Source organism: Nicotiana tabacum, chromosome 24, assembly GCF_000715075.1.
Source record: "Nicotiana tabacum cultivar K326 chromosome 24, ASM71507v2, whole genome shotgun sequence".
Lineage (NCBI taxonomy): Eukaryota > Viridiplantae > Streptophyta > Magnoliopsida > Solanales > Solanaceae > Nicotiana > Nicotiana tabacum.
In genome coordinates, this window is record NC_134103.1 from 70,386,070 (window position 1) to 70,458,158 (window position 72,089).

At 37.7% G+C, this 72,089-nt stretch overlaps 3 protein-coding genes across 3 annotated transcripts; 2 read left to right on the top strand and 1 right to left on the bottom strand.

The window, feature by feature from the left end:
* The first annotated feature begins 23,250 nt into the window (after nt 1-23,250).
* LOC107768065 (cytochrome P450 CYP94D108-like) lies at nt 23,251-25,658 on the top strand. Its single transcript, XM_016587177.2, has 2 exons — nt 23,251-23,820; nt 24,402-25,658. Exons 1-2 carry the CDS (start codon nt 23,362-23,364, stop codon nt 25,455-25,457), a joined length of 1,515 nt encoding a protein of 504 aa, XP_016442663.2. The 5' UTR covers nt 23,251-23,361; the 3' UTR covers nt 25,458-25,658.
* A 520-nt stretch (nt 25,659-26,178) lies between these two features.
* LOC107768063 (bZIP transcription factor 17-like) lies at nt 26,179-29,437 on the bottom strand. Its single transcript, XM_016587176.2, has 2 exons — nt 27,274-29,437; nt 26,179-26,849 (listed from the first exon to the last, which is right to left on the bottom strand). The coding sequence occupies exons 1-2, from the start codon at nt 29,273-29,275 to the stop codon at nt 26,413-26,415; spliced, it is 2,439 nt and encodes an 812-aa protein (XP_016442662.2). The 5' UTR covers nt 29,276-29,437; the 3' UTR covers nt 26,179-26,412.
* Nucleotides 29,438-42,677: 13,240 nt separating this feature from the next.
* Nucleotides 42,678-44,423, top strand: LOC107768066 (akuammiline synthase 1-like). The gene has a single exon (XM_016587178.2). It carries the CDS (start codon nt 42,872-42,874, stop codon nt 44,183-44,185), a length of 1,314 nt encoding a protein of 437 aa, XP_016442664.1. The 5' UTR covers nt 42,678-42,871; the 3' UTR covers nt 44,186-44,423.
* Nucleotides 44,424-72,089: the final 27,666 nt, after the last annotated feature.

Sequence of the window (72,089 nt, forward strand, 5' to 3'; positions counted from 1 at the left end):
CCTGATGCAACAGTTGCTCTTCAAAAATCCAACCTTGGTCCGAGCCTCATCTAGTTAACACCCGAGGTCCCCGGGGCCTCGCCCTAACATACCAACAAGTTTGAAATCATAAAAGGGATTCGGTCGAACCCTCGGAACGTGTAAAATAATATCAAAACTAAGAATCATACCCCAAACCAAATTGATTCAACTTAGAAATTTTAAATTATTCAAACTTACTCTGAACGCGTCGTAATATACTTATACTACTCGGAATGACACCAAGTTTTGCGTGCAAGTCTTAAATCACCATACGGACCTACTCTAACTTCCAGAATCGAATTCCGAACCCGATATTAAAAAGTCCACTCCCGGTAAAACTTCTTAAAAACCTTCAAATTTCTAACTTTCGCCAAATGACTTTGAAATGACCTACAGACCTCCAAATTAACATCTGGATGTGCTCCTAAGAACAGAATCACAATACGGAGCTATTCCCAGACTCAAAATTTCAAACGGACTTCGATTACTCCAAAACCTACTCCAAACTAAATTTAAAGAACATTAAACCTTCAAATAGTTGATTATTTTTACTATTAATCGCCAAAACGCTCTTGGGTTGTCAAAAACTCGATTCGAATATACGTCCAAGTCCAAAATCATCATACGAACCTATTGGAACTGTCGAATCCCGATTCCGGGGTCGTTTACTAAAAATGTTGACCGAAGTCAAACTTGGCCTTTTAAAGCCAAACTAAAGAACCAATTATTCCGATTTCAACCCGATCGCTTCTAAATTTCTAACCAACTATCCCCGCAAGTCATAAATTAATAAAAGCACATACGAGAAATCTTATTTAGGGGAACGAGATTCTAACAGTCAAAACGACCGGTTGGGTCGTTACAAACTTAGTGTTATTGTCCCTTATTTAGCCATTGCACGCGAGATTTTAGCTTCCAAAAATCTTTTTCATTTTTCAGGACTAAATTATATTGGGCGCGTAGTTTTTTGTAGGTTTTGGTGAAAGTACGATTTGGTGGTATTGTCCATTTTTTGAAGACCTACTAACCTTGCTTGTAGAACTTTTTGTGTGTGGAATATATTGCCAAAAGTAGACTTGTTCCATTCCTTAACGTGGTTCATAAATTATTTTAGAGCGTTATGGTATATGGACGAATGGTGCTAGTGGGGGTTAACAATGTTATTAATATCCGGGTGGCTAAACCACATAGTTTCCAGCCTAAATGAATTGTTAGGCCTGGATGTTTTTAAAAGGGATAACAAATGTGGATAATGGTTTGAATGGGTTCGAGGGAGGTGTGTGACTGTGGAGTTGGGGTGTAGACTAAGTCATGAGGGGTTTGCATAGAATCGGTCTAATCTTTTCAGAATTAAGTTGCTTCTAATCCTCCTTAGGTTTTACCAGGTGAATCTGGATCCCGTAAAGAGCATATCAACCATGTTGATATTTTGGAGGCAAGTTAGTAGTGCATTGGCACAATTATTATTTATAGGATTTCCACCAAATTTATCAGCGACATAAGTAATTTCAGTAAAGTCCCCACATAGGATCCAAAGTTATGCATGGGATACAGAAAGCTGCTCTAAATTGTCCCACAATATTTTCCTATTATTAAACCTAGTACTAGCATAAACCATTGAAAAAATCCAGGATTGGTGTGATGGACTTACCTGGACATTTACATGTATCTCCTTGTTGGTGACAGCAATGGGGTCCAACTGAGCAATTTCATGTTCCCTCCACAACATAATCATTCCACCTGAGTAGCCAATAGCATCTACATGGAGCATGTTAATGAACTCTAACTCCAGCATTAGTGCCTCTGGGCTGGCTCCTTCATTTTTGTCTCAATGAGACAGACCATAGTTGGGTTGTTCCATGAGAGGACTGCTCTGAGGTTCCTTCAAAAATCAGCTTCATTGGCTCCTCTACAGTTCTATAAGAGTATCTTCATTAAATGACTGCTTCGGGTTGTTGATCTCTCTCGATGAGCCCTCATAAGGTTCAGAGCACGAGACAGCTGCTAGTAGTTGGGGTCTTCTGGTGGTGGGCTTGCTCCCTCATAGTTAGAACTATCACGATGGAGTAAGATAAGGGATCTATGGGGTAGATCCTCATGTTTATACCCATCTTCATAATCAGCGGTGGAACACTGACGAAGAATTTTCTTTCTGCATTTTGGGGCAGGGTGAGGGTCAGAGGCTTCATTATTATGATTTTCTAGAGAACTTGATCGAGGATGCTTGCCTGAAAGGGGCTATGTCTGTTGTCCTCGGTGGTGGTGGTGTTTCCAGTCATTGTAACTCTTCTAGAAGAAATTGTGGTAAGAGTGGCACAACATGTTCTTACTCTTGTGATTATATTGAAGCGTGCTGGGGAACCATAGTTGGTGATGAGCTCCACGAGTTGGGTGGTGGGGGTGTATTCCATCGTTGTGGTGGGTTTGTTGCCTGTTGGATGGTCGTCGCTGCTTGCATGTCCAAAATCTTGTTGTTGAGTTCTATGGTAATAATTTCTTAGACTTGTAGAAGTTGGTGCGCGTTGTTGAGTTTCATGGCAATAATTTCTTGGACTTGCAGAAGTTGGTGTGCATGTTGCATCCTCATATTGGAATGCAACCCTTAGGAGACATAGTGGGACATGGTTGTCATGTTCTTCATCAACATTGTCACATGTTGTATCATGAAGTCGTAGTTTCAGTGTCGTAGGAGGTTTTGAAGTGGGGCTTCCTCATATGGTTGTGGTAGTGGTGCTTGAAGTGTTTGGCTATAGTACTACTGGTTGTGTAGGTGGAGAATCTTTTCATGGGCAAGTGAAAATTGGTAGGGATTGTAATAGCTGCTCGGGGGTAGTTATACCCCATTAGAACAAAGTGGGCTTGAAGATAAAAAGTTTGACTGACAGAGTAGCTTTAGGTGTCCGTTGTACGGAGGAGGTGATGAGTTAGGAAAGGTGCCTGTTGGTAAATTTCTCCTGCTGGGTTCCCCGTAGCTCTGGCGTGCGTTGTTTCTTAGAGGCGAGCGAGGCATTTTTCTGGTTAGGGGTTTGAAAGATTTCTGCTTTGGGTTGTGGAATGAGGTGGTTTGAAGTAGTGGTGATATAGTGGAGGTGGGATGAGGGTGTGAGTATATGCAGTGGTAGGGGGTCATCATTTTGATGGGGGTTAATGGGATTTGACTAGTCGGCGTTTGAGTGCTGTTGAATCCAAATCGGGAAGAAGTAGATTTGGAGTTGCAGGCATCTGTTGTGCATTTAAGCACTCATAGTGGTGATCATTGGTGCCCTAGTTGGGGAGGGAGTAGTATTTAATATCGTGGGTTTATTTATTTGGGTAGATATATCCGGGTTGGATATATTTGAAGTTGTTTCTTCATTAATATTCTGTAGGGTTAGGTATACTTTTTTGGATAAATGTTTTGGTGAAACACTTATTTTAGTAGGGATATTTATTGGGATATTTATTTTAGGTGGTGTAGTAATAGTAGTGGGGTTATTTGAAAATTGTTTGTTGGAAAGGTTATTTTTGGAATGCTGAGGGACAGTGGTGATTGAATTGTTTGGTGGGGGGTGTAGGTGTGCGTGTAAGGATTACTTGATTTGGCATTAGCATAGTTGTGGTTTAAGGTAGGGTCAGGTGTTAGTGGGTCTGAGAGAACATATATGGGGTTGTGTGTGGGGATGGGAAATGTGGCCAGTGTTTTAGTGGTTCTTTTGCTACGTTTTTTTGATGAGTCATCACCAGCCACATCAGAGGACGACATGGATCCTTTACTTACAGGTGTATTCCTATGCTCGTTTTGTGGTGGTGTAGATTTCACATGGCTATTTGGGCTTGAGTGACGTGGCTTGAAATTAACGGGAGAGATTGTCGAGTATTGTGGCTACTGTGTTATTTTTTGGGGGAACTGGGGTTGATTAGTCATGTTGTTTAGTCGTGTTGGTCATGTAGATGTGACTTCTACTCTGATGGTTTTTTTCCCCATCTCTTTTGACTGTAGAACTTTCTTATTCACGTTTTTTGATGATGTTGGTAGGAGTGTTGGTGTTTGGTTTTTTTTCTTTTTTCTTCTTCCTCGCTTGCATCGTTTTTGTTATTTTCTCTTTCTGCATTGGAGTTGAGGACTGGTACTGGGATTGGTTGTTGAGTGCTGACCTGCTCTTTTCCTTTTTTTTTTGGGTATACCACTGTTTTTCAAGGTCCTTCTGATGTGCTTGGTTGTGTACTTTCTCCATTTCTTGGGGTGGTTGCTTGGGTTTCCTTCTTTGTTGTGCATTATTTTTGTTTATGCCCTAAGTATCTACACAGAGTGCATAGTGGGTTTGTGTCTTCATAATATATTCGTTGGAGATGGATGCCCAATAACACTGATGTTGGTAGAGTTTGGCCTATAGGTACCAGGATACAGAGCCTTGCATATCGACCTCTGCTAGTTTGGGTCGTGCAGTTATTAATTTGTAGGAGTGTTCCTAGCATTTGACCAATCCTTGTTATGATTGTGATGTTATAAAATTTAGTTGGTACGTCTTGCAATCATATCCATATTGTGCCGATGAGTGATTTTGCCTTGTATAGGTTGAATTTTGGTTCCTATTGTCTTACCGATAAATATTATGAACCAATATAGTCCCTCTTGCAGAGCTTTATTGTAATTTTTTTGTGAAATAAATTTTATAAGATAGAAATCATTATCCATATTTATTACCTCCATAGTCTATATATTTTGTCCTTTATCTGGATATATCCTAACCGTCTCCCAAGTAGCTTAATGATGATGGATTGCTTCCATGATTGATATAGTCTTTCTTTGTCTTGTGCTGAAATGGGAATAAAGTTTGGGTGATTTTCTGGATTTGTGTTTTCATCGTCAAGAGATATGTTGCTAAAAGACTTGCAGCCCAAAGGTGTGCTAGTGTTGTTAGAAGAGATCAATTTTTCTTTGAAGTTGTCTTTTCCATTTGTCTCTTCCTTTGGCTTGTTTATGTTGGGTAGTAATTGGCCTGCTTCTTCATCATTCATGACCGTGTCGTTCATTTCTTCCATTTGCTCTTATCTGTTTATCTCTCTACGTTTTAAAAAGAAGGCGGAGAGAATCGTGAGGTGCCAATAAGAATCCTATAAACCTTAGTTCATGCTTGTAAATCATGTGTTGAACAGATTATCAAAGCCACTTACTGAAATACCTCAAATGGATAATTAAGGGTGTTCAAGGATCAGATGTTCAAAGTACATGTTTGCAATAACCTGTCAAATTAGCAGTTGCAAAGATTACATTTGCAGCTCTTTAAACTTCACGAATCACAAATCCTGGAAATTCAGCAAAGAGGAATCCTAGAAATCCAAAAATTCCAACAAAATTTATGAGAAAATTATGGAGGGATGAAAAGTTACCCTAATGTCCAATATCTAAGACACAGAGGAAGTAAATAACAACTAAAGTTAAGGACATGACCTTTCTATAGTTAAACAACAATCGCGCCAGAGATACAATAGTTAGAAATGCAATATGATATGCTCATTATGATAGAATGGTAACTGGTGAGAGTAACTCACCATATATTTTTTTATATTATTAAACAGTCACCATTAATCATTAATGTGCAAAAAAGATACCTATTGAGTTTGGCATCCCAAACTTTGTACATGATCATTGAGTTGTGACCGCTCTATATCCTAACTATAGGATATAGAGTACCCTAAAGGACATAGAGTTAGGCATATATCCTAACTCGCCATACATGTTAGAAACTCCTCTAGTTCATCTCCAATTCTTTATGTACCCAAAACATCCACGTATTAAAGTTGTCTTTTGCACACTCGTGATGATGATATTTTGCAGGTTAAGTTCTCTAGAGGCAGCCTTCCCTAGAATTACTACTAAAAAATAAAAATTATGGACGGACAAATTTTGTATTTTAACATTAAAATTCATCGCTAATTCTATTTAGTGAATTATAGCTTGTTTGATCAAGTTAAAAAAATTAGTTTTTTTTAAGAAGTGCTTTTTTTCAAAAGTACTTTTGGTGAGAAGTAGTTTGTGTTTAGCTAATTAATTTAAAAAGTACCCTTAATTACTCAATTAGTGTTTGGCCAAGGTTTTAAAAAGTACTTCTAAATGTATTTTTTCAAAAGTATTTCTCAAGAAAGTGCTTCTGGAAAGAAACTACTTTTTAATGCTTCCCCAAAACTGCTTCTGCTTCTATTCAAAAGTATTTTTTTTTCTTCTAAAAGTTTAGCCAAACACTTCGGCTTTATAAAAAAAGTACTTTTTTTTAAAATAAAAAAAAGTGTTTTTCAACTTGGAGAAGCTTGGCCAAATATGCTATTAGTCTTTAGTTTCTATTAGCAAGTAAGCTATTATAAAGAGGTAAAATTATCCAAAATATTGGTTTATTTGGTGAACTATATTAAACAACAACAATCCAGTATAATCCTACTAGTGGGGTCTGGGGAGGGTAGTGTATACGTAGACTTTATTCCTACCATGGGGTAGAGAGGCTGTTTCCGATAGACCTTCGGCCCCTTCCCTCCAAGAACTCCCCACCTTGCTCTTGGGATGACTCGAACTCACAACATCTTAATTGAAAGTGGAGGGTGCTCACCACTAGAGCAACCCACTCTTGTCTCAAATTAAAACCAAAATTGTCGGGTTGGAAAACAAATTTGAAAAACTGACATGATTTCTTGTTGAAGACAAAATTCCTTACTATTAAGATTTTAGTTATACTTTTACGTAATTTTTGCGAGTTAGTTTTAATACTCCGTAGAAAGATGATTAGCAATCAACTATACCTGTTCAGTAGCCTCTCCAATTAAGGAACCGAAGATCAAGGGTCTGTTTGGCATGAAGGAAAATTTTCGATGGAAAATATTTATGGAAAATGAATGATTTTATCATTTATTTTCCCTTGTTTAATTAGTGAGTGAAAAACTTTTTCCGAAAAATATTTTCTAGTGTTTGGTTAGAGAGTAGAAAATATTTTTTTAGGAAAATATTTTTTTATGCTACTCTCTTCATCTCCTCCCCACCCCCACCCCCCACTCAAGACCCTATGTTTCCTTGCTTCCCCCCTCCAAATAGCCAACGTTTTCATAACTCTATTTTCTTCAAGAATTTAATTATTATTCTAAAAATTCACATAAACTCAAAGGAACTAATGTGCTGCTTTACTTTTTACGCAAAAATAACATTGCAATTTGTGCTTCATAACTAAAAAGAAAATACTCTTTTTTTGGGTAGAAAAAGAAAGTACTCTTTCTACAACATGAAAATAAAGCACTCATTTTATTGAAATAAAATAAAATACTTTTTTCTAAATCATGAAAAGAAAATATTCATTTTGTTGAAATGAAAAAAATATTCTTTTTTACATCATGAAAATAAAATATATTTTTTGTTGAAATGAAAGAAAATACTTTTTCTACATGAAAAAAAAGTATTTTTTTGGTTAAAATAAAAAAAATATTTTGTTTATATCATGAAAAAGAATACTCATGTGTTACAATAAAAAAAAAATTATCTATAACATGAAAAGAAAGTACTATTAATAATATTTTTATTTAGGGTGGGGGTGGGGTGGGGTGAGGTGGGGTGGGGTGGGGTCGGGTTGGTGGGGGTGAGGGTTGGTGGGGATGGGGAATAGGATGGGGAAGGTTGAGAAGGAATTTTGAAAAATATTTTCCTTTCTCTTGATAGGGAAAATATTTTCCTCCAATTGGAGGAAATTAGTTCATGAGTAAAATATTTTCCAAAATATTTAAGCCAACCAAACATGAAAAAATTGGAAAACATTAAAATATTTTCCTTTATACCAAACACACCCCAAGTCTTACTTCTTGAACTCCTTAAACTTTTACGTAAAGAAAAGTTTAATTTGAATATTCTTTGGATCTACACTTGTGAGAAGTTGTTAATTTTGATCGAGCTCGATTTAACTTATTTAGCAACATTAAATTGTACTTAAAAGTTAGTAAATGAAGTATATAAATAAAATCTAAATTGCACAAATTAACCACGTAAAGAATTATTACACTATGAATCTATGATGACCGGTATAGTGTAATTTTGCTTGTAAAAGGTCATTTGCATGTATATAGGCTTTTATACATGTCAATCATGTTCAAAAGTTCAACTTATAGAAATACTGATCTTAATTTGTGAAGAAAAAAAATAAAAAATAATAATAATAATAATAATAATAATAATAATAATAATAATAATAATAATAATAGTTACTCGCATCAGTAAAAACTTTCAAACTCGAATTGGAAAATTAACTTCTAGAAGAATGTGCGGTAAAACCTTTAGATTCAAAAAGATTCTTACGTGTATATTATCACGAAGTATATTCTTCCTAATCCCACAAAGATCACAAACCATATACCGTATTTTGAGTTAATTGATTGATGGTGAAATCACTAATAATTAAAAGGATAATTACACAAATAGCCAACTAGATTCATTGTTGACTAATTTTAGTCAGTGTATACAGATTATATATTATTTATTATTTTACTTTTTCTAGTTAGTATATATATATATATCTTATACACCGATTTTATAAGGTTATACACCTCTAATACATTTGTCAGTTATTCTTCCTAATTAAAGAGCATTGAAATATTCAAACAATTTGATTTCCTTTTTTATTTTTATTACTTAATAGTGTGAGCACCTAATTTGTGACTATATTTGAATTTTTGTCACCTTCTACTATGTAAATATTTTTAGAAATTTAATATATATTTTTTTAACTTTGTTACATTTTTTTATATAGGGTAAAAATTAATAATAATTTAAAAAGTCAATTATTAATATTAGTATTATTTTTATTTTTATTTTTATTTTTTTCTTTATTTTTACATAAAATGAATTAAAAAACCGAAAATAAATAAAAATTAATTATTATTATTTTATTTTTTTTAAATTACGGATGGGAATTAAAAAAATAGTAAAAGTAGAAATATAAAAATAAAAAGTAAAATTAAAAGTAGGTAGAAATTTTTTAATAAAAAAAAGGAAAGTGGAAAATTAAAAAAAATAAAAGTAAAAGAATGTGGAAATTTAAAAAAATAAAAAGTAAAATAAAGTTGGAATTAAAAAATAAAAGTAAGTGTATCTTATTTTTTTTAATATAAGTAAAAGTAAGTGAAAATTTAAAAAAAAAAGTAAAATAAGTGGGAAATAAAAAAAGTAAAAAAAGTGGGATTTTAAATATATTAAAATTTTAAAAAGTGAGAAATTAAAAAATAAAAGTAAAGAAAAGTGGGGAATTATTTTTTTAAGAAAATAAGAAAAATGAGAAGTGAAAATTCTTTTTAATTAAAAAATAAAAAAGTAAAAAATAAATTAAAAATAATCTGAAAATTCCGAAAATTTTTCTATAAATAGAAGAAAAATGTGAGGGGAAAAAAAGAGGGGGAGAAGGAGAAAGAAAAAGAGGGAGGGAATTGAGAGAAATTTATTTTTCTTCTTTTAGGATAAGGGAATTTCTACTCGTGTCATTCTTTCTTCGGCTTTCTTTCGAAAAATCCAGCAATTCATCACCTAAACTCCAGCCCCGAACCAACAGGAAACCAAGCTAAAAAGCACCACAAAAACGAGCCGAAAACCTAACGAAACAGTCCCCTTTTGTATAGAAAACAATAGCTCCAAAGTTGAGTCGTCAAGTTCGAGCTCCATTTGTCGATTTTGATCGAGACTGAATTTACATCCTTGTCCATTGTCTGAGCTTCAAAACAGTCTTGTAAAGGTTCATTTCTCTCATCATTGTTTTATTAAGATATTATGTTTGAATATATAATTTGATCTTATTTAGATTCATGAAGATTGAAATATTTTTTTTTTCTGTATTAATTGTTAGGTCCCATTAGCTTTGTTAAATTTTGCTACTTTCTTGATGATTAACATGAAGATTGATAAAAAACATGATTTTTGGGCACGTAATGAATGTTTGAACTTTGGGGATAAAATCTATATCTGCTAGTTGAAATTAAAAAATGGGGTTTGGACTTTAAAAAAAAATAATGATTGGGCCCGATGGTTGGACTTTGCTTAATGAAATATGTACTACTGTAATTGACTAATTGATAGGGGAGTAGCTTGATGAACTAGTAACTAGGCATACTCATTAATTGGCTTTAAAGGGCCAATTGTAATACGATCCAATTTAATTTATCTGGTCCAAAAGTATTTCTGTCAGGCCCAATTTAGTAAGAGCAAAAGCTGACCCATTTTTCACAATTGATTTTCATAGCTCTTGACCTTACACAGATCTCAAACCCGTAAGGAAAAATAAATCATGAACACGTGCTAGTTGCTTTAGGCGCGATAAATAAATCATCGTGACTATGGGTATGGTTCTCGTGGTATGGTCACGATGTGTAAACCCCAACTCAAGTGCGCGTTTCATGCGACTTGACTTTAACTTCGAATAATAATAAAAATAAACATGTGGTAAATCGCGGGTGCGTTTTACATGATACGATTTGCAATATGTACAAAAATAAATGAGTTTGCGACATCGCGACTTGTTCAAATAAGTTTCATAAATAATTAAAAGTTGTTAAAAGGAATAAAAATAAATATATAGGTTTAAAACATGTATTAAATCAGATAACTAGGCTAATTATTAATAGTTGAGCGACCGTGCTAAAACTACGAAACTCGGGAGTGCCTCACACCTTCTCTCGGGTTAACAGAAATCCTTACCTGGTCTTCTGTGTTCGCAGACCATAAATAAGAGTCAAATTTCTCTCGATTTGGGATTCTTAAATAAATCGGTGAGTTGGGACACAATAAATTATTCCAAGTGGCGACTTTGAATAAATAAATAATTCAATTTCGAATAATATCACTTAAATTGGAAAAACTCCCTATCCCCTCGGAAAAAAGGAGGTGTGACAGCTCTGGCGACTCTGCTGGGGATCGAACCCAGAATCTCTGGTTCAGGGTTCAGAGTTCGAGCTTAGAATAACTGTTATGCTTGGCTTTCTTGTTATTGTCTAATATTACATGTGTTGGGCCTAATGTGCTAAATGTCATTTTTTACCGCTTTGATATTGATTGAACTGTATAAAAACTGTTACGTAACTCTCTTCTCTCTGAGTCTTCTGAATCTTCTTGGAAGCGTGCGCTTCGCGTGGCTTCTTTTCTGTTAGAGTCATATCCTAATTTTAGAATGAGGTACGAACAAGTTGCAAAGCCGGTGAAGCTTCTGTATTCCCGGTACGCTGCCCCCCTCGGCTCGAGTTGTCCGCTCGAGTAAGCCAGGTCTAGAACAATACACCCAGGATTTAAACTTAGAATGACATAACCTCATGTCGGATCCTTAGTAGGTACGTTTATTTGCATCACGTGCATTTGACTTTGGGGACTCAACACACGGGTTGGGTCCATCTAGGACAGGTGTACCCAAATCAAAAGACCATCCTGATGCATTGTTACGTGCTACTTGTACATTTATTTGTTTCGGATTGCATATTGACCGTCTTCTATAATAGGAAAAGAAAATCAAGAAAAACTAAGAGTGAGGCAAGAGAGAGAAATTTACCCGATTTCTGAAAATTCAGGTATTTGAAAATCCCAAAACTTTGCCGAAAGTTTGAAAAAAAAAAAAGAGAAAGAAAATAAGCCAATATTTTCAAAAGTCATGCTTTTTTCCCTCTTCCGTCAAACCTGACCGAACTACGCGAGTCTGATTCTCACCGGATGTGAGATACGTAGGCAAACCTCATCGGTTCCGGCCCCAATTTTCAAAAAAAGAATTCAAAAATATTTTTCCCTTTCCTTAATTCCATCTTTAGAATTCTTTCCTTATAAAATCCAAAAATATTTTCCTTCTTTTTCGAAGTCTTTCATTTGATAAAAAAAAGAAAAAAAAATTCAAATCAAAATCCTAAATAGTTTCTTCCTTATTTAGAATTCCTTCCTTTAAAAAAAAATTATTTTCTTCATTATTTAGAATTTCTTCTTTTAAAAAATAAATTAAAATTTCATAAAAAGAAAAAACTCAAAAAGAATATATTATTTAAAAGTCTTTATTAAAAAAAAATGGGTCAGTCTATTCCCGATCTTCTCGAACTACGCAAGATCTGATTCATGCGGCGTCATGATACGTAGGCAATCCCCATTGGATTCGATCATAGCCATTAAATAAAATGAGTGAGAAAAAAGAAAAAAAAAGAGTGAAAAAAACAAAAAAAACAAAGAAAAAAAAAAGAAAGCAAGAGTGAAAAATCCAAAAAGAGAACAATGTGTCCAAAAAACCGCGGAATGTTTTTATGAATATGCTGTCAAATGACGCGAGTAAGCCGCCAGGGTAAAGCCTCAAATGGACAAAGCATAAATGGCTACGGTTTTCCTACAGGCCCAAGAGGCGGACTACTTCCAGAACATGATGTCTGTTATGGGTAGACCATTCGCCGAGGCTATCAAAATTTGGGAGATGGTCGAAAATGGTTAAAAAGCTGGCCGAATCTTGAGTCATGCTGCCTTTAAGGCCACATCACACGCCGTTCAGCGTGGTTCAGTGGGTTTGATGAACAAAAATTGGAGAGATGAGGAATTTGATCCGGCACTGAAGGTCATTGCAGACATTGCCGAGACAGAAGAAAAGCCGAAAAACGGTCGCCAAGCCTGAAAGTTCCCCATCAGACGGGAGTTTCAGTAGCCAGTCTTGCTATCCTTTCTGCGTCCTGATTATCTCAGGGTGTGATCCGGATATTTTACTTTATTGTCTTACTAATCCGGATATTTTACTTTATTGTCTTACTTTCCGATGTAAACCCTTCTATATTTAAAATTCAAAAAAAAAATCAAAAAAAATCAAATGAAATTAATATTTCATTGTCCAAGAATGTCTCTTTTCTTAATTTTGTCACTTTTTCTTATTCTCTTTTCAGTTCTGTTAATGCAAATTTTAATAATATGACATGCTTGCGGACTTCATGCCCATATCCTAAAATGTTGTCAGACCTCGAAATAATGGATCAAGAAGTAGAATGTTTTGAAGACGAGGCTTATAAGAAAATAAATAGAAAATTGGAACGAAGTTGAGATTCCCTCTCTTCGGATCATTGTTGAAGCCGAGATTGAGGATAAAGATTGGGTCAAGAACCGATTTGAACAATTGACACTGATTGATGAAAAATGATTGGTCGCAGTTTGCCACGGGCAGTTGTACCAACAAAGAATGGCTCGTGTCTACAACAAGAAAGTGCGGCCTAAGAAATTTGAAAAAGGACAACTCATTCTAAGACGTATCCTCCCACCTCATGAAGAAGCTAAAAGAAAATTGGCTCCAAATTGGAAAGGTCCATACATTGTAACGAGAGTACTGCAAAAGGGAGCATTGTACCTGGGAAGAATCGAAGGAAATGACCCCGAGACAACTGTCAATGCAGACGCGGTCAAAAGGTATTATGTTTGACCCTTTACGTAACTTTAATGCTCTCTAATTGGGATGACGAAAACTTTCATTCTTGATACCCAAACACTATAAACCCCTTGCAAACCCTTTGAGCCGGTTACCTTTTCTTTGATTACCCTCTTTGGAACCTGAAAGCTTTATTGCAAAAAAAAAAAAAGACAAAAAAAAGAGAGAAAGAAAATGAAATGAAAAATGAGAAAAAAGGAAAGGAAAAAGAAAGAGAAGAAACCAAAATAGAAAAGAAAATCAGAAACAAAATTCCTTGAACTACGTTTGACTTGATTTCGAAAGGATACGTAGGCAGCCTCTCTCTGGGGTTCAGTCATACCAAAATAAAAATCCACATTCCCCAAAAGTTGACACTGGGGTAGAATTTATAATGGTTCGGCGATGGTTTCGCCCGAAGGGTTCCAAAGTTGTAAGTCAGTCCAAATCCTTTTCACCCAAACCTTTTTCAAATTCCTTCCGATCAATCAATGAGAATGTTCAAGAATTGGAGAATACAGTCACAGGATCTGATGCAACCAAAATGAGAGAAATGAAATGAGAGAGTCTTGTTGGTGAAAACCCTCACGGGCACTGTAAGGCGATGGGAAGTAAAGAAATTAGAATGAGAGTCTTGTTAGTGAAAACTCGCAAAGAGCACTATAAGGCGATGGTGAGAAGAGAAATAAGAGAGGTCAGTTGGTGAAAACCCGCAAAGGGCGCCACTGATCGAAAAGAGGATCTTCACAACCATTGGTATTGACACAGTCCTAGGCAAGGTTTCTCGGTTTCAAGGCAAAAGTTGTGATGAATTTCTGAGAGTCGGACAGTTTACACAGATCAGGCATCCAGTCCAAAAGGCATGTCATGTTCATTAAAGTCTGCATGTACTCCAGATAAGTCCTTCTTTCCTTTCCCCGAAAGGGACACTTCTTGCCTAAATTCATTCTCTATTCCACTATTTATTTTTCTTTGAATCCATTTCAATCTAACTCTGTTTCGAAATTAAGACAAAGAAAAGATGGTAAGACTGATTTATAGGGCTCTCATTTGATACAAGATAATATGCAAGAAAAGGCACCCACAGCCTCGGCAGGGGCATCAAGTCAACCTCGACTGGCCATGGCATCCGATGCTCCAAAATCAAAAGATCTTAGAAGGAGGAAATAAAATTGAAGTGCCTACAAAGGCAAAATAAAGTTGAAAATATTAAGTCCCACGTGGCTAACCGTCTTGGCAAAGTTTGAAAAGACAAAGGTTCCCCAATGCTCTGAAGTTAAATTTAGAGGAAAGAAGTGAAAAGCCTACAAAGGCAAAATGAAGTTGAAAAAGGTTAAGTCCCACGCAACTAACCGTCATGGTAAAGTTTTAGAAAAGCCAAGGGTTCTCCGGGGCCATAAATGAAATCGGTGTTCAGGGAACAACCAGTTGCAATTGAAAGTACCATCAAATAAGCCGGCCAAGATCAAGTGACTGAAGCACTCAAGGCCGCAAAACCAACCACCATTTCAAACTGAAAAATTATTATTTGTTTGAACCACATGAAACAGGTGCAATACAAAGCAACCTTGCAAGAAGCAGGTGCAACCAAAAAGAAACCGCGCAGAGACTAAAATAGCTCTGCAGCAACAACCACTCCTAAAAAGGGAAGTCTTCTCCAAATTCTTTCCCGGATTTTACTCATTATCTTAAATAAAAAAAAACAATTCAAAATCATGGTAGTATAGGGTCTCCAATCCCTAGTCACTTTTCCAACATAGGGTCCCCACTCCCTAGTTGATGATTTTTGGACATAGGGTCTCCACTACCTAGTCTCTTTTCCAGCATAGGGTCTCCACTCCCTAGTTGATATTATTTTAGACATAGGGTCTCTACTGCCTAGTCTCTTTCTCAACATAGGGTCTCCACTCTCTAGTTGATGTTTCCAACATAGGGTCTCCACATTCTAGTTGATGTTTTAGATATAGGGTCTCCACTCCCTAGTCGTTTTTCCAACATAGGGTCTCCACTCCCTAGTTGATATTTTTAGACATAGGGTCTCCACTCTCTAGTTTGATTTTCCAACATAGGGTCTCCACTCCCTAGTTGATGATTATTTTAGACATAGGGTCTCCACTCCCTAGTCGCTTTTCTAACATAGGGTCTCCACTCCCTAGTTGATGTTTTTAGACATAGGGTCTCCACTCCCTATTCGCTTTTCCAACATAGGGTCGCCACTCCCTAGTTGATGTTTTTATACATAGGGTCTCCACTCTCTAGTCTTTTTTCTAACATAGAGTCTCCACTCCCTAGTTGAAGTTATTTTGGACATAGGGTCTCCACTCCCTAGTCTCTTTCCCAACTTTATACATAGGGTCTTCACTCCCTTGTCGCTTTTCCAACATAGGGTTTCCACTCCTTAGTTGATTTTATTTTAGACATAGGGTCTCCACTCCCTAGTCTCTTTTCCAACATAGGGTCTTCACTCCCTAGTTGATTTTATTATAGACATAGGGTCTCCACTCCCTAGTCTCCTTTCCAACATATGGTCTCCACTCCCTAGTCACTTTTTATTTTTTTAGACATAGGGTCTCCACTCTCTAGTCATTTTTCCAACATAGGGTCTCCACTCCCTAGTTGTTTTTTTCCAACATAGGGTCTCAACTCCCTAGTTGATTTTATTTTAGACATAGGGTCTCCACTCCCTAGTCTCTTTTCCAACATAGGGTCTTCACTCCCTAGTTGATTTTATTTCAGACATAGGGTCTCTACTCCCTAGTTTTTTCCCAACATAGGGTCTCCACTCCCTAGTTGATGTTTCCAACATAGGGTCTCCACTCCCTAGTTGATTTTATTTTAGACATAGGGTCTCCACTCCCTAGCCTCTTTTCCAACATAGGGTCTCCACTCCCTAGTTGATGTTTTTAGATATAGGGTCTCCATTCCCTAGTTTGCTTTTCCAACATAGGTCCTTCACTCCCTAGTTGATGATTATTTTAGACATAGGGTCTCCACTCCCTAGTCGCTTTTCCAACATAGGGTCTTCACTCCCTAGTTGATATTTTTAGACATAGGGTCTCCACTCCCTAGTCTGCTTTTCCAACATAGGGTCTCCACTCCCTAGTTGATTTGATCTTAAATGCAGGGTACACCACTCCCCGATATCTTTGCCAATATAGGGTATCCCATTCCCTGGCCACATTTTCTCAACATAAGGTACACAAATCCTTAGTTGAGACATCCTTTTGACAATAAAAGAACACCATCCAAAAAAAATATATGACTTTTTCAGGATACAACACTCCCGATCTCTTATTGCTTTCAATAAAGAAGTAGTTTAAAATTTTGTTACAATAACTCACGAAATTTTCCTAGTGCAAACTGGGGCAGAAAAATTTCGTTCGTTTGTTTGTTTTGGTGTCTGAGTAGGTTTTACCTCGAGGTACAGGGTTCAAGATGACCAAAAGAAGAAGTCTCAATTCAGAATAAAAGAAAAGAAAAAATAAGTGAATCCAAAATGCAAAAGCAATTGATACGATGTGGAATGCTTAAGACATGACTGAAGCCACGAGCATTGGAGTCCCGTTTTAATTAGAAGAAGCTATAGAAAAATGAACTAAAACCTACAGCTAGCGAGCATCAAGGTTTAGATCATAGTCTGCATGAAGAACCAGTCAAGACTCAAGATCAAGTTTCTGAAGACTCATAGATAGAAATCTTGTAACTCATAACTGATAGGCTTATTTAGTTTCTTTTTTATATAATAGCAGGACCGCGGACCGGAGCCTTGACGGAACCTTACTCGACTCCTCAACTCATCATTATACCATTCTCCTTGAACTACATGCGACATGATTCCCCTATAATCCGTGATATGTAGGTTGTCCAAAACCAAGACTCGGTTGCACCCTATCTTTTATTTCTTTTCCTTTTGAATAATAATTTCGTCAAAAATTAGTCACATGGCTCATCTAGTCTTTGCCTAAAAACTCTTCATGTTTTCAAGCAAAGAGGGGCAGCTGTTAGCACCTAATTTTTTACTATATTTAAATTTTTATCACCTTCTACTATGTAAATATTTTCAGAAATTTAATATATATTTTTATGGCTTTGTTACATTTTTTTATATAGGGTAAAAATTAATAATAATTTAAAAAATCAATTATTAATATTAGTATTATTTTTATTTTTATTTTTATTTTTATTTTTTCTTTATTTTTAAATAAAATAAATTAAAAAAATCGAAAAATAAATAAAAATTAATTATTATTATTTTATTTTTTTAAAATTACGGATGGGAATTAAACAAATAGTAAAAGTAGAAATATAAAATTAAAAAGTAAAAGTAAAAGTAGGTAGAAATTATTTAATTAAAAAAAGTGGAAAATTAAAAAAATAAAAGTAAAAGAATGTGAAAACTTAAAAAAATATAAAGTAAAATAAAGTTGGAATTAAAAAATAAAAGTAAGGGTATCTGATTTTTTTAATAAAAGTAAAAGTAAGTGAAAATTTTAAAACAAAAAGTAAAATAAGTGAGAAATAAAAAAATAAAAGCAAAAAAAAGTGGGATTTTAAATATATTAAAATTAAAAAAAGTGAGAAATTAAAAAATAAAAGTAAAGAAAAGTGGAAAATTATTTTTTTAAGAAAATAAGAAAAATGGGAAGTAGAAATTCTTTTTAATTAAAAATAAAAAAGCAAAAAATAAATAAAAAACATTCTAAAAATTCCGAAAATTTTTCTATAAATAAAAGAGAAATGTGAGGGAAAAAAAAGAGGGGGAGAAGGAGAAAAAAAAGAGGGAGGAGGGAATTGAGAGAAATTTATTTTTCTTCTTTTAGGATAAGGGAATTTCTACTCGTGTCATTCTTTCTTCGGCTTTCTTTCAAAAAATCCAGCAATTCATCACCTAAACTCCAGCCTCGAACCAACTGGAAACCAAGCTAAAAAGCACCACAAAAACGAGCCGAAAACCCAGCGAAAATGTCCCTCTTTTATATAGAAAATAACAGCTCCAAAGTTGAGTCGTCGAGTTCGAGCTCCATTTGTCGATTTTGGTTGAGGCTCCATTTATATCTTTGTCCATTGTCCGAGCTTCAAAACAGTCTTGTAAAAGTTCATTTCTCTCATCATTGTTTTATTAAGATATTATGCTTGAATATATAATTTGATCTTATTTAGATTCATGAAGATTGAAATGTTTTTTTCTGTATTAATTGTTAGGTCCCATTAGTTTTGTTAAATTTTGCTACTTTCTTGATGATTAACATGAAGATCGATAAAAAACATGATTTTTGGGCACGTAGTGAATGTTTGAACTTTGGGGATAAAATCTATGTCTGCTAGTTGAAATTGGAAAATGGGGTTTGGAGTTTAAAAAAAATAATGATTGGGCCCGGTGGTTGGGCTTTGCTTAATGAAACATGTACTACTGCAATTGACTAATTGATAGAGGAGTAACTTGATGAACTAGTAACTGGACATACTCATTAACTGGCTTTAAAGGGCCAATTGTACTACGATCCAATTTAATTTATCTAGTCCAAAATAATTTATGTCAGGCCCAATTTAGTAAGAGCAAAAGCTGACACATTTTCCACAATTGATTTTCATAGCTCTTGACCTTACACAGATCTCAAACCCGTAAGGAAAAACAAATTATGAACACGTGCTAGTTGCTTTAGGCGCAATTAATAAATCACCGTGACTATGGGTATGGTTCCCGTGGCATGATCACGATACGTAAACCCCAACTCAAGTGCGCGTTTCACGCGACTTAACTTCAACTTCGAATAATAATAAAAATAAACATGTTGTAAATCGTGGGTGCGTTTCACGTGACGCGATTCGCAATATGTACAAAAACAAATGAGTTTGCGACATCGCGACTTGTTCAAATAAGTTTCATAAATAATTAAAAGCGGTTAAAAGAAATAAAAATGCACATATAGGTTTAAAACATGTATTAAATCAGATAACTAGACCAATTATTAATAGTTGAGCGACCGTGCTAAAATCACGGAACTCGGGAGTGCCTCACACCTTCTCTCGGGTTAACAGAATTTCTTACCCGGTCTTCTGTGTTCGCAGACCATAAATAAGAGTCAAATTTCCTCGATTTGGGATTCTAAAATAAATCGATGACTTGGGACACCATAAATTATTCCAAGTGCCGACTCTGAATAAATAAATAATCTCATTTCGAATAATGTCACTTAAATTGGAAAAACTCCCTATCCCATCGGGAAAAGGAGGTGTGACAAATAGTATACCTGTTAATCGTGCCGGGCTGGCCCGTTTAGAACCCGGTTCAACCCGGTTCAGCCCGGGTCAATCCGGTACTGTAGCGTTTGGGGACGGGGTGGGACGGGTTGGGCGAGGAGCGAGTTTTAGACGAAAAGTTTTTGGATACCGGTGCACTGGAACCCGCTTAGCCCGGTAACCCGTTAACGGGTTTTTAACGGGCCACAGCCCGGTCTAGCCCGATTTTCGTTACGAAAACCTTTTTTTTTTAAATTTTCTGGACCGGTGCCAACGGTCAAATTCAAAAACTGACCGTTGGCCAACGGCCCTTTTTTGCACAAATGGCCATTTCGGCCTACCCCTTAAGAAAATAGCCCCCCATCCCTAATATTTGATAAATTATAATTTTAACCTTTTAAAAACTATAAATAGCTCCCTTTCTTCTTCATTTTTCCTCACAATTCACTCTCTTACTACTCTAATTCTCTCTTGATAATATTGATTATTGTTCTTAAATTCTCAATTACTTATTATTTCAAGTTTCATCAAATATTTAGTTTAGCCATTACAAAATTATTATTATCAAATATCAAGTATTCAAGTGAAGTGTGGTATCAAGTATCAACTATCAAGTGTCGGTCTATCAATTGAAGTTTGATTTTTGATATCAAATTTAGTGCGGCATCCGAAATCCCGGTACACTCGTTCCATCTCTTTCTCTTCTTTGGTGTACACTTATTTTATTATTTAAAATTATTAATTTAATTTACATAATGAATATATTTAGAGCAGCCAAAAAAGCATGCACTAGTAGAGGTGGCAGTAAGAAAATATCCAAAAGATCAAGAGGTGGTGCTGGTTCTTCTGTAGCTTTACACATATTTCTGAAAGTTCACCTGAAAATTTAAATGTAGATTATGAGCGACTTCAAGAAAATTATTGTATAGATGATGATTTAGATGATAATTTAGATGATATTCAATCACCTGATAATCTTGAAACACCACCAGCTACACCTGGTAATGCTAGTCAAACTCAAAATATTAGGGGTGGAGGTCGTGGTAATACAAGTAGGCCTCCCCTCCCTATTAAGAAGAATCGAAGATTAAGAAGTAAGTGTTGGAATTTTTTTGACAGACTAGAAGAAGATAAAAATTATGTAAGATGTAGAATTTGTTAGGATGTTTATAAACATGAGACCGGTAAGGGAGGGGGAACAAGTCAACTTCGTAGGCACATGGTAGAACACCACCCTCTTGATTGGGGAGTAGATGAAGAAGATGGGCAACAAAAACTTAACCCGGGTACTGGGGGGTTAATGGGTAAATACGATATTAAGAAAGATCAGGAAGAATTATCTAAAAGGATTGTTTTAGGTTGTTTACCTTTTAGTTTTGCTGCTTCACCATATCTTGTTACTTATATTCAAAGAATTTATAACCCTTTGTTTAAAGGTATTCCTAAAAGTACTTGTAGAGCTGATATCTTTAAGCTTTTTGGACAATATCAGACATATATACGTTATTTGTTCGCCAGTCTTTCTTGTAGAGTTTCTCTTACTTCTCATAGTGGTAAATGGAAATGATTATTTGACTGTTACATGCCATTGGATAGATGATAATTTTTGTATGCAAAAACGTATTATTTCTTTTAAATATGATGAAGATCAAAGTCATACTGGTCATTTATAAGTAATACTATCCATGAAGTTGCTATATTTTATAATCTTACAGAAAAAATTTTGTGTATGTCATTTGATAATGCTTCTAACAACAATGTTGCTATTACAATATTAAAATTACATGTACACCTACCACTTCCTGAAATATTTCATGTTAGACGTGCATGTCATATTTATAACTTGATTGTGAAGAGTGGCCTTGAATTATTTAGAGATGGTATCACTTTAGTTAGAAGAGCTGTTGGTGTAATTCAAGGAAATAATAGAAGTGCTAGATTAAATACATTTAAGGAAAAATGTGTACACTATGGACTAAAACCAAGTCTCATGCGTGAAGAAATAGTGACTAGGTGGAATTATACTTATTTATTCTTAAAATGTTGTTATAAATATAGAATGACTATAACTGAAGTTATTAATTCTCATTGTACCGATCCTAACCGTTTGTTAACATCTAGAACTTGGGATGTCATTGAAGATGTTGTAAAAATTATACAAAAATTTTATGTGGCTACACTTGAGTTTTCTGGAGCTTATTATCCTACTATTGAAAATAGTTTAGTTCATATTGCTGAAATTTCTCTTTTACTACATAATTTGAAGAAGAAAGAAGGATATACTTCTGTTGTTGAATCTATGCTAGATAAGTTTAAAAAATATTTCTACCAAATTCTCCCTATTTACCTAATTTGTGCTATTTTAAACCATTCTATCAAAATGGCCACTTGTCGCCAATTAATCATCGCTTTATATTCTTATATGGATATTGGACCAACTGAAATTTCTGATATTGACACTTGTATTTCTGATCTACACAAACATTTACAAACTTTATATAATTATTATGCTAACATTGTTGATGCTTCTTCTGCTGCAGATGCAAATATTCCTTCAAGTTCAGTTTCAACATCTGGGACCGGTGCTTTGGATGATAATGATGGTGTTGAAGATTATTTGATTTGGTCTACACTAGGAGAGCATCAACAAATGAGTAGCAGGAATATTGATGAACTCCAATTCTACTTGCAAAAGTCAGCATAGCCCCGCACAAAGGAATTTCTACCGCTAGGTTGGTGGAGGAGCAACTCAAATCAATTTCCTGTTCTTTCGGCCATGGCTCGCGTGCTAAATGTGCCGATTTCAACAGTCGCATCAGAGAGCGCATTTAGCCAAGCAAAGCAGCAACTAAGAGATACCCGTCATTCATTGGCCAGCAACGCTTTGGAAATTCTAGTGTGCTTCAGAGATTGGATAAGATCAGAACGGCGAAATCAAGGGCGTGACGAGGTAGATGAAGCGGAGGACCAATAAATTGGAGATATAATGGTTTATAGTTCCGATACAACCAATGCCGGAAACCAAGAACCTCGTGTTGACATGGATGAACTTACAAAAATGATACAAAGCATGTGGTGTACTATTTTTTTTAAATAATTATTGTAAACTTTTAATTTGCAAGTTCAAAAATAAAAAAAATTAAAAAAGAACTTGCAAATTAATTTGAAGTATTATATATTATTCAATAAAATATCAAATGAAAGCCTTCGGAGCTTGATCCTTACATATTGCCTATTGGTCTTATTAAATAATTTTTTGTAGCCACTTACTTTCAAATTTCAATTTTAAAATTCAAATTTAAAATTTAAAACTTTAAATTTTAAAGTTTAATTCTAAGCCTTAAAAGTTTGCAAACACTTAAGTATCAATAACATTAAATAAGAAAAATAAAATTTACTTTAAAAAAATATAGTTCGTCCCGGTCTGAACCCGTTAAGCCCGAATTCGGACGGACCAAAAAACCCTGAAAATGTACAACCCGCTAACAGCCCGCTAATTTATCCCGCTAACCAGCCCGGAACGTTAAAAGGACAGGCTGAATTTTTTTATGTATAGCTCGTCCCAGCCCGCACGTTAAACAACCGTACTTAATAGTGAGTGCATAGACTAGTGGACAACCAAAAAAATGTTTTGTTTCACTTTACATGTTTATACGTACATCTTATCATTTTCGTCCTCTTCCATTCCATTTGCAAATTCCTAGCCATGGAAATTTTCTCACTTCAAACACTTATCTTCACTATCTTAGTGTCTCTCTTTTTCTACTATTTCTTATTTCTCCTTAAAAATCTCAAAAATCCCAAAAAACCAGGCTTCAAAATCTACCCACTCGTCGGAGCTTTACCGGAGTTCCTCTTAAACCGTCACCGTTTTCTGGAATGGACCACCGAAGTACTCTCCAATTGCGCCACCAACACCGCCGTCTTCTACCGTCCCGGTAATGTTCACGGCGTCATCACTGCCAATCCACTAAACGTCGAGCATATGCTCAAAACGAATTTTGAGAATTTTCCTAAAGGCATCCGTTTCTATACTCGGCTTGAAGATTTTCTGGGTGATGGAATATTTAATGTTGATGGTGAAATTTGGAGAATTCAAAGGAAATCTGCAAGTTATGAATTTAGCACCAGATCTCTTCGGAATTTCGTCATGGAAACTGCACAGGCAATGTTTAATTAAGTGTAACCATTTTATTCTAAAGTTTAAAGGATTTGAGTATATACTAATCGTATAAAGATTTCATTACACTGTCAATGTTGTTTAACATATAATAGTAGTAGTTATCATTTTTATCAGGTTACTCTTAATACTTATCAGAAAACATTTACCTGTAATTAAGTGACATGATTGGGTAACATATTTTTTATACCATGAAATTACATAACAAAAACTCAAAGTTTGATAGTATTAGAGATAAAGATACTTTTATTTAGGAGGAAAAAAATACTGCTATATGAATAATTATCTTATTTTACCGTCCGTTATTGCTATAAGCCGTTCATACACTTATTATAAATTATTTCAAATTTGCCCTTGAACCTAACTGAACTCAAATTTAAAGTACAATAAAAGGCAATTTTAAGTAATGGTCAGAAGTATAGGCAATTTTAAATTAGAATATTTGATATAGTAAAGGAGTAAAACACTACTCGTACTTGATTATAGGTGTTACGATAATATATTGAATTTGTCACTTTATTTATGTTAATACTGAGTTTATTTGTTTAATTATGTTGTAATTACAGGTGGAAATACATACACGTTTGATTCCAATTCTTGAAGAAGCAGCCAAAAAGGATAGAATTATTGACATTCAAGACATCTTAGAAAGATTTGCATTTGATAATATCATCAAGCTTGCATTCAATGTTGATCCAAACTGTTTAGGTGGAGCTGAAAGTGAATTCATGCAAGCTTTCGAAATTGCAACAACTCTAAGTTCAGGTAGATTTATGTATGCTATTCCCTTCCTTTACAAAATCAAGAAATTCTTGAACATTGGATCAGAAAAGAAGCTACAAAAATCAATCAAGATTGTGCATGAATTCGCGGATAAGATTATAAATTCAAGAATAGAAGAGCGAGCTGAGAAAAAAGATGAAGACTTGTTATCAAGATTCATGGGGGATAGTCAATTCTCAGCTAAATTTTTGAGGGACATAGTCATTAGTTTCATATTAGCTGGTCGAGACACGACATCATCGGCCTTAACTTGGTTCTTTTGGATATTATCTTCAAGGAAAGATATAGAGGAAAAAATATTAGAAGAATTAGAAGAAATTCGTCGAAGAAATGGGAAAAAGATTGGTGAAACTTATAATTTCGACGAATTAAGAGAAATGAAGTATCTTCATTCAGCTATTTCAGAAGCAATGAGGTTATATCCACCTGTACCAATTGATACAAGGTCATGTTTGAAAGATGACATTTTACCAGATGGGACTTTTATTGGTAAAGATTGGTTTTTTAGTTACCAAACTTATAGTATGGGAAGAATGGAGAATATTTGGGGTAAAGATTGTGGTGAGTACAAACCAGAAAGATGGATTGATGAAAATGGAGTTTATAAGCAAGAAAGTCCATTTAAATTCCCAGTGTTTCATGCTGGACCAAGAATGTGTCTTGGAAAAGACATGGCTTATATTCAGATGAAGTCAATTGCAGCTTCTGTTTTAGAAAAGTTTGAATTAGATGTTCAATTAGAGAATGGAAAATGTCCTGAGTATGTGTTATCTTTGACTCTAAGAATGAAAGGAGGGTTGCCTGTGAAGGTAAAAGAAAGATGTATGACCAATAATTAATTTTGGGTTATGGGTTTAGGATTTTGGTCACAAGTACAGTATACAGTATATAAAGATGGTGATGTAGCTTATTCTAAATTAAAGTTTGCTGCATGTTTCTTGGCAATTTGCTTTCTTTGGAAGAAAGGGAAAGTTTTGGTAAGAATATATGTGGATCATTGATTTGAATAATATAATGTGATCACAATCTGAAGTTTAATTTAGAGTGCTGAACAATACTTCGGTTTAATTTAAAGTCGCAAATGTGACTTCCTTGCGTTTCATTTTATCGATGATTGCAATACATCAATTATGTAGGCAACCTAACTCAACAACAATCATTTAAGCATTGAAATGTATGACGACAATAGATAAAGTTTGTAACAAGACAGTCAAGGTGTGAAAAAAATAACTCGGACACCATTGTTACTCAAAAAGGTTGTACCAAATTAGCACGACGCAAACGCCTTGGTTAGTACCTAGCAACGGCTTGTCAACAGTTGAGCATTGAGACTCCATAATCTAACATCAATAGGGGAGTTCGATTTTTCCCACAAAAAAGAAGGCAGAATATGACCTTGATCAATACAACATTAATAGCGCAAACCTAAATACATACCGTATTGAATTTACGCCTAAAGCATTCAATGACAGTAGAAATTTCGGTCACACCATATGAACAAAGTAAACCTAGGGAGCACAAACATAATATAGATGGAAAACAAAAAGCATACATCCACAGTTACAGAGAACTTAAAGAAGCGTTGCTTTTCTTCTTTTGATAATTAAAGAGCGATAAATTATTATTGCAGAAACATCACATAAAAAAGAAGACCATCGCCCTCTATAAGTATGATAGCTGTTTAAAAGTTAATGTTACATGTTGAAGCTAAGTGAACTGTGAGGACCATCAGATCTTATGCTATCTACAAAATTGATTGTCCATGATACTTCTGCTAGATGAATACTCCCATCCTCAGGTAGTCACTAAAGGAACAGATCCTTTAAATGGAAGCATACAAGAATAGGTGACATACTTGACACTGTCAATCAGCACAACGACGAATATCCGAGAGAGGGACTTTGGACCCATCATGCCATCAACATCACCATCACCTGCCTCTCTTGGATCAACAAGCACAGATACAACCATGGAAGAAAGTGACTTATTTCCACTTAAGTTCTCTTGCTTTCCAGTTTGTTCTTCAGAAATGTTGTGGGAGGGTCTAGAAAGGGAAACGGAAGGACCATTGAGGATCCTTCTATTTCTAACCTTGTGGACGTGTGTAGCATTCTGCCTTTCTTCCATAGATAAATTCCTCGCATTGGTAGCAGGAACTACGGCTCCTGGAGCAGAAGATGACACGTCGAACTGGAACACTTCTGTACACATGCCTGAACTCAACAAAGGTCCTGACCAAATGAACACACAAAAGCATTAAACGACTGGAAAGCGGAAGGCTTCTTCAAACCATCAATTCAATTGGAACATGTGCCATGAAGAGGAAGGTACAGTGCGGACAGATAGAGAATTAAGAAAGGGACTGTGCTAGAAACAGAATTAAGAAAGGGCCAGTAACAAGAAGATAGTCATTCCCAGCAACTCAGAATTCGTAATTCCTCAAAGTAAACATGTGAAAGAGAAGCAACTCAAAGCCAGATTCGACTCCATGGAGATTTGTTTATGGTATAATGTGCAAGAAAAATACATTTCCATCCACAATAACAGGGAAATATCAGCAATGCATCAGTAAAATGATATGAGGTCCTTAAAAGCACTCAGTCATATCACAAACATAGGAATTAACAGAGTAAGTCTAGATTGATTAGCACTTACCAGCAACACCTTCAAGGAACCACTGTTGCACAGTTGACTTCCCATTCTCCTCCCCAGTTCCGAGAGCCCTTTGTCCCACTGCCGGACTTCGATAAAGGTGAGGATGGCTTCCTGCGATAGCAGGGGCTAAATCCCCAGGAACTGCGAGACCTGTCTCTCTATTGTTCTTATCAGCACCTCCATGAGATGCCATGGCTTTTTCACTTGCCAATACAGAATGAATTATCAAGTTTCCATCAATCTTCACAAGTTTATCATTCCTTGGGACATACAAAGATGCAGCTAGAGGGTCACTGCCATTGACCTTTGGCTGAGCGCTCTCATCCTGACCTCTTCGACCACAATGTGAGCTATAATCCTTTCCACTGTATTTTCCAGGATGACCAGTCCCATTCACAGGCCCGTCAACAGCCAAGACTCTTCCATAATGTTTCTCATAAGACCCACTCCCAAAAGAATCTCCACTCATGAATGGTTCCCTCATTCCTCCATATCTCACATTTAATAAAGGAACCAACCCACCAAATAGCAGCATGAAGAACAACAAGCCAAGGAAACTAACACTTGCAACCTTCTTAGTTTTCACCTCAGTCCTATTTTTCTCCACTTTCTTGCTACTCTTTGGCGCTGGCGCTGCACCCTGTGGTTTCAACTTAGGAATGGGAACCAATGGCACTTGTGATCCTTGCGGTTTCACCATATAAGGTGGTGTATACGGCATCCACGGATACATCACAGGATGATGCGGATACATCCCAGGGGGTGGTGGTGGCACCTGCGAAGGTACACCAGCACCCCCCAACTGCGTCTTTAGAGTAGCATTTTCCGCAATTATATAAGATATCTTAGCATTCAAATCTTGAATTGTTGAATGCATTATTCTAACTTTATCCTCTAATTCCTCAACATAGTGCTTTTTTCTTTGCCTTGACAGTTGAGCACTTTCCCTATTCCTAATCAATCTAGCTCTCTTCTTTTCATCCTCATCATTATTAACATTGTCAATCAATCCATCATTAGTCAATTTTTGGTGTATGCCTATGTTATTAGAATCTTCACTACTTTTTTTCCTCTTCAACAAGGAGCTACAGTTACTTATATTAGCATTGACACCCTCTAATTTGATTTTCTCTTCTACAACTCCATTTTTTATTGAATTGTTTCCAAAATTAGGAGAAGAATGTACCGATTTGTTCGAATCTGATGGATAATTCAGCCCTTCTGAGACATTTGAACCACAGTTGCCGGAACCCTGCGACTCCGGCGAATGGCAATTCAAAACCCTTGCATCACCCAAACCCTTGTTGTCATTACCAGACTCCCGAGAACCCTCATGGTTGGATCCATTGGACTCCGGCGATGGCACGTTCAGGTACCCGGAGACATCGCCAGAAACCTGGTGGGACGATGTCGACGACGTTGCATTCAAAACGTCTGAGCCGCTTGAGCTCTGTCGAAGCTCCGGCGATGATGTATCCATAATCATAACGCCTCCAGCTGCTTGATTTCCGGAAAAATTACAGAATTCCGCTGACGTCGACTTGAAATATCTAGAAGAATCGTCGAAATCCCCAACCAATTGACTCCCAGGTTGACCAAAGCAATTCGGGTCAGCTGGAACAAATTTCGAACCCGGAGGTTCCTCTCCGGAAGAATTGTCAAAATTCCCGATCAGTTGATTCCCAGGTAGACCATAGCAACTCGGGTCAACTCGATCCGTATCCGACCCGAGACAATCGGCCAGGAAATCAGGGCTGAGAACCGCATCACCGTTATTAAGGAAGATATCATCGAAGGACAAATCGAAATCGAGGTCATCAAGCATGAATTCATCATCTTCCGGTAATTCCATTGGAAACCCGTTGATTTTTCCTTGATCTGCTGCGGTCATGTGTTGGGCAAAATAGGTAGGGTCAAGCGGCGGAATTGGAAGACCGTCGAATTCACCGGTGGGATTCTCCGTTGCAGACGGCGGTGGATCGGCCAAAATCGGGTCAGCCATGTCTGGAGTTCTTCAATTCCCGGTCAGAGAGAGAGAGAGAGAGAGGGGTGGGTTGCTTTGGGGGGGGGGGGGGTCGAGGGGCGTTTAAGGAATAAGCATAGAGAATAAACTGAGATGATAGAGAGAATTAAAATTGGAGTACACGCCCTTGCTTTTCTTTTAAGGAAAAAAAAAGTTACTTTAAAGATATATTGTACGGAGTATTTGTTTTTTGGCTTTTTACACAAATTGTATTTGAACTAGATGTCAAAGTCAAACATATTATAGATTACGATAAGAAAACCTCTATATTAAAAAAAGAAAAAAAAGCCAAACTAAAATGAAACCTACATCAAATCTAAAACTAGTAAAAGAAATAAAATATGCTAAATTGGAAGTGGAAACGGATTGCCTACTTGCTGTCAAGCTCATTAAAAGAGATAACACACAATTTCACCCTCTTAGAGCTATTATTAAAGAATATAAATATTTATTGGAAGTTAACAAGGCTATTATTATCTTCATTTTGTTAGGATTAAAGGTTGGTGAATGGGAATTGGATGAAAGAAATGTAAAGGGAAAGTGAGCTCTCTTGTGCTTTAGAAATAACAAGTGTACCTCATTGTTGGTGGAAAAAAAATAGAATGTATTTATTTTGAGAAAGTGTTTCCCTTGGTTGACAAGAGTGGGTTGCTCTAATAGTGAGCACCCTCCACTTCCAACCAAGATGTTGTGAGTTCGAGTCACCCCAAGAGCAAGGTAGAGAGTTCTTGGTGGGAGGGAGCCGAGGATCTATCGGAAACAGTCTCTCTACCCTAGGGTAGGGGTAAGATCTGCGTACAAACTACCTTGGTGTTAAATGGCTTCGGCTTCGGCTTTGGTTATTTAATTAATTAATTTATTTATTTAACGAAAAGTCAACCCACAAGAACCTAGGACCCGTGCGCAACGCGACCCGGTTCGTTTCTTTTATGGATTATTTTTTCGGAATATTTTGAACATTCTCGCCTATTCCAACAGCCATGGTTGTTTCTGAAAGGTTGCAAACTTTTCAGAAACAGTGCCAGAAAATGTCTATAAATATGCCTTGATCCCAAAATCTTTCCTTACGAAAATTTTCTGAACTTCTTCTCCTTCTTCTGCACAAGTAAATTCCAGTGTGATTTATAACCATTAAGTGGTTCGCCGTTCACCAGCGTTTTGGGTACCGATACTCTGGTGAGTTAAATCGTTCTACCCTGGGAGGTAATTTAATATTCCAACACCTTGGGTACTTGAGGGGAATAATTTTCTTAAGAATACACTGTGCATTCAGTCGGTTTGATTTCATTCCAAAATTTATATTTCAGATTATATTTGATTATTTTGAGATTCGGCTTTACTTCTGATTTTCTGTTTCTAATTTTTGTTACAGAAATATAGTACTGTTTCATTGTATTATAGTATTACAGTTTGACTAACAATCTTAAGAAAATTATTTATACTGTAATCTATATTCTGTTTTGGAGATTGAAACCTTTGTAGTTTTCTACTCCTTCTGAATTTTTCTATTTCTGATTTAAAGATATAAAAACTTCATCAGAGTATTAAAATTCAGAAATGATTTGAAGAGCATAAAAACTTCATCGTTTTCTTGTGAAACAGTATATAAAAACTTCAGATTTTGTTTATTAAACATACTATTTATTATTAATTACAGTATTGTTTACTGTTCTATTTTCCGCCATTAATTGAACTCTTCTGTTGTTGACAGTAAGAAATGGCAATTGAAAATGAAAATCCTTCTGTGACTATTGCGGCAACGACGATAGCCTCGTCAAACGACACTGTTGTGCCACCGACCAAAAAACCAGGAAAAATTTCTAGAGCCAACTTCAAAGGATGATAGCAAAGGGTGTTCTTTTGGCTTGCCACGCTTGGTATGCAAAACTTTACCAGTGAAGACCCTCCAGTGCCTGCCGCCGACGCCAGACAATGAGAAGTTTATGATTATTGAGGCATGAAAACAAGCAGATTTTCTTTGCAAAGGCTATACCCTAAGTGCTTTGGAGGATGACTTGTACAATGTCTACAGTGCTATAAATATTTCGAAAGAATTATGGGATACACTTGAGAAGAAGTATAAGACTAAAGATGCGTGCTTAAAAAAGTTCGTGGTTGCCAAGTTTCTAGACTATAAAATGATAGATAGCAAAACCGTTGGAACCCAAGTTCAAGAGCTTCAACTTATTTTTCACGACCTTATTACTAAAGGTATGGTAGTGAATGAAGTATTTCAAGTGGATTCAATGATTGAAAAGTTGCCTCCTTCATGGAGAGATTTCAAAAATTATCTAAAGCACAAGCGCAAAAAAATAAAGTTGGAAGATCTTGTGTTTCGTCTCAAGATTGAGGAAGATAATAAAACAACCGAAAAGAAGTCTCGTGGAAATTCAACGATTATGGGAGCTAATATCGTTGAGGAGACTACTCCAAAAAGTAAGAAGTTGAAGAGGTCTTCTGGACAGACTAAGGAGCAGAACAAGAAAAAATTCAAGGGCAACTGCTACAATTGTGAAAAAGCTGGTCACAAAACCCCTGACTGTCATCTCCCTAAAAAGGACAAGAAAAAGGGACATGCCAACATAGTGGAGAAGAATGGTGACATTGATGATCTGTGTACAATGCTTTCAGAATGCAACTTAGTTGAAAATCCGAAGGAGTGGTGGATTGACTCTGGAGCCACTCGTGTTTGTGCTGTCAAAGAAGCATTTGCGACTTACTCTACTGTTGGTCCCGAAGAAGAGCTTTCCATGGAAAAATATTGCAACATGTAAGATTGAGGGTTATAGGAAGATATTCCTGAAGATGACTTCCGGCAAGGTGTTAACGTTCAACAACGTTCTTCATGTTCCTACAATTAGGAAAAATTTAGTTTCAACTTCTTTACTTATTAAGAATGGATTCAAATGTGTAATTGGATTTAACAAAGTTATTGTAAGCAAGAATGATATGTATGTTGGAAAGGGCTACCTCACAGAGGGCCTATTCAAATTCAATGTAATGGTTGTTGGTAGTATTAATAAAATTTTAGCTTCCTCTTAATTATTGGAGTCAAATGATTTATATTCGTTTAGGATATGTCAATTATAAAACCTTGCGGAAGTTAATTAATTTAGAAGTATTGCCTAAATTCGAGTTTAATAAATCAAAATATCAAATATGTGTTGAATCTAAGCAAGAATGTTAAGTCGTTTTATGGACTTAAACAAGCACCTAAATAATGGCATGCTAAATTTGACCAAACAATATTGGCAAATAGTTTTAAAATCAACGAGTGTGATAAATGTGTTTACATTAAAAACACTCTAGGTCATGAAGTCATTATTTTTTTATATGTTGATGACATGTTGATAATGAGTAAAGATATGGCAGATATAAATGCTACTAAGCGCATACTAGCTAGCAAATTCGACATGAAAGACTTAGGAGTTGCTGATGTGATCTTAGGAATCAGAATTCATAAGACTCCACAAGGTCTAGCATTATCACAGTCACTACATTGAAAAACATACTTGACAATTTCAAGTATTTGTATTTCAAGATTGCCAAGACTCCAATTGATGTGAGTTATGTACTTCAAAAGAATGAAGGTGAAAGTGACTCACAACTGGACTATGCAAGAATATTTGAAAGTTCGATGTATATCATGAATTATACATGACCAGATATAGTATGTGCTATTAGCAAACTGAGTCGGTTTACAAGCAATCCCAATCAAATATATTGGATGGCAATGAAATGAGTTTTGGGGTATCTAAAACATACGCAAGACTATCCTTTGCATTATAACAAATATTCCTCCATGATTTAGGGATATGATGCAAACTGGATCACCGGATCATCTGAAGTTAAATCCATGAGTGGATATATTTTCACAATTGGTGGTGGATCAGTGTCTTGGAAATTATCCAAACAAACGCGCATCGCCCATTCTACAATGAAATCTGAATTCATAGCTTTAGACAAGGTTGGTGAAGAAGCTGAATGGATCCAAATTTTTTTGGAATATATTCCATTTTGGCCCAAACCTTTGGCACCTATATGTATACATTGTGATAATCAAGCGACAATAGATAGGGAATGGAGCGTTATGTATAACAGAATATCTCGTCACACACGACAGAGACACAATACCATTAGACAACTACCATCTAGTGGTATTATCACAATTGACTATGTGAAGTCGAGAGATAATGTATCTGATCCACTTACAAAAGGACTATATAGAGAGGCAATTGAAAGATTATCGAATGGAATGTGGTTAAGGCCTAGGACAAGTCATCATGGCGGTAACTCTACCTAGCAGACTGGAGATCCCAAGAGCTAGGTTCAAAGAGATCAAATAAAGTTATGAATGACGGTTCAACATTGTCAAATAACTTAACCTATTCTCGTGATAAAGACAATATTCAGAAATTATGGTAAAGTATTAAGGCTTTTTGATGAGTCAATAAAGCTTAAAGTTTTTTAATGATTTGCTAAGTCTGGCAGAAAATGACCCGATAGTGTGTCTATAGTATTACACATTTAGAAATCACCTACGTGAGTGTGAAGTGTAAGCCGATTCAAGGGGAATGAAAGTAAAGGCCCATTCTCTAAGCACTCATGAAACCAGGCGGTGTTCATGGCTGAAATGAACACAATCGTGAGAACCATAGATGGTTAAGGATTGATTGTGTGGCTTATGTTTTCTAAGTATACAACAAAGCTAGACGTTTCAGTCATCACCAGTGACATAATCCCGGCCATGGATCCAGCCTTTCTGGAATTATGGAACCGCACTCGTAAGTCTACCATTTGTTTTTTCTTCCGTTAAAGATCATTCCACATCGTTATTGACCGTTCTTCTTTTACTTATTTCAGCAACTCGATGGTTTCCACATAGGGTTGAAGGCTTGGACAAATGGGTCCATATAATTTTGGACGTTACTACGCACAAAACCCACATGTGGAAAGAACTATCCCTTAAATATGGGTGGAAGGTCCAAAATCTTGGTAAATCAAACTCATCTTGTTTTTACCCTTTTATATAAGGAAGTTGTTTGACCCTTCCTTCTCTCCTATTGAATTCCGGTCTACCTAGGGCTTAATTATCATCCCCGAGGAGGATGTTTTGGCTAATCCTACTGATGCGGCGGGGCTGCTGCGGGAGGCTTTTACACATACAGTTGTCTCCGGGCCTGGTTCTGGTGCGAGTGCTTCTTCTCGGAGTCCCCGGCCAGAGAACAAACAAACAAAGAGAAGACGTTCCTCCGCGGTTGGGAAAAAAATAAGAGGGTGAAGAATGCCGCTCCCGAAGCCTGGTGGGACGACGTCACATTCAAAATATCTGAGCCACTTGAGCTCTGTCGAAGCTCTAGCGATGAGGTATCCATAACCATAACGCCTCCAACTGCTTGATTTCTGGAAAAATTACAGAATTTCGCTGACGTCAACTTGAAATATCTAGAAGAATCGTCGAAATCCCCAACCAATTGACTCCCATGTTGACCAAAGCAATTCAGGTCAACTGGAACAAATTTTGAATCCGGAGGTTCCTCTCCAGAAGATTTATCAAAATTCCCGATAAGTTGATTCCCATGTAGACCATAACAACTCGGGTCAACTCGATCTGTATCCGACTCGAGATAATCGGCCAGGAAATCAGGGTTGAGAACGGCATCACCGTTGTTAAGGAAGATATCATCGAAGGATAAATTGAAATCGAGGTCATCAAGCATGAAGTCATCATCTTCCGGTAATTCCATTGGAAACCTGTCAATTTTTCCTTGATCTGCTGCGGTCATGTGTTGGGCAAAATAGGTAGGGTCAAGCGGTGGAATTGGAAGACCGTCGAGTTCACCGGTGGAATTCGCCTCTGCAGACGGCGGTGGATCGGCCAAAATCGGGCCAGCCATGTCTGCAGCTTTTCAATTTTCGACAATTGATCAATGAGAGAGAGAAGGGGTGGGTTAGGTGGGTGGGTGGGGTGTTTAAAAGAATAAGGATAGAGAAAAAACTGAGATGATAGAGAGAATTAAAATTGGATTACACGCCCTTGATTTTCTTTTAAGGAATTATTTTTAAGATATATTATACGGAGTATTTATTTTTTTGGCTTTTACAAATTACACAGATTGTAGAGTATTTGGATTAGATGTTTCCAGAACAGTTAACCGTGTCATTGTATTTGAAAACTCACTCAAAATCAAACATATTATAGATTACGCTAAGAAAACCTCTATATATTCGAATAAAACCAATTAAAATGAAACCTACGTCAAGTCTAAAACTCGTAAAAGAAATACCAAATTATACTAAATTCGAAGTGGAAACGGATTGCCTACTTGCTGTCAAGCTTATTAGAGAGGAAAACGTACAATTTTACCGTCTTAGGGCTATTATTGAAGAATATAAATATTTGTTGGAAGTCAACAAGGAGATTATTACCTTCATTTGAAGGAAAGCAAATAAATACATACAAATTTTCTGGCAAATAAAAGTTAGAGACATATCAGAGATTATTGGTAATCTGTGTTTGAAACTAGAAAATTGGAGAAAAAGGAAACGTTAGTTCAATAAACAAATCGTAAAATAATTTCAAGCCCACAAGTTGCTTGTGTATCCTTAAGAAATTTAATCCCCTCACTGTTGCCTAAGGTTATGGATTACTTCCTCCCAGGATAGAACGGAAAAACTATTCTGTAATACTGGCAATCGAAATTACAGAACTTCAGCGAACTCAACAAACGGAGCAAATCACACTTGACACTATATTTATTTGAAAAAATAATGCAACAATGTAAAAAAGAGGGAAGAAGTTTTTAGATTTTTTATGTATAAAAATCGAGGCCAAGCATCTAATTTTATAGACAAAGGAAGGGTGATATGGAGAGGTGCAATCTAAAAGGTGCCTCTTCTATTTTTCATTCACACCCTTTAAAGAAAAAAATACAACAATCCCCCAAATAAATGGGGAATGGACATATGTGTAAAATCATGCATGAAAATACTGTGTGATTCACAAGTAAGGATTAATCGCATCTGGATAAGTAGGTTTCCCTTTGAACTTTCCGTAGTGAACTTATGTCGGATATACTCGGTCAATCGGTAGATTTGATATCTTTGAACCGTCGAACTTTGGTGTATACCTAGATAACCATAAGTCACACAATCAACCCTTAACCATCTTTAGTTCTCATTGTTATGTTCATTTCAGCCATGAACACCACCTGGTTCATAAGTGCGTAGAGAACTGGCCTTATAAAATTCTCCTTGAAGCGGCTTACACTTCACACTTACATAGGTGATTTCTAAACGTGTTATCCTGTAGATACACTATTTTATATACCCTGTATCAAACTTAGAAACCATTAAAAAGCCTTAATACTTTATCCTTGGTATTGAACATTGTCTCATCACGAGAATGAACTACAAAAAAATTTTATTTGACAATGTTGAACTGTCATTATTCACTTTGTTTGAGCTCCTTGAACCTAGATCTTGGGATCTCCAGTCTTCTAGGAAGAGTTACCGCCACAATGACTTGTCCTCGGCCATAGTCTCATTCCCCTCGATGATCTCTCAACTACCTCTCTAGTTAGGCCTTTTATAAGTAGATCCGACATATTATCGCTTAACTTCACATAGTCAATTATGATAATTCCCCTAGAGAATAGTTTTCTAACGGGTTTATGCCTTCGTCGTATATGACGAGATTTTCCGTTATACATAATGCTCCTAGCCCTTCCTATTGCTACTTGACTATTGCAATATATGCCAACGATTTGGGCCAAAATAAAATATCTTTAAGAAAATTTTAGGAGCCATTCAACTTCTTCACCGGCCTTGTCTAAGGCTATAAAATCAGCCTCCATTATAGAGCGGCAATAACCGTTTATCTGGATAATTTCCAAGATATTGTTCCTCCACCGTCTCTGAAAATATATCCACTTGTGGATTTAAAAATAGTCGAACCGATGATCTAATTTGCATCACTGTATTCCTTCATTACTGTAGGATATTTATTGTAGTGCAAAGCATAATTTTGAGTATATTTTAAATATCTCAACACTCGTTTCATTGTCTTGACAGTTCAATGCGAACTTTCTTATGTCGTAAACTAATACATCTCGACTTTCTATTGCATATCAGATTATTGACTACACTTAATGTAGCAATAGTATATTATAACAACAACTGGAATGATTGGCATCGGTTGTGGCCATAACCTTTTAATATCTAACACATTTCGCAATCACTCCGCCATTTTCAAGCATTTTTATGATATTTATTCATACGTCTATATGATATGCAAATTATAGCACCTTTATTCATGAAACAAATCTAACTTGCAATGGATTTTGGTCATGTTCATCGGTTGGTTCACCTCATTATAGACCAGCGTATTAATACGTTCGTTCATGTACGGTCATATTTATACAAAACATACAAACGCACTTTTCATGAAAAGTCGCAGCCTTCCAGGTGACACATTTCATAAAAGAGCTAAACATTATAGATGTTCAAGAGAACAAATTAGTTCTGTAAAGGCAGGTAAACAACTTTCGAATTTATAGTTTCATCACTAGTCATCACTAAAACTGAACAAGTAATGAATTCACCGACTACCATATCAATATCATTAAGGATTTGTGGGGTTCGAAGAATCATATCATCTAGTTCTTCTAAATAATATATATATCACTTCTAACATTAGCTTTTGTTATGTATAACCTAATGCCCCCACATTTCATATGTTTCATGTGCCTTTTCTATCAATATATATTCCATATATAAAAAAATAATGACTACATAATTTAGAGTATTCTTAATGTAAATACACTAGTTTGAAACCATTTGACAACATTTTCTAGTCAAATTTTGCATGCCATTATTTTGGATACTTGTTTCAATCCGTAAAGCGACTTAACAAGTCGACACACCTTCTTCTCTTTTTGGGGAATCACAAACCCGTCAGGTTGTTCCATATAAATTTCTTCCTCCAAATCTCCATTTAAGAATGTTGTCTTCACATCCATCTGATGGATTTTAAGGCCACACACAATGGCTAGTGCTATTAACACCCCAATAGATGTAATTCTCGTTACCAGCGACTAAGTATCAAAGTAATCAATATTTTCTCGTTGTCTAAACCCTTTGACAACTAACCTTGACATATATTTGTCAATAGCACCATCGGCTTCATTTTTCTTTTGAAAATCCACTTAGAATCCATAGGTTTATTTTCTGGAGGAAAATCAACCAATTCTCAAGTATGGTTACTTATATGGATTCTATCTCACTATTGACTATCTCTTTTCACAGTTGTGCTTCCGAGGAAGACATAACTTCTTTAAAGTTTGAGGCTCATTTTCTAACAAGAATATCAAAAAATCTGATCCAATGGAAGTAGTTGTCCTTTGACGTTTACTACATCTTGGATTCACCTCATTAGGTGTACTTCCATTGCTTCTTCCCGAGGTCGCTTAGATATTTCACTAGACGACTCACATTCCTTTTTATACAGATAAATATTCTCAAAGAATGCAGTATTATCTGATCCGATTACCGTATTAATATGAACGTCGGGATTTTCTGATTTATGAACCAGAAAATGATATGCCTTAGTATTTGTTGCATATCCTATGAAAACATAATCAATAATTTTTGGTCCGATCTTTACCCTTTTAGGTTTAGAAACTTGCACTTTAGCTAAGCACCCCCACACTTTAAAATATGAAAATTGGGCTTTCTTCCATACTATTTTCATATGGAATGGATTGCGTCTTGCTATGGGGAACTCGACTGAGTATTCGATTAGCTGTAAGAATAATTTTCCCCCCCATAAGTTCTGGGGTAAGCCAAAACTTATCAACACGGTATTCATCATCTCCTTTAATATTTTATTCTTTCTTTTTGCAATTCCATTAGATTGTGGTGACTAAGGGGTCGTCGTTTGATGAATAATATCACATTCCAAATATATTTATTCAAAAGAAGATTCATATTTGCTACCCCCATTACTTAATAGAGCCAACAACATGAACTGTTGTTTGTGCCACGATTAATAAATGATGAAGTTTTTAATCTTCAAACCAATCTGACACATTTAGAATTAATAAACGGTGAAGTTTTTAATCTTCAAATCGAATAATAAATTAGAGTAGAAAATCACTAAGATTTTAATCTCCAAAGAGAGCATAAAGTCACTTACACTTTTCCGACAAATGAGTAGAAAGTCACGAAGACTTTAATCTCAAGGAACGAGTAAAAAATCTTTTATCTTGAAACATGAGTAGAAAATCACGAAGATTTTAGTCTCCATAACGGATGTAGAAAATCATGAGAATTTTAATTCCCTTTCCAAATGGTCTTCCAACCAAACCATTATAACACTTTAAACAGTTTGACCTCTTTCTCTAATCAAATATATATAGATGTTTATCTTTACATATATTACATTCATGATCTCAAGAATACTTTCAAGTATCAATGTAAGCCTAATTTATATCTTACAATCTTGAAAATAATCTTCCACATAATTTATCACTGCAATGCTTCCCAATTTCTTGATCTTAATTGGTAATGCCACAATATGTGTCACTCTCGTTTCGCGTTTAATTAACGTCGACTTTCAAGTGTAACATCATTATTGCCGAGACTATTCCTCTGTCTCCGACATATTTCCCTCCTCAAACTTTCTACCAGCCTTTGGAAAAAAAAAATTTCATTCTTCTATGGGAAAGAACTTGTAAACTATTAATAACTCTCTGCGAATGTAATGAAACGCTCCACCAATTTGCGTGGAAGTCAAATAAGTCTTGTGATACGGTGCATTCCACTAATTACACCATTTCTTAAAGAGCAGTGCCTTTTGAGTTGCATAAATTTTTATAGTCGGTCAAAAACCAATTAGCCAACAAAAAGAATTTTGATTTCTGTTTGCTTCTCAACTTTTCTCTTCGTATAACAGGTAATTTCCCTAAAAATTGGGATAATTAAATTCCTTAAGATTGTTAGTAATCTGTGTTTAAAATCAGAAAATTAGAGGAAAAAGAAACGTTAGTTCAATAAACAAATCGTAAAATAATTACGAGCTCACAAGTTGCATGTGTGTCCTTAAGGAATTTAATCCCCTCATTGTTGCCCAAGGTTATGGATTACTTCCTCCCAGGATAGAACGGAAAAATTATTCTGTAATACTGGCAATCGAAATTACAGAACTTCAGCGAACTCAACAAACTGAGCAAATCACACTTGACATAATATTTATTTGGAAAAACAATGCAATAATATAGAAAAGAGGGGAGAAGTTTTCAGATTTTCCATGTATAAAATTTGGAGCCAGGCATCTAATTTTATAGACAAAAGAAGAGTGATATGGAGAGGTGCAATCCGAAAGGTGTCTCTTTCATATCCCATTCACACCCTTTAAAGAAAAAACTCAACAGAGATTTGATAGTACGGGAAGCTGTGATCACATGAGTTTTTACTTTTTACTCATGACAAATTCAAACAATAAAGCTTACGAACAATTTTAAATAGTTTACGTAGTATTTTTCAATGTGACCACGGGAAAAAAAAACAGATAATGTTGTAACAACTCTTTAAAATAACATTATTTTTGCTAATAAGGAAAATTATACTAGAAATTAAGTAACGTAACAACTATAGTTATTACAAGCCAAAACTGTTTGAGCGTTCAAGTCTTCAGAACAGTCCTTATTGAAAGCCGATAAAGCAAAGGGAGGGGGAGATAACTAATATAAGGAATGTAATGGTTGTCGTCCATCCGAGGGTGTGAGGTTCATCTCATGCTTAGCCAAGGCATCTGCTATAACATTAAAAATATACATGTCTAACCTCCACGCGATCCAGTTCCAACATCAGTGACCTGCAGTTAAAAATAATAGGTAAGTAAAGTTCATTATCATGTTCAATCACGATACACATTACTTGTGAATCAGTTTCAATGTGAAGCGGCCAGAGGCTAAAGTCTTTAGCTAAAGGCCCAGCCGAAGTGCTATTAATTCAGTTTCAGTAGCAGAGAAGCAAATTAATGCACTAATGTAAAGATGCATTGTACTTCAATAGTTTTTTTTCCCTCATCTCTTGGTAAACAATCTTAAAAATAAAAGGGAGAATTACACATAAATACAACTCACACCCATATATTGCAACTAAGTAGCCCATATTTAATATTGCAAAGTTGTAACTCAAAAATAATAGGCTAAGATTCAACATTCAACTCTAAATAGGTTCTCGAAATTACTATTTAATTTTTTAAAAAAAAGAATCAAGCTTTTAATCTAATCTTTCAATTAGTAATTGTGACTCAAACATTAGTTCAACAAATCAAATCCGTTTGGATGGTAAAAATTAGATTTTTAAGATAATCCACCATTATTGAACAAGCTTAACTAAGTGGGTTTAAATTTTAAATTTGCCTTTATGAAAAATTTGGAGTGGATGTTGTTTAGACTTGTTAGAAATAGTATAAGGAGGTTGTATAGAAAATTTGAATTCATTTAATGAAGATTTAAACAGGTCCACCATTGTTGAACAAGCTTAAATAAATGGGTTTAAATTTCAAATGTGGTCTTATAAGAAATTTGGAGTTGGAAATTAGTTAGACTTGTTAGAAATAGTATAAGGAGGTTGTATATAAAATTTGAAGTCATTTAATGAAGATTTGAATTGGTTTTGAACAAGAATTGCAACTGAAAATCGTGAAAGAAGTTCGTCTACAAGTGCTTGTATAAAGGTGTATAAGAGGTATTTATACACCCATATACACTATTATATAATATTATACACTATTATACAAAAACTAATTTCGTCTTCTTCCTTGAATTTCTTCTGAAATTCAACTCAAATCTAGCTCATATCTACTGCAAATCACTTCACATTTAAGTTTTGAACTCCTCTTGTTATTTTCAATCAATTGGAGCAACACCCAATCCAAACAACTAACAAACTCTAAAAACCTAGATCTAAAATTTAACTCAAAGATTAAAAAAGAGAAATTAAAAAACTAAATTGTGAATAGTCTCAAAAGCTACGAGGCTCTAGAATAAAAATATTCTTAGTTTTTGCAGTAAGTTTTTCTTGTTAACTTCAAACGAAATGGGTAACTTGACCAACTATATTTAACTTCATAACTTTTAGAAACAGTAGTTATAAGAAAATATATTTTGAAATAGGGGTTGTCAGCTGATGCTTTTACTGGTACTTCAAAATATGTACAATATAAAACTTAAAAATATGTGTCATTTTTTGAAGTAAGGTGTATTTTGTTTCAGTAGTGTAATAAGCACGACTTTTGAGCGAAAATTCAGCCGAGTTCCTTCAAAAACAAACTTTAACAACCCATACCACATGATATACAGTTTGAGTTTCTTACTTAAAATACAAGGAGTACTATATAAGAAGTAAAACCTCACATGCATGGTACCCATCTCTCGATGACACAAGTTGATAATAGATGGAAATCCCAAATTACATCACTATATATTATAAGCAGAATAAACACAAATGTGGCATATATAATTGCCTGAGATCTAAGCCAGAAATTTAAACCAAAGTTAATTAGCCATGGAAAGAAAGATAGAGATAGTTTCTATGGAGTTAATTAGACCTCTTTCTCCCACTCCCAATCACCTTAGATGCTTCGAATTCTCTTATTTAGATCAGATGGCACCACCTACATCTGTTCCCTTAGCTCTATTTTATCCTCCTCCTCCCCTGTATGTTGGCGACGAAGCAAGGGCAGCTAATTTATCAAGATTACTTGTATTGAAGAAATCTTTGTCTGAAACTCTTGCTCGCTTTTACCCTTTTGCTGGTCGAATCAAGAACAACTCAATTGAATGCAACGACGATGGGGTGCCTTTTTACGAGGCTTTTGCTCATAATTATCAGTTGGAAGACGTTCTTAGACAACCCGATGTGGATATACATTTCCTTCCTACTGTTAAAGACAACTCATTATTGTCCTATAGTACAGTTCCATTACTCGTTCAAGTCACCATTTTTGAATGTGGGAGCATGGCTATTAGTACGCGTGTTTCTCACAAGATTGTTGATCGTGCCTCCTCGTGCACCCTGATCGATGCTTGGGCAATCACTACTCGAGTTGGCACCAAATGTGCAGTTCCAGAATTTGTTGCTGCTGCAAAATTCTTGCCACCCCCTAATCCTCAAGTTTTGCCTACATTGCTTGAATCACAAAAAGTCTCATGTGATAATAACCAACATATTAGTAAAATCTTTTTCTTTGATGCTTCTACTATTGCATCGCTCAAGGCTAAAGCCATCAGCAATGTAGTGCCGGTGCCCACACGCGTTGAAGTTGTTTCAGCTGTGATATGGAAATGTGTCATGGCTGCTACTTCATCAGGGCCGATTGGGAGAAGGTCGTCATACTTGATTCAAAATGTAAACATGAGAAAGCGGTTCGTCCCTCCAATGCCAAAACATTGTGTAGGAAATGTCGTTGCAGTCAGCGTAGCCTGTAAAGGTGAGAATGACTGTTGTGACTTGCCTACCTTGGTCTCTTGTATAAGAAAAGGTTTATTAGAATTCATTCCCAAATATAAGGATAAACAAGAACGAGATGAGGCGATTTTTGCCATTCCCTACGACAGCATGGAGCTCACGAGAGCATTTAGGCGTCGAGAGGTAGATATATATCTTAATAGCTGGTGTGGCTACCAATTTTATGATATTGATTTTGGTTGGGGAAAACCTTCGTGGGTTAGTCCAATTGAACGTCACAAAAATGTTATTTTCTTGATGGATTCAAAAGATGGTGGTGGAATAGACGCATGGGTACGTTTGAAGGACACAGAAACGGAAGTTTTTGAGCATGAGCTTAAGTTGCTAGCATTTGAATTTGACAAAAATTGAAGAGCTTTTCAGCAAGTTTACTGTTTACATCAACTTCAGTTGTTATCTCTTCTGTGTTGTCTGTGACGAATAAAGCAAGATGAATATGAACGATTCATGTAATAGATTCGGAATGGTCGCGACTCGCGACGTTCTTTTTATTGTACCATAGTGGAATAAAGCTTATCTACTTGTGGTTTGAAAATTTATTGTACCATAGTGGAATAAAGCTTATCTACTTGTGGTTGGAATAAAGCTTATCTATCACAAAAGCAGAAAAAGAAATGATAGTAACAGAGGTTTAGCAAGCGGTTTCCTTCAACTTTAATTGCAAAGCAAAGTTCTCCTGCTCCTAGCCTAGGACCTCAAGTCATGAAATGATGTGGAGAGTATTTTCCCAAAATTGATTCACAATAAAAAAACTAATGACATGGTTCTACTAATAATCACAGTCTAGCTAGCTTCGTTATCCCATAATATCAGAAGGAGTATCTTCTCACAAGCACTAATATAAAATGTACGTATAATTAGATTCGACATGATCTGATCCAAGGTGATCAAATGCTGCAGAACATCAGCTGCACCCGCTTGATTTGCTTGATCCCTGTTTACCCGTAAAACGGTACAGTTAAATTTATACGTGATTTATAGACAAGTGAACTAATTTGATCCTAAAATAATAGATGAATTAGAGAAAAAAAATGTAATACTTAGCCTTGAGATGGAGATAAAACATAAGAAATTGTAATTTCGGGAGTAGGGCTTCCGGGAACAATAATAACGATATCAGTGAATAAGAAGATAAAATTATATTGAGCTTTGAACAGAGTGTAGCGTATGTTTGTCAGAAAATTCGTGTGTTACAATGATAACAGAGCTCACTATTTATAGGTGCACCTAGGGAACAAGGTCCTACGATCAAGTCCTTCTTAAATGACAATTATGAGGGCCATTGAAGAATATGTAACGACATGCAGTGAATGCCATACTCCTTGTAACGGGCCGTGTACTTAATATTGTAGAATATTCCTCATTAAATGCTATCGGGTGGCACGCATTTGTTTCATCTTTATGAATATCATTCTCTTTGGTAACAGACGGGATCGTTACCTCCAGATTCAACTATCTTCTGTCTTCGATTCCACGTGTCACTTCCTCATGCGATCATTTAATATAAATATATTTTACCCTATACAGATAGTCCCCTTGCTTTCCGATGGCATAAATTTGTGTCACCGGAAAGTTGGTAGAAATAATTTTTTTGGCGAAAAATTCACTGACCCCCTCTGAAAAGTTTCTGACGGTTGATTAGATGTACGTCTCTCTGCATTTAATGCCCCGAACATGCGGCATCCTATGATTTAGCATCACTTTTGCAAAGTTATCGAGGTAATTATGGTCATAATTTTAGCCGCATATACCTTTACTTATACGCATCAACCTCCTTCATTTACACTTCATAATACTCTAAATTTTCTCAAACTTTCTTTACTCAACTCATACTTTGTCTTTAACCTTTTGTTTAACTTTCTTCTTTGAGAGAAAAATATTCATTCCGATAAAAAATAACCTCTTCTTCTAGAAACCCTAGTTCTTCAAAGAACAAAGGTAAAGCTGATGATGTTGCTCCTCCTACGGTGAGCACCATCATCCCAAAAAGTCTAGACAGTATCAAAGATTTTGAAGATAAGTATCCTTCTGCTCACCCTCATACATGGGTTTTTAGCATATACCCTTCTTCTATCCGTCCTTCCAATATCCCTGCTGTAACGACCCGACCGGTCGTTTTGAGCTCTAGCTCGTCGTTCAGTAGTTTGAGGCCTTGAGTAGCTTCTCTTCAGGTATTATGACTCGTACGTGTGGTCAGAATTAAATTTCGGGAAGTTCGGGATTGATTTGGAAAGAAAATTCTAATTTTGAAAGCTTTAAGTTGGAAGAATTGACTAAGGTTTGATTTATAAGTAAACGACCTAGGAATCAGGATTTTATAGTTCCAATAGGTTCGAAAGATGATATTGGTTTTAGGAGCATATCCGGATGTTGATTTGGAGGTCCGTAGGTTATTTCGGCGTCAATTGGCGAAAGTTGAAAATTGAATGGTTTTTGGGAAGTTTGACCGGGAGTGAACTTTTTGATATCGGGGTCGGATTCTGATTCCGGAAGTTGGAGTAGGTCCGTAATGTCAATTATGACTTATGTGTAAATTTTGAGGTCAATCGGACTTGATTTGTTAGGTTTCGGTGTCGAATGTAGAAGTTTGAAGTTCTAAAGTTCATTAAAGTTGAATTGGGGTGCGATCCGTGATTTTAGCACTGTTTGATGTGATTTGAAGGCTCGACTAAGTTTGTATTGTATTTTAAGACTGGTTGGTATATTTGGTCTAGGTCCCGGGAGGGGGGGAGAGGGTTGATTTCGGTTGGTTAACGGATCAAAAGTTGAAGTTGTGAGATTGCTGAAGGCTGGGTTCTGTTGGTGTAACCGCACCTGCGGAGCTTTTATCGCAGGTGTGGGAGGTGTTGCGCAAATGGGAAGAAATGGACTGGGGACTGTGGAGCGCAGATGCGGTAAGAATTCTGCAGGTGTGGACTCGCACCTGCGCTTGGAGGGTCCCAGAAGCGGAAGCAGGGGTGATGAGCCTGGTCCGCAGAAGCGGGTTAGTTCGCGCAGATGCGCGCCCACAGAAGAGGGGACCTGACCGCAGAAGCGGTTGGGCGGCTTAATGGCCTCCACAGATGCGAAGGGCAGACCGCAAATGCGGTGCCGCAGAAGCGGTTGGTTGACCGCAGAAGCAGAAAGTGCTGGCCTTGGGGGAAGCTGCATCTACAAGGAAGTTTCCGTAGAAGCGAAGCCGCAGAAGCGGCTACTGTTCCGCAAGTGCGAAAAGGTCGCTGGGGCAGTGTTGTTTTAAGAACGGGATTTTTGCCCACTTTCTTTCATTTTCACTTGGATAGGGTGATTTACACCTATTGTGAGTTAAATACTTGGATTATGTACGGATTTTTACATGGGAATTAGTAAAAATTTGGGATTTTGGTAGGAAAAACCTAGAAATCGGCATTTTTGGATTTGACCCCGAAATTAGACATGGAATTTGGAATAAGTTATATATTTCAGTTTGTGGCGTTATGGGTAAAGTTTATCTTCGAAAATGTTTGGAATCCGGGCACGTGGGCCCGAGGGTTGATTTTATAGACTTTTCGAGCGGAGTTGTGAATTGTTTAAATTGATTAATTATGAGTATTAGAGTATCTTTTGATTGGTTTGTACATTGTTTGAATAGTTTTGGATCGATGAGCCTTGGATTGAGGTGTTAGAGAGGTCGTGGAGCTAGTTTTGGAACTTCGGAGCGAGGTAAGTCTCCTGCCTAACCTTGTGAGGGGGAAACTACCCCTAGGTGATATTTATTGTTATGTGCAACTAGTTGTGGGTGCTATGTACGCACGAGGTGACGAGAGTCCGTACGTAGCTACAACATATTTATGTCCGGGTAGACTTAGGATCTTGACCTGTAATATTTGAATCATTTGAACTCGTGTTGCTGGCTTAATTATTCGAAGTTATAAATGAAATTGATTTAGATATAAATACATGTATACTAGACCAAGCCTTAACACTTTGAATTGTGGGCGAGTTATTTGAGAAACGGTAAAGATTATATCCATTTTGTACTCACGTACGGTGTTGTAAGAACGTGTCTCGTAATTCGGTACTTCCTTCCCTTTTCTTGTGGATTGGGCCGAACGCCTAGGCAGTATATAAATGCTTCTATGGTTAGTGCCGCTCGACCCTCGACAGTGTGCACATTATTCCGGATCGGGCCGAACGACCTCGGCAGAATCGTGCGTTATATCGCTTGTAGCCTGAATATATTCACGAGTTAACCTCTCTACGACCTCAGTATCCGTATTTTCTATGGTTTTGAGACGGTGCACGGATTGCTACGATGTCTATGCGTTGTTATCGCACAATGTTGGTGTAATGGTAAGGTGCTTGGTTATGTGTCGAGGCAGTGGATGACTCGAAATGAGGATTTTTCAGTGCATGATTTAGAGGTTCAACATTTAATTCCAACAAAGAAAAGGCAATCGGACTATGGATGTTCAGTTGTTAGTTGATGGAGTAACGAGACTTGGTAATTTCGAGCGTGGTGGAATTTTCATTGTGATGCAGTGTTGTCGTCCTTGTTTGAACACATTAAGGTTTGCTAGTGGTACTGTCTTCTTGGGTTTTGCCTTCAGAGCAGGGTGTTGTGAAATGGTGCCTGATGGGCGGTTGTCAGAGATAACGGTGTGCAACGGTTTAAAATCGAGTTAGTAATTCTAATGTTGATGGCTCGGAAAAGGTGATCTTCTAGGAGGTTTAGAGTTGATGGCAATTCATTAGATCCGGTGCTACAGATAGGGAGTTGGTATAAGGTAGCAGTTGGGCAGCAAAATATGAGGGAGGGCATAGCAGGAAGTGTCATGCGGTAGTTGAATCACTAGCCAGTCAAGTATGAACAACAGAGGTCGAAAAATTGCCTAAAAGAGATGGTTTGACCAGAGTGTGAGTGGCAGAGTAACATATATATTCTGTGGTAGGATAGTCACGTGCTTCGGGAGAGTGTAGAACAGTTTGGGAATTGTGATGGAAGGTGATTTGGCCTACATATTTTATTTGGAGTGATGGTTACTGTACGAAGAAAGATTGAATATGGAAGAAAGGAGTTTGTTTGAAATGAAGAGGGGTGTGAAGATCTGATTATCGTTTCAGGTGCAATATGACTTGAGTTTGAAGGTATTGTTGTACTTTTAGTTGATGTCAATAGGAAAGAAGCAGACTTATACAGCTGGTGGGCGAGCATGGGCTCAGGAGAATTTACCGATTAAGTGGTAGTTGTACCTAGTGTAGTGCCGTTGGAAGGCGTCGGTAAGGAATTTCCATAGGTGGATTATCTCCTGTGAGCGGGTTAGCGGTTGCATGATGTTTATAAAGCTTCTGCAAAGAATACTACTAGCTACCCAATATGAGATCGAGTGTGTGACTGTGACTGATGATCCAGAATGTTCATGAATAGCTTAACAAAAGACTTCAAGAGGTTTGGCGGGTTAACAGTGTGAGATCATGGTAACTGAGAAGGAGGAATCGTTGTGGGATCTGCATTATGTGATGGTAGCTTAAAGCTAAGTGGGGGAGCCCCATCATTTACGATTGGATCGCGTGGTTGTCTGCTTGTGCGGTTTCTGGTTATCGGTGCATTGACGGATTATTTATGACTAAGAAAAGGAAATATCAGGGGTAATTCAGCAAATAACTTGAGGGAAGCGTGCTATATTCGGCTTTACCGGTGCATGTTCAGGTTTTGGGAAGATTCAGAGTTTATGCTTTGTGGATGTGACGTACAAGGGAAAGAATTCAGCGGGTTACTTCTTTGAGAGGGTGTTCATGCGCTAGCAGAGAATTGGAGTTTAGTTATGTTCGAGATCAGGTTGGAGTGGGTGACTCTCAACGTTGGTCCTAGTAGATTTAAGAATTTAAAGTGTAGTGCCTAAAGATTTTGGGTCTGTCGTGTGGTTAAGGACCGAATCTTCGCAGCAGATTGCGAACGGAACTTGGAATATTCTATGTCATCGTCGGGTATGCGGTGCAGTATTAGAGTAAAGGAAGAAATAGCTTCAGATTCACGGAAGGTTTTGCAAAATGGGTGTACTAGTTGGAGATGCTATTGTGCGCGTGAAAAGGGTATGAGGTGATTCATGGGTATTGAGAAGATGTGGTCTCGCGATTCGGGTCACTCGGGATGAGTGCGGATTGAGTTCGTTATGTTGTGAATGGAACTATCATATTTCTAAGTCAGGTCAAGGGTAAATTGAAAGAAGTTGGGTCGGTTAATAATGACTGAATCAGCATGATTGTGACAAGGATCAGTTCCTTCATTGTGTGAAGCTATACATGTGGTTTGTGGTTGTACGTGCGGGCTTGACAACCACCATGACCTGATTGATTTGGGAGGTAGTTGATTCAAATGGCTTTTTTGTGTAAACGGATTTCGGAAGAGTCATGACAGTTTAGATCACGATTTGAGGTTTGTGTTTTCTACGGTTTGGGAATTCAGTTTGTGTATTGCATTGGTTTTTCTGAAATGAGTTAAGTGAAAGGTTTCTAGTCGATGAAGTGTGATTCTACTGGTAGTTTCGGGGTTATGATGAATTCTTACATTCTCGCGTAGTGGCATGATAGGTACAGTGAGCGGCATGGGAATTTGAAAGTTGAGGACCAAGGTTACAGATCGGTGTTGATAAGAATGTCACGAGCTTGGATGAGCAGGGAAGAAATCAGATGTTTAGAGTAGGCTGGCATTATCTTAGTGTTGCCTGAGAAAGGTGTTATGTGGAAGAGGCGTTGTGTATTGATTTGCGGATTGTGATTTGCCTTACAGGATTAGTACAGTCGGTGGTGTGGGTGTGCGAACTTTTCTACCTGATCGGAAGGTCGTGAGAGCGTACCCCACGGGAAAATTGTATGAGTGTGACATGTTAGTTACTTGATTGTTAAAGATGGAAACCAAGTACGAAGATTTTTGGTACTATCGCTAATGTGATGCTGGAAGGCGCTCTATTCCTGTGGTTGGGAACTGTGGGGGTTGTGCCAGATTGAGACAACTTGATTATTCACACATGTGTTGAGGTCCTGTGTAGCTTGTGGTGTCATATGAGAAGGATGGCTCTCGAGATGCAGGTCATTTATCTCACCTTAGTCGTGCTTGGGTTTTGTAGCGAATGGCGCTATCTGTATCCCCAGAGATGTATTCTTGCACTTAGTGTGCTTATAGACGATATTCGGTATTCCGTAGGTAGAATCATTATTTCTTGATGAGTATGTCCTTATTTACTATTATGAGTGGATCGGGTGGCACGCTGCCACAGTTACGTTATTCGGATTGGGTTGCACGCCGTAACAGAATCATGTTTGGATCGGGTTGCACGCCGCAATAGCGTTATGCTGGGTACGGTTCCCTATATCTATTCTTGCATATTCCATTTTTCATCCTCTGAGGAGGGTTCATAACACCTGTTCAACCATTTTATTCGTTATGCGGGCTGGGTACTTCTTTTTCCCAGAGTTCGTTCCTCTTTATGTGTCATATTCGAGTTGTAGCTTGTTAGCGCATTGATGGAGTCATATGAGATTTGAGTCAATGTTTGAGGTGATTTATTGCATGAGCAGATTGTACTGGGTGAGACGAGATTATTGGACCTGAAATTAGTGCAATCTGATTTATATAAAGTACGTAAAAAGAAAACATATCGTTATTCAGTTTCGAATGAGGTAAGGGTTCTTGTCAGGAGAAGAGACTCCATGAATTATTGATTTGGCAGGTGGTTATGAGTTTCTACACGTCTCTTTCGTCATGGCAGTATTGTGAGAGTTGGAACAGGATTTACACACGCCATGAGATGTATTGCGGGCATCGAGTTTGTGAAATTACAACTATTGTTGTCGGATGATGTTAGTATGGGCAACCGACTTATATGGTGCATGGTATGATTTCAGCATAGGTACATGATCATGTCAGTGTGTGGTGATTAGTACGGTGTTCGTGTGTTAGAATCAGGCCTTGTAAAGAAATTCGGAAGTTGGAACTTGGTTTTAAGGCTTATTGGTTAAGGTTATAGGGAGGATTTTCAGTCTGGCTCGAGCTAATGTGTTCAACTGGGATGTGGTGGAACGGGTAGGTACACAAGGTGTTGCACAGTGATTTTGGACAACTCCAGAGCATTCCTTAGCACGTTCGAGGGCGAACGTATGATTAAATGGGGGAGAATGTAACAACTCGGCCGGTCGTTTTGAGCTTTAGCGCATCGTTCAGTGGTTTGAGGCCTTAAGTAGCTTCTCTTCAGGTATTATAACTCGTACGTGTGGTCGGAATTGAATTTCGGGAAGTTCAGGATTGATTTGGAAAGAAATTTCTTATTTCGAAAGCTTTAAGTTGGAAGAATTGACTAAGGTTTGATTTGTGAGTAAACGACCTCGGAATCGGGATTTGACGGTTCCAACAGGTTTGTATGATGATTTTTGTTTCAGGAGCGTGTCCGGATGTTGATTTGGAGATCCGTAGGTTATTTCGGCGTCAATTGGTGAAAGTTGGAAATTGGATGATTTTTAGGATGTTTGATCGGGAGTGGACTTTATGATATCGGGGTCGAATTTCGATTCCTAAAGTGCGAGTAGGTCCGTAATGTCAATTATGACTTGTGTGCAAACTTTGAGGTCAATCGGACTTGATTTGATAGGTTTCAGTGTCAAATGTAGAAGTTTGTAGTTTTAAAGTTCAATAAGCTTGAATTGGGGTGCAATCCGTGGTTTAAACGTTGTTTGATGTGATTTGAAAGCTCGACCAAGTTCGCATTGTGTTTTAAGACTGGTTGGTATATTTGGTCGAGGTCCCGGGGGTGCCTCGAGTTGGTTCCGGATCGTTAACGAATCAAAAGTTGAAGTTGTGAGATTGCTGAAGGCTGGGCTCTGCTGATGTAACCGCATCTGCAGAGCTTTGATCGCAGGTACGGGAGGTGTTGCGCAGATGCGGAGAAATGGACTGGGGACTGCGGAGTGCAGATTTGGAGAAGCTAAAGTAGGGGTGATGAGGCTGGTCCACAGAAGCTTGTTAGTTCACGCAGATACGCGCCCACAGAAACGGGGACCTGACCGCAGATGTGGTTGGGCGGCTTAGTGGCCTCCGCAGATGCGAAGGGCGGACCGCAAATGTAGTGCCGCAGAAGTAGTTAGTTGGCCGCAAAAGCAGAAAGTGCTGGCCTTGGGGGAAGCCGCATCTGCGAGGAAGTTTTCGCAGAAGCGGAGCCGCAGAAGCGGCTACTGTTCTGCATGTGCAAAAATGTAACGATCCGACCGGTCATTTTGAGCTCCAGCACGTCGTTTGGCGGTTTGAGGCCTTGAGTAGATTCACTTAAGGTATTATGACTTGTACGCGTGATCGAAATTTAATTTTGGGAAGTTCGGAGTTGATTTGGAAAGAAAATTCTCATTTCGAAAGCCTTAAGTTGAAAGAATTGACTAAAATTGGATTTTAGAGTAAACGGCCTCAGAATCGGGATTTGAAGGTTCCAGCAGGTTCGTATGATGATTTCAGACTTGGGCGTATGTTCGGATCGGATTTTGGATGCCCCGAAAGCGTTTCGGCACCTATTGTGGAAGTTAGCATTTTGGAAGAATTCCATAAATTTGGGTTGAAGTGCATTTAAATGTTATCGATGTCCCCTTGGAATTCTGAGTTTGAGAATAGATATGTATGGTGATTCCAGTGTTGGGAGCTGATGTTGGGCATATTTCGATATGTGTTGATGTTACTTTACCCATGTTTTAACCGCTTTTTGATGCTATTTGATCTTTAAAATGCCCAACATGGTTTAATTATTGGTTTTATGACTAATTGAGTTGTGTGTGATGATTTAGGGTGTGCAAAAATATGAAGAAAAGGTGCTCTAGCTAGAGGAAGAGGGGTTGGATGCGTCGCATCCAATCTAGAAAAAAATCAGATTTCGTGCACCCTTAGCAGTGAAGTCGGCCCATAACATCCGCCTTAGCTTCCACACATGGGCAAAATTGAGATGGAGGAACAAAGGGTGGATGCTTCAGCATGCAAAGCTGAGATGTGGAGGACGAGGTGGATGCGACGCATCCACCCTAGCATCAATCCCTGAAGCTGATTTGGATTAGAAATAGGAGAACTTTGGCCCACGACTTTTGTTCGCAATATATAAGCCAAAAACGCCTCTTTTAGGTCATCTAACATATTGGGAAGGGGGAAAAAGGCACGACAAAGCTGTGGAGGCCGGAATTCATCAAGTTCCATCTTTCTCCCACCAAACTTAGTAATTTTTATGTTTCTTTGTATGATTTGTTGTTTGGCTACCTTGTCTATATGGAGCTAAACTTCACATTCTAGGGTTGTGGTTCTTTCATGACTATTGTTATTCGGATATTGATTTTGACTTCTTGATTTATCATATTAGTTTATTTATTCAATCTTGCACTTAATTATTTAATTGCTTGATCACCAATTGAATATTATCTACGAATCTAGAATTGAACTCGAAAGTGGGAATTCTATATTGCATATAGGATTGAGTAGGGCAAGTTCTTGAACTCGGGCGTCGGGGAACGGATTCGTGGTTAGGATAGACATATACCTAATTTCCTTGCTTGGTTGATTTACAGAAATTATACATGCGTTCTTGTTGATTCTAACTCCATAGATATATAGGCGTTAGGTTAGCTTGAATAGGCGATTAAGAACTCGATAGATTCTTATGAGCAATATTAACCCTGTCAACCAATAAGCTAGATAAATTAGTCGGTCAATTCAATTTAAGAATACAATATGATTGTTAGATAGCCCATAACCCTAGATCGTTTTCATTACATTGATATCATAAAAAATCTGCTCTTTCTCTGTTCAAAGTTTATTATTTATATTTTTTTATTTAATTAGTTTAGAATAAAATATTTTTAGGTTTAATTCTTGTTTAGATAATTAGTATAGTCTAATTTAGTTAATAGTTAATCATAAGTCCTCGTGGGTTCGACATCCGACTTTTAGTCACTTTATTACTTGACGACCGCGTATACTTGCGTGAGTGTGTTTGGTCGCAACAAGTTTTTGGCGCCATTGCCGGGGACTTAAAAATTAGCTATTTTTCTAGATTAGACATTTTTTTTTATCTATTCATTTTTTTAGTGTAGTTAGTATTTGTTATTTATTTTAACATGGCATCTTGGAATGAAAATTATTCGAATGATAGTTATTCTTATTTTGATGATCCTTGTCCATATTGTGGAGGACCCCACTAGCGGAAAAATTGTCAGAATATTCCCGGGACTGATTTGTGCGCACAATCTCAATACTTTGAGTGGAATATTTGTAATATGTGTGGTGGTCAAGATGGCCATTGGGATGGTTGTCATAATCCTGTTCATCCTTCTCTGAGCCCTTATTATGATCTTTCTAATGATGTTTCTGAGTTTGATAGGGGCAATGAAGTGCAGGATATGGAACCTGATGCATATATTAGGGATATTCTGAGGCAAGTAGCAGAGCAACAGGATGAACTCAAAAAAGATATGAAAAGAATGAGGGCAACAATCACAAGAATGAAGGCCAATATGGAAGAATTGAATGAAGAGAGCGAGTACCAGCAAGAAGATAATTTTGAAAAAGTGGAGATTTTGAGCCATATGTCGCTGGTGGAACAATCCGAAAGATTAGAAATATATGAGGCTCAACGTGAGAAAATTACAAATGAGATGAGATACTTTATAGAAGGAAGAGCCGAATTGGGACAAGAGATCGATAAATTTGTCACTACTATTCACGACTTAGAGGCTCAATTGAATACAAAGGTTGATGCGTCTAACGCCCAACAAAACAGTAATGAGTTGTGTAAAGATGAAAATGAGCTTATACGCCAAATTGAGGAGCTAAAAGTGGAGAGCCAATCACTCAAGCATATTTTTGTTGATGATGCCCATGTTGAGAAAAGTACACTAGAGCCATGTGAGGAAGTAGATAATGTTATATTTGAAGATTCTTGTGTATGTAAATATGAGGATGTAAAGAGTAATACAATTCTAGAGTTAGGGCGTATTAGTCCTCATTCCAATCATTTTTTCACATTGTGTTTAGATAGTAAGATAGTAATCGAGTCATCTGAGCCAATGAGGGGGTCAAAGGGTGAGGATGAGAGTGCCTATATTCTTGAATTTGTCATGCCAAAAAGCAAAAAATACATTCCTCATCTAAAGGCCGAGAAGTGTAGAGTGAAAAATTTATTACTTGGCCTGGTTATCTTTGTAGCCCCACCACTGGATCATAGCCGCAAACTGGATGCCATGTTAGGAGATCAATTCATAAGTTTGAGGTGGAGGCAAAAAGTGGTTCACGTCGTGCCGCTACGTTAAATCATGCGCTTGTTGGGAGGCAACCCAGCTTTACTGCTTTCTTTTATTTTTGTTTACTTTCTATTTTATTTTATTTTTATTAGTTTGTAGTATCTATTTTTGTTTTGTAGGATTATGAGCATAGGAAGAAAAGCCATTAGAAGAGTGAAAAAGCGAGCTAGATGGTGAGGACTAAGTGTGGGGTGCCCACACAAAGGACGATGTCTGGGGGAAGTCTGAGTACCTCGTGAGCCGCTATTGCTTCAGTCTTTGGCCTACCAGGGAGTCTCGTTTACCCTCTTATTATTTATAGTGTGCATTGAGGACATTGTAAAATTTTAAGTGTGGGGTGAGGAGATCGTTTGGATGAGTTTCTGTGCTATTTTAGCTTAGTTGTAGTACTCATTCTTAAATGTAGTAGCTTTTGTGAAAAAAAAAACGAAAAAAGTAGAAAAATTGAACTTTTCACGACGATTGATCTCCTAGACAGTTTTCTTGAGGGATTAAAGTCTAAACAAAAAATTCAAAAATATGTCTTTTAGCTTTTTTTAGGTAGTAATAATCCCCTATGGTTTTTCTTTGTGCCTCGGTTCTTTTCCATGGTATGCAGTTTGAACCGGGTAGTTTTTTTCTTTTAGAATAGATTAGAGTTAGAAAATAAATGGAGGAAGAAATATGAGATTCCTAGGGGGCTCTTGACTTGTTTGATAGTAGCATATTCAGGCTTTGGCATGTGTAGTGCCTTTCCTATATTTTAAAATTGATCATGAAGCCTTTATAAATTGGATAGCATGTTTTGTGACACCTATGTCTCGTTTACATGACTTATGTTCACTTTGTGCTTAATGCTTAATATCTCGTTGCTCCGTGAATACTTACATTGTTTGAGAGTCGGAATGTGTCCTTAGTGAGTCATGTGCCATGTGGGGTGAGTTTTTTGTGTTGTTCATGTATTGTACTTGTGTCTAGAACTTGCCCGGTATGTGAGTTGAAGCGAAATTTGAGGTGATGCTCGGTTTGAAAAATGATTTTAGGCTTTCTTTGATCTTTTTGAGCTTATTGCTTATCACAAATAAAATCTATCCCTAGTTAACCATTTTGAGCCTATTGACTTTTATTTGGTACCCACATTACAAGCCTATACCCTTTTTTATTCTTAATTGACATTGTTTTGATCCTTTTACCTCTTAAAGCACTTTAATTGTTAGATGAGCGCTAAAAGAAGTAAGAAGGGACTAAGTGTGGGGTGACTTTTGAGTGGAACCAATGAAAGGAAGAAAGGTGCACTTGTTTTGTAAAATACTACACCACTAGCGGAAATTGAGAAAAAAAGGAAAAATAGAAATGAGTAAATTGTTGTCTTGTTCTTGCTAGCGGGTATAAACTAAAGTAGTGCTTAAAGAAGAAGGGACTGTTTTTGGGGGTGATATTATTTGTGAAATTGAAGTGGTGTTGAAGAAAATACGCTTTAAGTTATTTGGTGATGTGTTAAAGTGCTTAGGAGGTTGAGTCACTATTCCTAAAATATATCCTACCCGTCCCTTAGCCCACATTACAACCATGAAAAAGTCCTAATTGATTCTAGATCGAGCGAGCTTACATTAGTAGAGATTTACATTAAGGGCAAGCCTATGGTACCAATTGCATGCATGTGACTTCTTTGTGAGAGTGAGCGATTTTCTTTGATATATGTGAGTCATTAAAATATATTTGATCATGAGATTCGAATGTGTGGATTGAACTCGCTCTCTTGTTCTTGTTGTGAGGGCACATGGTTTCACGAGGGATAGGTAACGTTATTAGACTTCTCTATGATGTTGGGTGTTCAAGCCATGAGTGCATAGTGACATTGAGTCAGTTTTTGAGGTTAGGATTGTTGTGAGCATGTTGTCTTTGTTTGAATATTTTTAAAAGAATGACACACGTAAAGGTAAGTGCATATGATGCATATTCTAGAGCCTAATTGTAGCAAATAACCATGGTCATATGTGTAGTGTGCTTTGAATGATAAGAGCTTAATTTTGTTTCGTCTACTATATTGATGGTTTGTTCGAGGACGAACAAAGGTTTAAGTGTGGGGTGGTGATGTTGGGCATATTTCGATATGTGTTGATGTTACTTTACCCATGTTTTAACCGCCTTTTGATGCTATTTGATCTTTAAAATGCCCAACATAGTTTAATTATTGGTTTTATGACTAATTGAATTGTGTGTGATGATTTAGGGTGTTTGGAGTGCAAAAATATGAAGAAAAGGTGCTCTAGCTAGAGGAAGAGGGCTTGGATGTGTCGCATCCAATCTAGAAAAAAATCAAATTTCATGCACCCTTAGCAGTGAAGTCAGCCCATAGCATCCGCACATGGGCAAAATTGAGATGGAGGAACAAAGGGTGGATGCGAAGCATCCACCCTAGCATGCGAAGCTGAGAAGTGGAGGATGAGGTGGATGCGACGCATCCACCCTAGCATCAATCCCTGAAGCTGATTTGGATTAGAAATAGGAGAACTTTGGCCCACGACTTTTGTATGCAATATATAAGCCAAAAACGCCTCTTTTAGGTCATCTAACATATTGGGAAGGGGAAAAAAGCCACGACAAAGCTGTGGAGACCGGAATTCATCAAGTTCCATCTTTCTCCCACCAAACTTAGTAATTTTTATGTTTCTTTGTATGATTTGTTGTTTGGCTACCATGTCTATATGGAGCTAAACTTCACATTCTAGGGTTGTAGTTCTTTCATGACTATTGTTATTCGGATATTGATTTTGACTTCTTGATTTATCATATTAGTTTATTTATTCAATCTTGCACTTAATTATTTAATTGCTTGATCACCAATTGAATATTATCTACGAATCTAGAATTGAATTCGAAAGTGAGAATTCTATATTGCATATAGGATTGAGTAGGGCAAGTTCTTGAACTCGGGCATCGGGGAACGGATTCGTGGTTAGGATAGACATATACCTAATTGCCTTGCTTGGTTGATTTACAGGAATTATACATCCGTTCTTGTTGATTCTAACTCCATAGACATATAGGCGTTAGGTTAGCTTGAATAGGCGAGTAAGAACTCGAAAGATTCTTATGAGCAATATTAACCCTGTCAACCAATAAGCTAGATAAATTAGTCGGTCAATTCAATTTAAGAATACAATATGATTGTTAGATAGCCCATAACCCTAGATCGTTTTCATTATATTGATATCATAAAAAATCTGCTCTTTCTCTGTTCAAAGTTCATTATTTATATTTTTTTATTTAATTAGTTTAGAATAAAGTATTTTTAGGTTTAATTCTTGTTTAGATAATTAGGATAGTCTAATTTAGTTAATAGTTAATCATAAGTCCTTGTGGGTTCGACATCCGACTTTTAGTCACTTTATTACTTGACGACCGCTTATACTTGCGTGAGTGTGTTTGGTCGCAATAGGAGTGCGTCCGAAAGTGGATTTGGAGGTCCGTAGGTCATTTTGGTGTCATTTGGCTAAAGTTAAAAATTTTGAGGTTTTTGAGAAGTTTGACCGGAAGCGGACTTTTTGATATCGGGGTCGGAATTCAATTCAGGAAGTTAGAGTAGGTCCATAATATCAAAGATGACTTGTGCGCAAAATTTGAGGCCAATCATACTTGATTTGATAGGTCTCGGCATCGAATGTAGAAGTTTGGAATTCTAAAGTTCATTAAGCTTGGAATGGGGTGCGATTCATGAATTCGACGTTGTTTGATATGATTTGAAGGCTCGACTAAGTTCGTAATGTGTTTTGGGACGTGTTGGTATAGTTGGTTAAGGTCCCGAGGACCCCTGGTGGATTTCAGGTGGTTAACGGTTCGAGTTTGGACTTGGAAGAAAAGATGAGGCAGTTGATATCTGGTGTGATCGCACCTGCACAAAAAGGGCCGCAGATGCGAGGCAGTGGTCGCAGGTGCGGTTTGGGCGAAGCTGGGCAGTGACCGCATGTGCGAGGGTTGTCCGCACCTGCGAGGGTCGCAGATGCGGAGGTGCGTCGCAGGTGCGAGAGTGGGAGAAGAATCTGGGAGTGCAGGTGTGAGGGTATATCCGCACCTGCGAAGGCGCAGATGCAGAAGAAAAGGCGCAGGTGCGGAGTCAAGCTAGGCAGAGGAAATGCGCAGGTGCGAGGTTTTGGCCTCACCTGCGAGACCGCAGATGCGACGAAGAGTCCGCATGTGAGGAAGTCGGGGTTGGGCAGTGTCTCCTTTAAAGCGAGGGTTTGGCTCTATCTCATTTCATTTTCGCCCATGGGAGCCGATTTTGGAGCACATTGGAGTGCCATCTTCATCAATCATAATAAGGTAAGTGTTTTCTTCAAAGTTTTGAGTTAAATGCATGAGTTTATATGGATTTGAACATGGAAATTAGTATAAATTATGGAGTTTTTGGTAGAGAACCTAGAATTTGGTATTTTGGATTTTGATCACGAATTTGGGCATGAAATTGGTATTAAATCATATATTGGAATTCATAAGGTTATGGGTAATGATTATCTTCGAAAATTTTCGGAATCCAGGCATGTGGGCCCGAGGGTGATTTTATCGAGTTTTTGATCGGGGATAGAAATTGCTATAAATTGTATTATAATGAGTATTTGAGTGTATATTAATGGGTTTGAATAATTATTGGCTAGTTTTAGAGCGTTGTGCATCGATTCGAGTTGTTTGAAGGGCTCGAAAGCTGGTTATGGAACTACGGAGCGATGTAAGTCTCCTTTCTAAACTTGTAAGAGGGAATTAACCCCATAGGTGAATTAAATAAATGTTTGTACCTAATTGTGGGGGCGACGTACGTACGAGGTGAGGAGAGTCCGTACGTAGCTACTATTATGCTATTGTCCGGGTAGTTTAAGACCCGTATCATGCTATACTTGGAATGTTTGTGCTCTTACTTGCTAATATAATCACTTAGTCCTAATAGAAATTGATAAAAGAATTGTGTGAGATTAAATTCACTTACTTGAAGGTTTGTATGAGATACTTGACTGAGAAACATGTGTTTTCTTGAAAATAATTGATATTTATGGATCGGGGCGAGCGCCTCGGTAGTAAATAGATGCATCTATGGTTCACGCCATTCGACCTTCTAGTAGTGCACAGTTTAAATAATTATTGGATCGGGCCTTACGACCTCGGCAAGATTTGCGCATGCTTGTATTACTTGCCTTGAAATTTATAAATAACGATATTGCCTCCCTGGTTTGAGATAAATTGATCATTTGATATGGCCTCATTGGCCGGAGATATAAATTGTTAAAAGATGAAAATAAATTTGGAAATCCCCTATTGACAAGAGAATTAATTATCTGTCTCATGTTATTGTGTTTACCATTGCATCATGAAAATCCATAATTTATCATATCATTGGTATATTGATTATAGCCCATAGTAAGCATCCGAGTCGACCCCTCGTCACTACCTCTTCGAGGTTAGGCGAGATACTTACTGGGTACGCGTTGATTTACGTACTCATGCTACACTTGCTACACATTTTTGTGTAGGTACACATATGTTTAGCGGCCTTGTTGGCGCAGAGATGCGATTATGGCGGGGAATTAGGTGCGCTGCATTCTATACGATATTCCGCAGCCAACAGAGTCTTCTTCAGAGTACTTACATTTTTCCTGTCTAATTGTATTTCGGACAACTGTTGTATTTTATTTTATATTCTTAGTAAATGCTCATGCACTTGTGACACCGGATTTTGGGATGATTATGGGTTGCACTGTATTGGAAATTCTTTTAAAGATATTATTACGTATTTTTAAACTCCATCTTATGCTATTTAATTGAAGGGAATAACTGTGAATTCAAAATATTAAAATGAGAATTTACTAATTATTGGTGTTGGCTTGCCTGACAGTAGTTTCCGGCGCCATCACGACCTTCCAAGGATTTTGGCTTGTGACAACATGGTATCAGAGCACTAGATTCACTTAGGTCTCACGAGTCATGAACGAGTTTAGTAGAGTCTTACGGATCGGTACAGAGACGTCTATACTTATCTTCGAGAGGCTATAAGGCTGTTAGGAACACTTCCCTTCTTGATTCCTCATCGTGCGATTTGAATCTTTTGAGGCTTATGCCTTCATTTCTTTTCCATTCAATCTTATGCGGCGTGAAGTGCTGGTTATAAATCGGGAATTGAGGAATTGTAATGGTACTACAGATGTGGTGTGGATAGTTCTCCCTGCATAGTTGATTGGGCTATTGTCGTCGTCTTGTGGAAGGATATTCTGTCATTTTAGCTCAGTAGCTGTACTTCTGAGAGCTTTGGGGCTATGCACAGGTTGCTATGATGCTCATGAGTTGTTATCGCACAGTATTGATGTGATGGTAGGATGCTTGCCTATGTGATAGGGCAGTGAATGACTTGAAAAGAGGTTTACTCATTGCATGATACATAGATTCGATATTTTACTTTCGACGGAGGAAATGCAATCGAACTAAGAATGTTCAGACTTGGGTTGATGGAGTAGCGGGACTCGATATTTTCAAGCGTGGTAGAATCTTTGCCTGTGATGTGGCGTCATCGTCCTTGATTAGTTATAATGTGATAAGTTCGTCGGTGTTATGTTTTCCTTCAATTCGCCTTGGGGCAGAGTATTATAAATGGTGCTGAGGAAGCGGCTGTCAGAGGTCGCAGTGTGCAGTGGTTCAGGATCGAAACGGCATTCCCGATATTGATGGCTCGAGAAAGATCATTTCCGGAAGGGTTTAAAGTTGGTATCGATCTATCGGTTTAAGTGCTACAGAGGTAGATTTTGATTTAAGGCAACAACTAGGCAGCGAAGGATGAGGAAGGACATGTGGGAGGTGTCTTGTGGTGGTTAAGTTCTTAGAAGGCTAAGTATGAGAAACAGAAGTCGAGTAGTTGCTTAAAGGAGAGGGTTTGACCAAAGTGGGAGAGTGGCAAGGTAGCATATGGTTATGAGTTAGGATTGCTACACGTCTTGAGGAAAGTTTGGAGTGATTTCGGATTCATGGTGGACAATGACTAGGTCTACAAACTTAAATTTGGAATGTTGGCTGTTATACTGGGGGAAGATTGGATGCGAAAGAAATGAGTTTGCTGATATGAAGAGGGATACAACATGACTTGGGATTGGAATGTATTGTCGCACCTTTAGTTGATGTCCATGAGGAGTGAACAAACTTGTACAGCTGGTGAACGAGCACATGCTAAGGATGGTTTATTGGCTTTGTGGTTATTGTATTCGGTGCAGCGTTGTTGGAGGATGTCGGCATGGAATTTCCACATGTGGGTTATCCCTGTGAGAAACATTAGTGGTGGCGTGGTGTTGATAAAGCTTCTGCGAAGAATTCTACTGGATACTCGGTGAGAAGTTGAATATGAAGACGTGGCTTGTGATTCAGTGTGTTCATGAAATGGTTAACAGGAAGATTTTGAGGCAAATTGGCGGGTTGATTGTGCAAGATCATGTCAATGGGGGATAAGGAGTCTTGGTGGATTCCAAAATTATGCAATGGTAGCTTCAAACTAAGTGGGAGAGCCGCCACCGCCTATGATGGGATTGCATGCTTCAACCTAAGTTGGCCTTATTGATTCATGCTCAGGCTTTGGGAAGACTCAGAATTTATGCTTCATGTAGAGGCGAGATACAAGGAAGATGATTCGGCCAAATGCTTCTCTGAGAGGGCGTTCATGTGCTAGCAGAGCCTTGGAGTTGATTATATTAGGGACCAAGTCAGAGTGGGTGACTCTCAATAACGATCCTAGTAGATTCAAAAGTTAAGGTGTGGTGTCTAAGGATTTCGAGTCCATAGTATGGTTGAATATCGAGCTTTTGCAGCGGATGGAGTTCGTTATTTTGATAAAGGAGTTGTCGTTATTTCTAAGAAAGATCCAGAGTAAATTAGGAGAAGTCGGGTTTGGTTAGCAATGGTTGAATTGGCATGATGACGGCAATGATCAGCTCCTTCAGCGTGTTGAATTGTGCACGTGATTTGTGGAGGTACGTGCGAGGTTTGACGACCGTCGTAATTGATTTTATTTGGGGGCATTTGAGCATTATGGCATGTTATGTGTAGACGGATCCCAGAAGGAGTATGGTGGTTTAAACCACTAGTCGAGGTTTGTATTTTTGGTTGTCATAGGAATTTAGCTGCGTGTTGCAATGGTTCTCATGAAATGAGCTAAGTAAAATGTTTCTATATGATAAAGTGTTTACCCTATTAGTTGTTCCGGAGTAATGATAAAAGTTTTGGTGCTCTTGCGCATTGGCATGATTAAGTGCAGTGATTAGCATGGGATTTGGAAGTTGAGGATAAAGGTTGCGGTTCGATGTTGACAAGAATGTCACGAGCTCAGATGAGCGAGAAATGACTCAGATGGTTAGATTTAGCTGGCATTGTTTTTGGCGTCACCTGAGATCGGTGCCTGGTGTGAAGAGGCTTGCATACTGAATGCGGATTCTTGTATTGCTTTACAGCGTTGGTGTGGCCGGTAGCATGAATGTACAGACTTGTTACCTGGTGCGGAAGGTCATGGGAGCATATCCCACAGGAAGATTGTATAAGTGTGACGTGTAGTCACTTGATTGATTGAAGAATGGAAACCAAGTATGAAGATTGTGGTAATATCGCTAATTGGGAATTCGTGCCTGGAGGACGCTCGGTTCGTCTGGTGGTGGACTATGGAAGCTTGTTCTGGTTATGATGGTTGTTCTTATGTGTTATGGAAAAAATGGATTATTATGGACCCTTGAAAGGTTTTTAGCCTAGTATGGTGCGATCAAAATTGGCTCGAGGTATGTGGATGGATTTAAATGTGAATATGGGCTCTATGTCAGTCCCGATGTGTTCATTTCAGCATAGCGCTCCTTATGGAGGAGTATTCGGACGTTGGATGTTATTTCTTTGTCGGCTATTTCATGTAATACTGTATTGTACTGAGTGAGTTGTGAAACGGCTTGATGTTTTCATATGTGTTGAGGTTCAGCGTAGCGATGGTGTTATGTGAGTAGGATGTCTCTCGAGAGTTAGATCATATATCGCTCCTTAGTTGTGCTTGAGTTTTATAGCATATGGCGCTGTCTGTCTCCCCAGGGATGGTATCATGCACTTAGCATTCTTGTGGCCGATATTCGGGTATTTTGTAATAATGAGCATTCTAGCTCAGTAAGTATCTCATTATATAGATTTTATGTGTAGATTGGGTGGCACGCCGCCACAGACATGTTGTTTGGATCGGGTTGCGTGCCGCAACAGTGTGATGTTGAATGCAGTCCCCTATATTCTATTTTGTGTGTTTTGTGTCCCATTTTCTGAGGAAGGTTCGTAACACCTTTTCGGTTGTCTAGTTAGTTACGTGGGTTGAGTAGTTCTTTCCAGAGTTCATTTTCCTCATGTATCACGTCGAGTTTGTAGCTTATTGGTACATTGTGGCATCACATGAGACTTTTTGGTAGCGTCTGAGGTGGCTTATTGCCTGAACAACTTATGGTAGGTGAGACGAGATTATTGGATCCGAGATCAGCGCGATCGGATTATATAAAGTATAGTAAAGAGCAAATACCATTATTTGGTTATAATGGGGTGATGATTCTAGTCATGAGGAGAGACTCAATGATTTGTTGACTCGACAGTTGGTTATAAATTTCTACACGTCTCTTCCGTCATGGCGGTATTGCAAGAATTGGAACGAGACTTATATATGTCATGAGGTGCATGGTGATATCAGATTAGGGGAATGTCGGCTATTATAATCAGAGAATGTTATTATGGTCATCTGAATGTTGCGGTACATGGTGTGAATTCAGCAAAGGTACGCAGTCATGTTCTGGTACATTGTGTGGTGATTGATACGGTGATCGTATGTTGGAAACATGCCTAGCAAAAGATTCCAAATGTTGGAATTTGGCTCTAAGGCTAGTTTGACTAAACAAAAGGGGAGTCTTCACATTTACTCGAGCCAGTGAGCTCAACTGAGTTGTGGTAGCACGGGTAGGTGCACGAGGTGCTAATCAGTGATTTCGGACAACTCCAACGCAGTTCTTATCAAGTTCGAGGACGAACATATGTTTAAGTAGGAGAGAATGTAACGACCCGACCAGTCATTTTGAGCTCGAGCGCATCATTCGGTGGTTTGAGGCCTTGAGTAGCTTCACTTTAGGTATTATGACTTGTACGCGTGGTCGGAATTTAATTTCGGAAAGTTCAGAGTTGATTTGGAAAGAAAAATCTTATTTCAAAAGCCTTAAGTTGAAAGAATTGACTAAGATTGGATTTTAGAGTAAACGGCCTCAGAATCGGGATTTGAAGGTTCTAGCAGGTTCGTATGATGATTTCGGACTTGGGCGTATGTTCGGATCATATTTTGGATGCCTCGGGAGCGTTTCGGCACCTATTGTGGAAGTTAGCATTTTGGAAGAATTCCATAAATTTGGGTTGGAGTGCATTTAAGTGTTATCAATGTCCGTTTTGAATTCCGAGTCCGAGCATAGCTCTGTATGGTGATTCCAGTATTGGGAGCGCGCCCGGAAGTGGATTTGGAGGTCCGTACATCATTTTGGAGTCATTTGGCTAAAGTTAGAAATTTGGAGGTTTTTGAAAAGTTTGACCGGAAGCGAACTTTTTGATATCGGGGTCGGAATTCGATTCCAGAAGTTGGAGTAGGTCCATAATATCAAATATGACTAGTGCGCAAAATTTGAAGCCAATCGGACGTGATTTGATAGGTCTCGGCATCGAATGTAGAAGTTTGGAATTCTAAAGTTCATTAAGTTTGGAATAGGGTGTGATTCATGAATTCGACGTTATTTCATGTGATTTGAAGGCTCGACTAAATTCATAATGTGTTTTGGGACGTGTTGGTATAATTGGTTAAGGTCCCGAGGGCCCCGGGTGGATTCCGGGTGGTTAGCGGATCGAGTTTGGACATGGAAGAAAAGATTAGGCAGTTGATATCTGGTGTGATCGCGCCTGCCCAAAAAGGGCCGCAGGTGCAAGCCAGTGGTCGCAGGTGCGGTTTGGGCGAAGCTGGGCAGTGACCGCAGGTGTGAAGGGTTGTCCGCACCTGCGAGGGTCGCAGATGCGGAGGTGTGTCGCAGGTGTGAGAGTGGGAGAAGAATCTGGGAGCGCAGGTGCGAGGGTATGTCTGCACCTGCGAAGGCGCAAATGCGGAAGGAAAGGCATAGGTACGGAGTCGAGCTAGGCAGAGCGAATGCGCAGGTGCGAGGTTTTGGCCGCACCTGCGAGACCGCAGATGCGACGAAGAGTCTGCAGGTGCGGAAGTCGGGGCTGGGCAGTGTCTCCTTTAAAGCGAGGGTTTGGCTCTATCTTATTTCATTTTCGCCCATGGGAACCGATTTGGAGCACATTGGAGTGCCATCTTCATCAATCATAATGGGGTAAGTATTTTCTTCACAATTTTGAGTTAAATGCATGAGTTTATATGGATTTGAACATGGAAATTATTATAAATTGTTTAGTTTTTGGTAGAAACCCTAGAATTTGGTATTTTGGATTTTGACCATGAATTTGGGAATGAAATTGGGATTAAATCAAATATTGGAATTCATAAGGTTATGGGTGATGAATATCTTCAAAATATTTCGGAATCCGGGCACATGGGCCCAGGGTGATTTTATCGAGTTTTCGATCGGGGTTAGAAATTGCTATAAATTGGATTATAATGAGTATTTGAGTGTATATTAATGGGTTTGCATAATTATTGGCTAGTTTTGGAGTGTTGTGCATTAATTCGAGTTGTTTGAAGGGCTCAGAAGCCGGTTGTGGAACTACGGAGCGAGGTAAGTCTCCTTTCTAACCTTGTAAGAGGGAATTAACCCCATAGGTGAATTAAATAAATGTTTGTACCTAATTGTGGGGGCTACGTACGTACGAGGTGACGAGAGTCCGTACGTAGCTACTATTATGCTATTGTCTGGGTAGTTTAGGACTCGTATCATGCTATACTTGGAATGTTTGTGCCCTTACTTGCTAATATAATCACATAGTCATGATATAAATTGATAAAAGAATTGTGTGAGATTAAATTCACTTACTTGAAGGTTTGTATGAGATACTTGATTGTAAATGAGAAACTTGTGTTTTCTTGAAAATAATTGTTATTTGTGGATCGGGCCGAGCCCCTCGGTAGTAAATAGATGTATTTATGGTTCGCGCCATTCGACCCTCTAGCAGTGCACAGTTTAAATAATTATTGGATCGGGTCATACGACCTCGGCAGGATTTGCGCATGCTTGTATTTCTTGCCTTGAAATTTATAAATAACGATATTGCCTCCCTGGTTTGAGATAAACTGATAATTTGATATGGCCTCATTAGCCGGAGATATAAATTGTTAAAAAATAAAAATAAATTTGGAAATCCCTTATTAACAAGAGAATTAATTACCCGTCTCATGTTATTGTGTTTGCCGTTGCCTCATTAAAACCCATAATTTATCATATCATTGGTATATTGATTATAGCCCATAGTAAGTGTCCGAGTTGACCCCTCGTCACTACTTCTTCGGGATTAGGCGGGATACTTACTAGGTACGTGTTGATTTACGTACTCGTGCTACACTTGCTGCACATTTTTGTGCAGGTACACATATGTTTAGCGGCCTTGTGGGCGCAGAGGCGCGATTATGACGGGGACTTAGGTGAGCTGCATTTGATACGACGTTCCACAGCCAACAGAGTCTCCTTCAGAGTACTTACATTTTTCCTGTCTAATTGTATTCCGGACAACTGTTGTATTTTATTTTACATTCTTAGTAAATGCTCATGCACTTGTGACACCGGATTTTTGGATGATTATGGGTTGTACTATATTGGAAATTCTTTTAAAGATATTATTACGTATTTTGTAAACTCCATCTTCTGCTATTTAATTGAGGGGAATAACTATGAATTCAAAAATACTAAAATGAGAATTTACTAATTATTGGTATTGGCTTGCCTGACAATAGTTTCCGGCACCATCACGACCTTTCAAGGATTTTGGGTCGTGATAGAAAAGGTCGTTGGGGCAGTGTTGTTTTAAGAACGGGATTTTAGCCGACTTTCTTTCATTTTCACTTGGATAGGGCGATTTTTGGAGAGCTTCAAGGAGAGATATTCATCATCTATTTCAAGGTAAGCTATTCCCACCTATTGTAAGTTAAATACTTAGATTATGTACGGATTTTTATATGAGAATTAGTAGAAAATTGGGATTTTGGTAGGAAAAACCTTGAAATCGGCATTTTTGGATTTGACCCCGAAATTGGACATAGAATTTGGAATAAGTTATATATTTTAGTTCGTGGTGTTATGGGTAAAGTGTATCTTTGAAAATATTCAAAATCCGGGCACGTGGGCTTGATGGCTGATTTTATAGACTTTTCCAGCGGAGTTGAGAATTGTTTAAATTGATTAATTATGGGTATTAGAGTATCTTTTGATTGGTTTGCACATTGTTTGAATTGTTTTGGATCGACGACCCTTGGATTGAGGTGTTAGAGAGGCCGTGTAGCCGGTTTTGGAACTTCGGAGCGAGGTAAGTCTCCTGTCTAACCTTGTGAGGGGGAAACTACCCCCAGGTGATATTTATTGTTATGTACAACTAGCTGTGGGTGGTACATACGCACGAAGTGATGAGAGTCCGTACGTAGCTATAACATGTTTATGTCCGGGTAGACTTAGGATCTTATCTTGTAATAGTTGAATCATTTGAACTCATGTTGCTGGCTTAATTATTCGAAGTTATAAATGAATTTGATTTGGAAATAAATACATGTATACTAGACCAAGCCTTAACACTTTCAGTTGTGGAAGAGTTATTTGAGTAACGGTAAAGATTATATCCACTTTGTGCTCATGTACTGTATTATAAGCACGTGTCTCGTAATTCGGTAACTTCCTTCCCTTTTCTTGTGGATCAGGCCGAATACCTCTACAGTATATAGATGCTTTTATGGTTCGTGCTGATTGACCCTCGGCAGTGTACACATTATTCCGGATCGGGCCGAATGACCTCGGCATAATCGTGCATTATATCGCTTGTAGCCCGAATATATTCACGAGTTAACCTCTCTACTGATGTACGACACTTTATATGGTACTCCGGGTTTAATTGATGATGACACTTGACAAATTTCGAAGATATTAAGGTAGAATACAAGATTGAAAAAAATCATACTTTAAAGGAAATAATTGGAAACTTTTGAGATTTACAGATCTACTTCACTATTGTTGTGCACTTCATACCTGTTATGGATTATTATATTATTTGCTTGGACCTCTAGTAAGTGTTGATGTCGACCCCTCGTCACTACTTCTCTGGGGTTAGGCTAGATACTTACTAGGTACGCGTTGATTTACGTACTCATGCTGCAGTTCTGCACTAAATGTGCAGGATCTGACAGGTTCATTAATGAACACCTTGGCGCGTAGGTGCACCTGCTGGGGAGACTTCAGGTGAGTTCCATTCCAGGCTACGCATTGCAGTCCACTGAGTTTCCATTATACTATTTATTTCATTATGTCTTATTACATTCGGGACAAATGTTTTATTATTATTGTACTCTTTAGAAAATACTCATGCACTTGTGACACCGGGTTTTGGGGGTTCTTTCAGGTTATTTATTATTGAAGTTCGTGTAAATATTTTCATTCACTTTATAAATTTGTACTTTATACTGTACAATTAAGGAAAATTATGATTTCAATATACTAAAATGAGTAATTAAAGTGGTAAATCATTGTTGGCTTACCTGACAGCGGTGTTAGGTGGCATCAAGACCACTAGTGAAATTTTGGGTCGTGACACCTGCTGTGAAGGAAGACTTACACTGTCAAGATTTGGACATTATTGCTCCCGACTTGGCGGAGCAGATAACCTTACCTAAGAAGGGTTTTACGTATTTTTACACGTATCCTTTCACTTTGGGAGCATTCTCTTTGAGTGCAGAGCTTGACTCCATCATCGTGGAGTTCTGCCTCCGCTACCAGGTATGCTTGGCCCAAGTAAGTCCTTCCGTGTGGAGGACAGTTTCTTGTCTTCGAGGCCTGTGCCATGAGACGGGAGAAGAGCTAACCCTAGCTCGAGTGATGAACCTCTATTCCTCCAAGATCTTCCGCGGGGGAATGATAAAGTTCTGCAAGCACGACCACTATGCTCTGCTATCCAGCATGGATGATGACAACGACAGTGGGTGTATGGAACGTTTCGTTTCAGTCATCACCAGTGACATCATCCTGGCCATGGCTCCAGCCTTTCTGGAATTATGGAACCGCACTCGTAAGTCTACCATTTATTTTTTCTTCCATTAAAGATAATTCCACATCGTTATTGACCCTTCTTCTTTTACTTATTTCAGCGACTCAGTGGGTTCCACCTAGGGTTGAAGGCTTGGGCCAATGGGTCCCCAAAATTTGGACATTACTTTGCCCGAAACTCGCACGTGGAAAGAACTGTCCCTTAGATACGGATGGAAGGCCAAAAATCTTCGTAAGTCGAACTCATCTTGTTTTTACCATTTCATATGAGGAAGTTGTTTGACCCTTCTTTCCTGTTGAATTCAGGTCTAACCCAGGGCTCAGCTGTCGTCCCCAACAAGGACGTTTTGGCTAATCCTGCTGATATGGCGAGGCTGCTGTAGGAGGCTTTTACACAGACAGGTGTCTCCGGGCTTGCTTCTGCTGTAAGTGCTTCTTCTTGGAGTCCCCGGCCAGAGAACAAACAAACAAAGAGAAGACGTTCCTCCGTGGACGGGGAAAAAAAATAAGAGGGCAAAGAATTCCGCTCCCGAGTGGTCTTCGAAAGTTGTGGTGATGAGCCCCACGTGTGGGCTGGCCATAAACACAGTCAAGGTTGACGATGATGGGGAAGCCAGCGAGGAGGGGGCTTCTCTATATAGAAGACGACGACCTTCCTTAGCTCAACAGACTGCTCAATTTGTTGAGTTAGTTACACCAACCAAAGATGATGCCTCAGCACTCTAGGGGGAGTTTGAGATGGTGAA

Coding starts and splice junctions, on each gene's coding strand:
- LOC107768065 (XM_016587177.2), top strand. CDS start 23,362: ATGGAAATTTTCTCACTTCAAACACTTATCTTCACTATCTTAGTGTCT. Junction 23,821..24,401: donor TCGTCATGGAAACTGCACAG/GCAATGTTTAAT, acceptor TTGTAATTACAG/GTGGAAATACATACACGTTT.
- LOC107768063 (XM_016587176.2), bottom strand. CDS start 29,275: ATGGCTGACCCGATTTTGGCCGATCCACCGCCGTCTGCAACGGAGAAT. Junction 26,850..27,273: donor GTTCCTTGAAGGTGTTGCTG/GTAAGTGCTAAT, acceptor TCATTTGGTCAG/GACCTTTGTTGAGTTCAGGC.
- LOC107768066 (XM_016587178.2), top strand. CDS start 42,872: ATGGAAAGAAAGATAGAGATAGTTTCTATGGAGTTAATTAGACCTCTT.